A 72,089-nucleotide genomic window follows, 5' to 3' on the forward strand; every position below is an offset into this window, starting at 1 on the left:
CTATCTATCTATCTATCTATCTATCTATCTATCTATCTATCTATCTATCTATCTATCTATCTATCTATCTATCTATCGCATAATTTCTGGTGAATTTGTGTATATACGTATGGTTGATTGTACGCAACAAGATATTAGAACTAGCTAATAGCCATAGATTGTTTTGCTAAAAAACAGCTTGAAGTTTTGGCACGGATGAACAACTTGCCTGACCTCAATGTCATTGAATACCTTTGGGCCATCTTCAAGTAGAAAATTCGTCACAGTAAGCCGACTAGTACTCTGAACCAACTCAAGCAGGACATTGCCACTGCCTGGGAAGCTGTGAGCACAGAAACTTGCGACCTGCTGGTCATATCAATGTAGCGGAGACTTCAGGCATTCATACGAGCCAAGAAGGCAGCCTCAAAATACTGAGAAAATGTTTATTCTAGCTATAATGCATTTAATTCTAATTCATTGAAACAGTTTCTCCATTATTATGATTCAATGAAACAACAGTGTGACAGTTATATTGCTTAAATGTTTTTTTGTTTTTTTTTTTTAAAGGTAATGACCTCTCACAAGTAGGACAAAGGCAGTGAACACTACCTGACTTGCTTTTTGTACAATGAAATTTGAAAAATCTAACAACTGCTATTTTGCAAATGTTTCTAATTCAGTGACCAGCACTAAACAAACCCATAAAACAAGACATCATCCACCTGCGTACAATAGAGAATATCTTTAAGAATCAATACGTCTGCATTGACTGATGCTGTACATAAAGCATCATCAGCTATTATTGTTTTATTTATGATCGAGATTCAGCAACTTTTGATGTACCTTTGATTCATAAAAATAAACTTACCCAAAGACGCAAGTGAGATCACAATGTTTTAAAAATGTCTGCCGACCCTATTTGAGAGACCCATACATTTTGCTTGGCTCTCGCTTTATTCTGAGGCCCTCCCAGATAACCAAGATTCTCACCATCAGTGTGACAGTTGGTTGTGTGTATAATCCCAGCTCTTATTTTTTCCTTGTTTTAACATCAAATTATTGTGTTTAAATTTTCTTTTAGATAGGGCTTCAACTAGACGACACGTCCATTCAAACCTATCCCATGCTTTGGTATCATATGTTACAAAGGCACACTAAAAGAACAAAAATAAAGAGATGTGCTGTTACTACCTATTTCTTCGCACTGGTACAGCACAATATTTCTGGCCTGGAATATTTGTGTGGGGAACATTCAAGCATATTACGGTATATATGATGTGATGCTGAATTATTTTCACACTCCATTGTGTGTGTAAAGAACAATCAGAAAGAAAAAAAAATCATTGTACTGTATCCTCAAGCAATGAAAAAGTCAATAGCTTTCTTAGAATCTATCTATAGTCGCACAAAAAACAATGCTTGCAATTCTCTCAACTACGTATTATCTCAGCAATATCTTAGAATTAATTATTTGTTGAACTGATGCTTATAAATACACTGGACTGTATATGTAATTCTCCTTTTCACAGGCCTGTATGTGGAGCGACACATGCGTCTAGTATATTCAGAGGTGGGGGTGGGCAGTGGTGTTAATGTGAATGTATTTACTAGGTCGATTGAGCGCTTGTATCAATTACAATCTCACGAATGTCATCTGGCTTGTCCCCATTTTCATTATACAAGACATTACATCCTGGATTTACCCAATATGAATATCACCTAATCTTGATTATAAATCTCTCTCCATTTCCCTGTGTGAATGAAACAGATTATGCAGATGACAATGTAAATGTAAAATATGTATAAATATATATAGGTTTATATTGGTGGTAAATCTTTTTAAAGGAAAGAGCTTCTCATTAGAATTCTGTAAGAAGCACAACCTCAGTGCCGGAGTGGGGGAACATGTATGCTATGCAGAACCCCCACCCTGACCAAATAACCAGCATTAACCAATCACTGTCCTTTTGCTGTAGCTGCACAGCGACCTCATAGCAACAACTAGAAAACTGTTGGCTAAATAGTGCATTTATCCATGTTTGACACGCTACACCAACAGACCTGTGTTAAACGTGCAAAACATTGCTGATGATAAACTGTTTACGTCTTAGGTGGGAAGGAGTTTAGAGACTGTTGACTGCATCAAAATGAAACCTCTGATCTGTGGCCAGCTCATAAACTTCCCAATGAGAATTGAGTCAAATTAAATGTTTGGACTTCATTCAATTCCAGTAATTCAGTGCAGGTTTTGGCCCACATGTTCGACGGGATACATCCTAAATTATGGTTTTCATGGCGTGTATTAGTTTTGAATATTACAAATTCTTTTAGATATATACGACAAGAACAAGCCAGAAATGAACCAACTGTATGAAATGCCTTTGCAATAAAGTGTACAAGGCTAGATTTTAATATTCAATATTATCCCATGGTCATTTGAAACTGGCATCCGCTTTCAGATAAATACACAAGAGCTTCAAAGTTTGAAAAGGTAATAGAATGTGGAACCCGATTAAATGTATGAGAATAATATTCTTTTATCAATCATATTTTCATATCAATAATTTTATAACGTATACCAGGCAGGGATTGCACTACTCCTGGGCTAGAGGATGCTATAGCCTCATCAGAAATCTGTGGAGCCACGGTTAAGGCCCTCCAAAATTGCACTTGACATTCTAAACTATACTCGTAAATTATTTTCTTAGCCCCTTTCTTGATCGATCAAGCCCCCTTTTGGCCCAGGGGAGAAAAAAAATCCTGGTACCGTGCTTTCTACCAGGACAGCAAGTACTTCAGTGCCATGTCCATACTCCCATAACTGAATTATAAATAAAGGAGGGAATGAAAGCAATGCTAAATAAAAGTATTATCATGGCAACAGTTTGAGCCCATTGTTGGAAGGTTCTAATTTTCAATTTTGGCACGACTTGCGAATGGGGTTCACTTGTTGCATAGTTCTAGATAACGCAGTACAAAAAGCAATGCACAAATAAAATATGAGCTAAAACAAACATTGCTGATTTTTTATTTTTTTTATTTTGAGAAAGCATTTGTCTGAATGCCATCACATCCCCATATGAATCATCATAATGCATAGAGCTATTACTATAAACAAAAAACAAAATTCAAAAGAAATAAAATAAATCCCATCATTGGAATTAAACGTTGCTTCAAGAGAGGGTAAAGCCAGGATGGTTCTTTTTCACTAATTAGCCCAATTTATTTATTTGTTTTTATGTTTTTTATTAGGGAAATGAAAAAAGTTAGCATTTTGTATTTCCTCAATTCATTTTGGATAAATAATGAAATAACGAATGCCTTTAGAAACGCCCACTTTTAATGAGGAATAGGGCAACACACCCCTCCCCTCCATGTTTTGGTTGATGATGTCACATAAGGAAGCAATCACAATTACCCCATTGAAAATCATTGTACAAACTATCTTTTAAAATGTGCAAAAACAGCTATCAATTGGCAGCAATATTTACATGGACATCTCTACTTATTTCTAACAACCCTTTCTGTGGTTGATATAAGAGAAATGAGCAACCTCTCTGCACCTCAAGTGCCCTGTCACGTCTATTTCCTTTCACCAGTCACCAAAATACGCAAACACAACGCGTTCTTAGAGGCTTTATGTAAGCTGGATTGTTCATACGTCGTTATATATTCAATTGTAATTGGTAAGGGTTCATTTGACTTACATTTCCCCAGAAGTCCACGTATGGGGTACCACCAAAAGGAGGCGGTTTTAAACGGCCACTCTCAGATGAAGAGTTGCCCTCCTCACTGGAAGTTCGGTGCTGCCAATCTTTCCAACTAGCTGACTGTTGTAACGCGGCCCGGGTCGAGCCTCCTGGCTGAGCCACGAGCCGGCTGACACTTTTGTAAATTTCCACCTTTGGATTTCTTTTCTTCTATTTCTATTCTATTCTTCTTTTCTTTTTGCTTGCGTTTTGCAATAGACTTGGGGTGCTTTCGGTGACCACTCACAGTCGGAAAAGTCATTAATTGCACCAAAAAGCAATGACGAGTACATTGCAGTGAATGCGTGGAAGCAATAAAAGACAATGCAAATTATAAAATGCAGAAATTAAGGCAATGTAAAAAGTGTTTATTTAAGAAAAAGTCACACACTTTGACATTCGTTACATCAGCAAGGTTTTGTGATGAAATCATTATTAATAAAGGAACACTAGTCCTATCACATAAGTGCCAACGTTGGCTTGCTTTACCGTGCCTTTAACTTCCTTTTGTGCACACAAAATATATTAACGAGAGCCTGTTTTGTTGTTTTTTTTCAAATGAAGCTGTAAAAACATCCTAATCTATTTTACTGTTAGACTTTGACCTTTTGTGCTGTTTAGAGCAAAGACATAATCTCTTACAATGAATTCTTGCAAAAAGCCTGGCTGTGGACAAATGAAGTGAAACCACCTCCCGAAGCACAAATAATAAAAAAAACCCTGCTGGTATTTTGTTGGGAAGTATAAAACATTGCCAAATACTGTAAAAAAAAAATCGTACATCTGCACGTCGAGGGGAAGCATTTGGTTTTGGTTTATATTTTATTTATCAGGCCTCGTAATCAATGTTATGTTGAAGCAAACAACTCCTTTCAGTCTCCATTTTTCATCAACATACCAAAGCAACGCTCTTATTCATTGAATGAACAGACTAACCAAGTCTCTGCCTCATCTTCATGCCACAGTTTGTTGGTCCTTTATGGTTCCTTGCTCCTAATCGCACTCACTTAAATCAGATCTCTTTTCCTAATCTCATTTAAGCACAGTATGTCCCACACAAGTCTGCGTAAATACCGTATTTTCCGGACTATAAGTCGCTCCGGAGTATAAGTCGCACCAGCCATAAAATGCCCCAAAAAGTGAAAAAAAACATATATAAGTCGCTCCGGAGTATAAGTCGCATTTTGGGGGCAATTTATTCGACAAAATCCCACACCAAAAACAGTCATGAACGAGCAACAACAGGCTAAACGATAGCAACAACAGGCTAAACGATAGGTATGCTAACGTGACAAACACAAACAAAGAGCTGAGAACGGGCCTGACGTAACATATAGAGTGATTAAGGACAACTATTACATGAATAACATGTTTATAAAACCATCAGTGTCACTCCAATTCATTAAATAGCAACAACAGGCTAAACGATAGGTATGCTAACGTGACAAACTCAAAGAAAGAGCTGAGAACGGGCCTGACGTAACATATAGAGTGATTAAGGACAACTATTACATGAATAACATGTTTATAAAACCATCGGTGTCACTCCAATTCATTAAATAGCAACAACAGGCTAAACGATAGGTATGCTAACTTGACAAACACAAACAAAGAGCTGAGAACGGGCCTGACGTAACATATAGAGTGATTAAGGACAACTATTACATGAATAACATGTTTATAAAACCATCGGTGTCACTCCAATTCATTAAATCCATCGATCGATCTTTGTCAACAATGGGTGCGCACGGCTGAGGGCGCTTGCGCTTCAAAATATTCCACAGGCTCATATAACGATAGATAAACTATATTTTAAATAACTATAATACAAGCCAATAATATTATCAAACCATCCGTGCACTTTAATTCCATTAAATCCATCGATCAAATTCCTCGTCCTTTGTCAACATCGCCGCCCGTGCGCCCTGACGTCACCCTCGTCTTTATTCCACAGATCTACTATATAACTATATTGTAGCATTAACAAAGTACAAGGATAGACGTAGGTTTGGTAAACGGCTCTTTATTAAACAAAACAAACTTCCAAGCGTGTGGCGGCGTGGACTTCCAGACAGACCGGGCGTGCGTAATGGCCATGTCCGAGCCCCGCGCACCGTTCGCGGACAACCACTCGGCCGATCGTCGGCCCCCGACTCAGTAGAGACCGGGCGTGCGTAAAAGCCATAATAGTTTTTCAAACCTTCTATGTCACTCCAAATCCTTAATTCCTTCAAACTCTTTGTCCTCCGTGTCACTTAGAAATGATCACCGCTAATGATGCCGGTCGTCCTTGTGTGGGCACGTTTGTATGTAAACAACCGGCGCGCCGCGCTACTGACGTCACTTGAAATAGTAATCCATTGGTACATCACGGTTCTCCAAACTTTCTTTCTGCTGCTCGATTACTGTTTTCAGCTGCATATTTTACAACTTGAAGTTTGTAACCTGCAAAATATGAGTTTCTTTTTGGTGCCATTTTTCTTAAGCCCACCCAGTTGATGAGTCACGGCCAACGGTAAAATTTAGAGCGCCCTCATCCAGTTTCGTCTGAAAATATAATTTTTTTTGGTTGTTTTATCAAAGTCAAAGTCTGCTTTATCGTCGATATATTTTTTTTATATACTAAGACACACAAAGAGATTGAAATTACATTTCCTCTATCCCTCGGTGAGATAGTACACATATGCATACAAGCAACACAAAAAAAACCAAGAAGGCACTAACAATGAATAAATAAGAGTATTGAATAAATGATAAATAAACAAATAATAATAAATAATAATAATAAATATAAGAGGAGCAAAAATGGAGCAAGTGTACATACAGCAGACAGTGGACTTGGATATGGTGCTTTAAAGTGTTAATTGCTTTATTTGATGTTTTCTCTATTTTTTATGTTTTGAATATGTTCAAGATAAAGAAATAAAAGCATGTGAAGTGATCAACTATACTAAAAATAACATGGGAAGTGGTCAACTATACTTGTAAGTGATGTCTTAATGATCAAGTAAAAATTTGTGAAAAAAAAACATATATAAGTCGCTCTTGAGTATAAGTCGCCCCCCCATCCAAACTATGAAAAAAACCGCGACTTATAGTCCGGAAATTACGGTACTCTCCCCTTCTGTTTTTTTTTTTTTTTTTTTTGGCGGGGGGTTTAAATCTTTGTCAGAATGTAAATTAAGGGCTCTCTCGAGAGGGCATCACCTCACCACCATATGCAACAAGGTAGCACAGAGAAAGAGATTGAAACTGGTCGCATTTAGAGCAGTCTGCCAAGCTTGCCAGACTGCTACATGTAACATGAGGAAATGAGTTTGTGTCAGGACTATTTTGGAGATGCTTTGAAGTCTTATTTTACCCAGTTTGCCTTCTGGGGAATCACGCCCAAAGTAGGGAGTAGGGGTCGTTTGAGCGGTTGTGTGGTAAGATTTGGGGAAATCTGCCCTCATATCCCAAAAGGCACTGCTCTCTGCTCTCCTGATCTTGTTCCTGGGTGGTCAAAGTAGAAATGTAGTTCTAATCAGATTTGATATGTATTTGATTTTGCAGCACATTCTATAGGCCCATTGGTGTTGTACGATTTTCCATGTATGAAATAATTGCATTCTGCATGCATAAATATCCATTCAAATGTAACTCTTTTAAGACTTTCATTTCTTTTGTTTTGTCATTGTAAAATTGTTCACTTAAGAAGATAAGTATAAGATAAGCCTAAAGAAAAAAGACGAATCGAAACATCGCAATCCAAATAAAAAAGGCATTGTTATTCTCATATTGTACAATCAATAGTAAGCAGCGAGTCTGTCAATATGAGCCTTGAGCAAAGGACTCCTCACTGGAGGAATGGGGGAAGGGGAAATTTCTTAAGCAGATCAAACGATGCTTTCTATTCACTTACAGGCAAAGACAAACATTTGCACACGTGGGACTACTGCTCCTTAAAACTGCCTCTTTTGCTGTGATATACAGTTTAGCAATGGAGGAAAAAAAGAATAGACCTGGTCATCAACAAAATTTTAGGGCGGTGATGTTGGCCTCAGCTTCATTTTGTCCTGGCAACGCCCTTTCCATTTCTTTCTGTAGCATCAGCAGAATGGACGCTGAGGGACTGCAAAACTGACACAAGCGCATTTGTACACATACAAACTTCCTCGGTAAAGACGGTGGATGCGTCCCACCCCCTGTTGCTTCTAGAGGGATGTTCCTAGAGATGGGACAGTGAAAGGGGCATCCCGCAGTGCTGTTGGAGCGTCCTTGGCAGCGCCAGACAACTTCACTAGCCCTGCTCTAGCAGGGGGCAATAATCACATCAAGCTCCCCTGACAAGAGGCATTGAAATCAGGCTGCGGTCTCCTTAAGAGCTTGGCATCCAGCTGCCTCTTCTAAGCATGCTGCTGACGTTACCAAAGGTTTGTGTTCCTTTATTTTCGTTCAGATTGAATGACATCTTTCATCCTGTTTTTTTCCACACATTTTTGTACTACAACCATCACATAAATATATATGGAAATGTTTCATAATTCTGTCACAGAGGCAAAGATCTACACGGATAGAATAGCTTCTCATTCCCATTGTTGTACTGCGCCATCTGTTTTCCATGATCGCGTTTATACATAGCATATTTTGCCTTGTCATTGTCTAATGATGTAAATTTTTCAGATATATTTTTAATTTACATGTCCTCATAGGCTTTGCTGACATTGTGTGATACGTTTTCTTGTATTATGGCACTCCCATACATTTCTTTTTGCCAATTATGCTTGCAAATGACCTGACTTGGCATGACGTACTTCTAAAATCCACCTAAACTGATGATAACCACACTGGACTGTTGTAAACAGCTTTGAGGCCCCACAGAGCTCATCTGCTACCCAGGGAGTCTGGCTTCCAACAGCTACACTCCATTCATCACCTGCTTTCAATGGCCACCACCAAGCCGCCTCCCGGCTTGAAGGCCAGGTAGGGAGCCGAGTGGTGCACAATGTTTAAGGGATTAGTAATCAAAGGAGTGCGGAGGCTAGAGCCTTGTGTCTCAGCCGGCCATTCTCTTCGAGCCTGTGAGTCGAGCTCAAGCAGCGGCCAAGGTCACCGTCTACTGCTCGGTAGGAGGTAATTGGGAAAGAGTCTGGGAACTGGCTGAATGCGCTTCGCTACTCGTGCGCAAGAAGGCTAGCAACACAGCAGGTGTCTCAGGCAACAGACATGAATTTGTTTGTACCACAGTTAGCATGGCTGACAACATGACAATGCCTTTTGCCAGCCTTCCAATTTTTTTCTTCTGTTCCAGTGTGTCAAATTAATTTTTCAATATTGTAAACTGTATGTCTACTTAGACAATAGAAAAACAGACTGGTTTTATTGTTGTTCTACTTCCATTGTATCTATAAAAATATTTTTCTACATCAACCTGTGCAGGATACGGTTGTGAGATTATGGGGGAATCATGAAAAAGGCCTTTTGGGGAAAGGAAGTGAGATGTTTTTCATGGTCGAAACGTCCTAAATGTTTTTGTGTATCGGACAAAGCATTTTGTCTTTTTTTTTTTTTCAACGATTCCTGTTCGGGCTTCTGTCACCATCCTGAATAGTTTTAAGATGATCTGGCATCCTGCGGTGCGAAACACTGAGCTATTAAACTGCGATGGGACAGCTGGTCGTACACTTGGATCGTAGTACATATATTCCCTGCAAAAGCATCCTGAAAAGATTAGCGTACCCTGCTATGACCGAGAAGGGGGAAGCAAACTGTGAGGTAACAGTGATACAATACGATTCGTAATCAAGTTGGAGGCGCGTAAGCAACCGTGGCTCCCCCGTCCAGCCTCCCACAAACACACCCCTGTTGGGATATTGGCAAGTTGTCATGACGACACGGATGTTCTGCTGATGAAGTCTCGCTTAACGTTGTCCAATCAGATCGCGAAACTACCACCGCAGCATGAACAGCCTAGGACGCACCTATTCCGGTTGCACAATTCCAAGAAAGGACAGGCGAAATCCAAGACCACCAACGGGAAACTAGCAATCTATGGGATGTTGTCAATGGAATGTCATGCTTCGACAAAACGGAATCAGCAGGGGTCGCGGATCCAGGGGCTGCCAGGTAGGGGGTCTCCATTATTATCCCGATAAAGCTGTATTTGTTGAGTTATTTATTAGTACAAAATTTTAATTCAATATATAACATGGTTATTGTGGTAAAGTAATGAAAATACTTGCATTAATATGACTTCCATGGGGTTTGCATATTTAGTTCAAGCGAGCCACCATCTTTGCGGCACTTCGCTAAAATGGTAAAACACTCCTGCAGGTGGTTTTTGCAAATCTGCACCGGCAATGATAAGCCTGATAAAAAGCGAAATGCAATCTTATTAATGAGGTAGAAGTGTCACGAATATTATGTCAAATCCAAGTCTAACACGTCATTTGGTATTCATTCCATTGCGGGATGTAGACCAGAAGTATGAAAGGCGACTATTCCAAAAGTGCAAAGTGAGCTAAAAACTCTCCTGGTGTTATTTTGAGTCAGGCCTTTTATCACAAACTGCGGGGAGGATTTTCTATTCATTTTCCCAAGCTGACCAAAGGAGAAGCCTTAGCTATGTGAAAGATGGAGGGCTTGGTGGGGGCGCATTCCTTTTTTTCCCAGTGCACTGCAGGTAGCCGTTACGGTCATCGTCCTCTTAAGCCTGTTATTGCGTTCTATCAAACTGAACATATTTACGAATAACACCCCGTTAAAATGTTATTCATTTTTTAACAAAACCTACATTTATTATTTTCAAGAAGTTTTTAGCTGGTTCTGGCTCTCTGTGGGATACCATTTGACAGCAGAGATTGCGCTACAAACTTAAAAAAATCAAATGATGAAACAATCAAAATCAAATGACTTGAGTTGAGAAAATGATCCTAAACGACTGTTTAATTGGATTTGTCACTTCTGTTTCACAGAATACTAACATTCAGTGCTTATTTTGCTTTGGTTTCTTACAAAATGTGTCCTTGTCAATTTCCTAACTTCACTGATGCTGTATTGCTATTCATATTCAGCAGGATGCAAAGATAAACGCAGCAGATGGGATTTGAAACAACACACGTTAAGTCTAATTTTTGGAATAACAAGAAAGATTTGTCATTTTAAATCCCATATTATTGAAACGTAATAGGAAATGCAGTAAAACAGCTGACTGTGTAAACATGGCAGCTTACTGCGATTTCTTTCTTTGACGTGGCAATCTTGGACCAGATCGGCATCCTATACACAACTAAGCATGCAATGCTAGTCCTGCTTTGCGCTCTAAGATCCTATTTCATTGCTTTGTATTGGTGAGATGGATTTAGGACAGGTTCCCTAAAAGGTACTCATCCTTCTATGTTGACTGTTGTATTATTATGCTATATGAAATATGAGAATCACTTGCCTTAATCTTAAATTGTAACAGCATTAAGAGCAAAAAAACGTAATTATCACCACATGGTGACGGTGACCACTATTGGTTGACAACTTTCCCAAAAAAATTACAAAAAATTAGAACACGCATGGGGCACATCCTGGAGCTATAGTATAATCATTGCACAACCACCAGTTCTTATAATAACATAACCTTGCACAAGAAACAGTAGATAACCAGGTCAATTCAAAAACATCCCCCAAGTCAGAAAAGAGCATTGATGTATTTTGAAGTAACAAATATCTCAACTGATGAGATCATCCTGTATCTCACGAAGCAGTGAAGGTTAGCAAGGGTTTGTACATTGTTGATTTTATTAGTTGTCACATTTTTCTTGCGCAGCAAAAAACAGTTTGCACCCATTTGCAACTGTTTGAGGAGCCCTGATGAAATAGTAATATTCACTATATACACAAACACTCACAGCTCATTGCGATACGAGCTGATGTCAATTGGCCCAGTATGACTGCACTCTTATTCATTGACAGTTATAAATTTGTGGTCAGAAGTGATCATTTCATTTATTTTAGTGTTCGAAATGACGCACTTCAAGCAGGCTATCGGTATAATGACCACTCACCATGATGCTCATTAGAGTAGCACAATGGCATGTGTGATTAGCATATCTGCATGAATTTGCATGTTCGCCATTTAGGATAATAAACTCATTTTCTTAAATTGTCCAAATCTCCAGAGATAATAATGTATAGGTGTCCCCTTATCCAAATGAGTCGATTTAAAGAGATCCCAAACATGGACAATGAGAAACAAGGCTGTGAGAGTCTCTCCAGAGGATATGCTATTTTCAAAGTCATTCCTCTCAGAAGAAAGAACCACTGAGAAGAAACCATCTTAAGAACTGTCATCAAAACCACCAACTTGAGTATCCATTCAAACCCTGGCAGGAAAAATATAATGTGATGATAGGGGTTGGGGTTGGCACAATTAATTACCTGTCACTTGTCAGAGAAGTGTAAAGAACTAGCACTGTTGTCAGCCAAGGACAATGAACGTATTCTATTTTATCCCCAACTTGCGTCTGATTTAATAAAGAAAGACACAGAGCCCAGACAGAGCTGCGAGAAAGTACACAGCAGCAGTGTGGTCAGGTTGTAAACACAGACATGAAATAAAAGAGCTGGATTACAAACAGGTTTAATCTCCTCAGGGCTGTCCAGACTGACTGACGGGGGAGGGGGGAAGCAATGATTTGGGCGGCTTTTATTCACATTTCTCACATCAACTACCTCCCTTTTGCCAGAAGCATTGTCATTTGAGCTGCGTGGATACAAGTGAAGGTCCTGCATTGACAGAAGCATCATGATAAAAAGAGAGACAAACTGGCAGACAAATGCAGCCAGAGGCTGAAGACTTGAGAAACAGCTGAGACCCGCCGATTTGTTAACGGCACAATTTTCAATAGAGTCATAACATTTCCCCTCCGTCCCAGCCTTGTCTTTCTTTCTTTATGTCTTTGTTCGTAACTTAAAGGCACAAAAAGATAAGCAACACGCCTTTTCTTCCTTTTAGATGTTTGGTGCCAAACTAATCAAATTAAATTCCTTGATATGATTTAGTTTTGAAATTATTCAAAAGCTGTTGTCATGCCAGTATGATTGAGTTCTTTATGAAATTGTAATTATTCTCCTCTGTGTTCTTATCCTGCTGGTCTTGGAACAACTATGGGCAGATCATGCGATAATGAGTCTAGGTCTTTCTTCCCATGATGAGGCCTAGAGTGAGAATGACACGGTCCAAAGATGAAGAGGCATCCTCCCCAGCTCATTTAGACAGGAGAATTAAAGGTCTAACATAGCTCCAAAGTGAATTGTGTCCTTGAAGTTAATGTGAGACATCAAATATCATTTGTGGCTGAAAGGCAGTTTCCTCAATGAAAGGTAATTATACATCCGCAGTAGAGGAAATCTCTTGTGTCGTAAAGAATTTAAATATGTTAGAAAGTGATGGAGGAAGACTTTAACAAGAGCAATTTTATTTCCATCTAAAATTGATATTTAGTTTACCTCTGTGGCAACACAATAGGGCCTTGGTTAGTAGGGCCACCTCACAGTTCAGAGGTGCAGGGAGCAATTCCGGCTCCCGACTTCGTGAGTGGTTTGCATGTTCTCCCTGTCCGTGCATGGGTTTTCTCCAGGGGGACTGGTTTCCTGCCACATTCCAAAAACATACATGGTAGGCTGATTCACCACTCCAAATTGTCTGTAGGTATGAGTGGGACTGGAAATGCTTGTTTGTGTATGTGTGCCCTGCAATTGTCTGGCAACCTGTTCAGGGTGTACCGACCTACCCCTCTAAGGTACCAGACCAGAAAACTCCTTTAGTCCGCTTGTTTGGTCCGGACCATTTTTTCGTTTAATGCGGTTCCTATTCATTTTGCAAGTGAAGTATACACATCCACGCTTGTGATGATCTGTGCTCCCCTTGGACAGCAATGACCAGGGCGGCACACAGACCCAAAAATGGAGGAAAACATGCGAGTTCTACACGTTGCGTTCCTGCTCTGCATATTTGTGCTGTTGGTTTGGATCTACAGTGTTTTTATTCACACCTAAAAGGAACTGCAGCAGTGTGCATTTGGAAGCGAACCGAGACCACTTGAAAGAGTGCGTCTCGGTTAGTTTCTTTAATCCGCACCAAGATGCGTTTGCGTGTATTCACATCTGCACAAAACGTCCGGACCAGCGTTACAATCGAACCCTGGTCCGTTTAAAGCATGGATGGATGGATGGATGGATGGATGGATGGATGGATGGATGGATGGATGGATGGATGGATGGATGGATGGATGGATGGATGGATGGATGGATGGATGGATGGATGGATGGATGGATGGATGGATGGATGGATGGATGGATGGATGGATGGATGGATGGATGGATGGATGGATGGATGGATGGATGGATGGATGGACGGACGGACGCACGGACGGACGCACGGACGGACGCACGGACGCACGGACGCACGGACGGACGGACGCACGGATGGTTTACTTCTTATGCACTCAGTTATTTCTGTAAGGGGCATTTACCATCTGGCAAAGTTAGCGGTACATGTACCGTCTGAATTTTGACTAAATGTGTAATAATACTAGTGTAAATCTGCATGGGGCTCTGTATTCACAGACAGCGTAAAAGCTGCCATATCTAAATTTTTGTACTGGTACAAGCCTCGTTCTGTGTGTTTGGGAATTGGGAAAGCCAGCGGCTCTGTGCCATGCTGGGCGTTTTGACACATGGAGTGTCTTTTCTTTGACACGCCCACGGTGCACCTGACAATTTGGTAGCTGAAAGTAGACGAAAGCCACACAGCAGTTGCAACACTGCTGCGAAGTTTGGTAGAACTCATCACATTTTCCATCGTGTCACTTTGTGGTTCATGTGCAGCCCCTCTAAAGATCAGTTGTACTTTAGTCAATCATGAAATGTTCAAGATCAACTTAAAGCCCTCTCTCTCTCTCTCTCTCTCTCTCTCTCTCTCTCTCTCTCTCTCTCTCTCTCTCTCTCTCTCTCTCTCTCTCTCTCTCTCTCTCTCTCTCTCTCTCTCGCTCTCTCTCACTCTCTCTCGCTCTCTCTCTCTCACACACAGGCACACACTCACACACAGGCACACTCACTAATTGGTAAAGTTGAACATCTGTCAGACCAGTGATTTAGTTAAAAGATTAGGAAGACTGCTATTCATTTATCTCACATGACTGCCCATTGGTTTTAATTATGGGTAACTCTTTCATCTTGCAATCAAATATACTTCAAAACGCTTTGCGTTTGACCATTGTTTCTGTGAGTCTTTGTGCAGGGGGGGAGGGGCCACATATGTGTGTCAGGTCTATGTAAAACTATTCTATAGCCCAACTATATCTCACCCTCTATTTGCATGCACAAAAACACACACTTTTGTAATTAATGGGCATCAGTCGTTATATTTGTGTGCACACGCCAGAGCACGCTTATCCATGCAATTGCAAGATTGGTGTGCTTTATTTTCTCGACACAGCTGCACAGGGATTGGATTGATGTGTAACCCAATCCGGCACTTTAAAGGGCGAGAGGCCTGGACAGACGTGGTCTTGCAAGTATACCAGATGGGGCTTTATGATGAAAAGAGCATAATCCCCATCCAGGCATCACTTCCATCACTTGCGCCATTCACCGTTTTATTTATTGCAATAAATAATCCCTTTTTGTACGCTCCCAAGCAGAGCCCAATTTTAATGTTCTTCTCTTCATCCGTTTACTTTCTGTTTCTATCTTTATCTACCCCCTTCTGACATGCTTGTGTTTCTTCATGCCTTTCTATCGCCTTCATCTCTTTGCCCCTCACCCCTTCACCAAACCCCCCTTTGCACTTGAAGACTTGCAAATGTGGTATTAGCTAAAATTCAGAGAGCCAGGCAAGTGATCTCTTTTTATCCACAAGGGTCTTTCTGATTGAGCTACAGCATGTGCATTGGAAATGAGTGCTGCAATGGGGCTGGCAAACCCCATGCCTCTGCTTTGTATGCAATATACATGTCAGTGCAAGACATGCTTGTTTGGAGCTATGAGTATACTATGTCTCTATTTCTTGCCCTCTCGTGTGCTATCCCCAAATTCCAGCCTTAGAAATTGTCTTTCTTTGTAAGTATCACACACAGAGAAAATATACATAGTCAATTGGACTCTGTAAATTAGTATGTTTGGCAAGAGCTGTATTCAAGTGTGTCAACATTATTCTGGGGGTGTAGTTGAAAATACTCTCTCTGTGATGACGATTGATGTGGTGGAGCGTGACACAATTTTGTGTACCTCCCCGATTTCCTTTACATTGTACCTTTGAATCCAGTAAAAAAATCCATCCATTATCTGTAAGGCTTGTCCCTACGGGGGTCACAGGCATGCTGGCGCTTATCCCAGCCATCATCAGGCAGTAGGCAAGGGACATCCTGAACTGTTTGCCAGCCGATCACAGGGCACACAGAGATGATCAACCATCCGCACTCGCATCTATGGGCAATTTGGAGAGCCCACTCAGCCTACCAAGGATGTTTTTGGGATGTGGGAGGAAACCAGAGGACCCGGAGAAACCCCATGCAGGCACAGGGAGAACATACACACCGAATCGAACCCGCACCCTCTGCACTGTGAGGCGGACGTGCTAACCAGTGCTTCACCGTGCCGCCTCCCAGGAGAACTCTATTACATAAAATAATATCCACAGAAAACATTACTTATTATGTAAATATTTGCTCATTATCTTTTTAATCGTGTTCTGTGCATTTGTGGCCCACTCTCTACAATCCCTATAGTTGCTGTTTCAATTTTTTGCTACATACAGAAAATACACAAGTATGTTCTCTCACAACCTATCAGTTTCCTGTTCTCTTCATTCTCGGAGTTTGACTGGGATCCCAAGGGAAGCTGATGATTTCACTCTGTCTAACTAGTGTCACACTTGCAGAATATTTCACAGATTGAAGTTGAGTACCATAAGGCAGGTGCAGCATGCATTACGAAAATGAGATTGCATTTATATTCTGTGATGCTCTCTGTTGGACTCAGGCACTTGTGTATAAATGAGCATGTGTAGTTTCACTGTTAAGTTTGTTAAGAAGAGGAATACTATCCCAAAAGAGGTATGGTGGTGGGGGGTGGTTATTATGTACATCTTCAAATTAGCTTCTAATTGATAACGTATTGAGGAATCAATCATTTGACAAGCAATTTTGCATTTGTTTTTGAAAATAATTCATATTAAGAATGCATGATTTCAATGATAAAGTGGTTACTACAGCCAGCTTACAATTTTGAGTTTGGAGCTTATGTGTTTAGTTTGCATGTTCTCTCTGTTTTTGCGTGGGTTCACTAAGAGGACTCCCACTTTCTCCGACATCCAAAAACATGCATGTTAGGTTCATTGAAGACTCCAAATTGGCCTTAAGTGTTAATATGAGTATGACTCGTAGTTTGTCCCAAGGTGCTTCACCTGAAGTCAGCTGGGATAGGCTTCAGCTCAGCTGCAATGCTATGACAAAAAATCTTTGTTTTTATGGTCCAGGCAAATTGTCTGAAAATAGGGGATTGGTCTAAATCAAAGCTCTTTTAATCTTAGAGAATTAGTTGACGATGTGAGCAGTGGTCCTGGTGAGAAAATATTCCATATAAAGACATGAAACCTAGGTTGTTGTTTTTATCTGTAGGTTTCTTTCTCAAGGTTTGTCTCAGCACAATTCCAATTTAATGTGGACAGTAAACTGTCAACCCAAACCCCAAACTTTGGGACACGTGATACAAACATGTAACTTAACAGCAGAAAAAAACTGAGAGCAGTTTTAGTCAATTCAATCTCAGTCCAGGAAATTTTGAACAGTAAACAGTCACTTGAGCATCCTGAGTGGTCGTTATGTGATCGGTTTAACAAAGTGTTGCTGTATGGATGCATGCTGTCTGCCATGTAAGACTTTTAAATGATGATGAGCCAGATTTTATCATATACAAATAAAGGTGTCCATCCTACCTTCTGATATCAAATGCTATGGTGGGTGGAGTGGCTGTTGCACGTAATTAAGCAAAGTTTAGAGTGAAGAAAAGTCTTGTGGTTTTAATTTAGAGATGCATGTTTATAGATATAGTCACTATTGTCCAAAGTTTATAAAAAGACTGCTTTGACCAGCTGTTCCCTATATGGCAGGGGGAATTTGGTTTTATTCTGATATAAATATATATATTTTTTCCCTTGAGTTTACTTGTGACTATATTTACACAAGGTTTGACTATAGGTTTTTGGTCCTTTCAATATTTTCAAAATTCAAAGTGTCACACTCTGCATGCTAGAGCAGTTTCCTACAATGACTGACTCAGTCCTGTTTTGTAGTGAAACATTGACCACCACAAATAGGCGAGTATAACCAAGTACAATCATAGCAAGCCGGTAGTTGCAGTGCTGTGAAAACTGGCTTTTCAATGATCATATTACCTGTTTACATGAGCTGATTGTTTGCGGACACACACGTAAGCGCACATTATTTTGAATGCTGCTGATGCTGTAACAGTAAATGGGAAAAACAGCAAACGAGGTGGAGGAAACAAAGAGCTTTGAGAAAGTAGACACGTATCTCCAAGGACACATACCTCCCAGCAGATCAAAAGACCCAGAGGACGTTTTTGATGGGGAAACCACAGCGGTTTTCAAAGCATTGTTGTGCTGCATCTCACTATGCCACCAAGGCTCGTGATAGAAATTCTAATACATCCACCTGTCAGTTAATTGATGCCCGATTCTGTCCCTTGGGGGATACTGAGCTAGTCTTCTGAGAGCCACTTTGCTCTGCTGCACACTCATCATTATTTTTTATTGCCCAATCAGCCTCTCACTATTGAAATTTATAGTGTATCTTGTCACTAATATTTAATCTCTGTTTTCACATTCATTTAAATCTCATCAATCTAACAGTATGGAGGTGGTGACTGGGGAGATGGTTGTTTGTATTTACTAGGTTTAATTTGATCATGGTGGCACATGAGGAGAGTATGGGGTCAAAGTGACTGGCATTTGTTTTATATTTTGCTGCAACAACAAAGAAAACACTCACTTTCATGTGAAACTAGTGGTCCTGTTATTCCAAAGAAAGGCCCACTACACAAAATGCTAAGCAGGGAGCTGATTTAAGCTTGACTCTTTGTTTGGATTCATTGCTTATATGGAATTATAAAATGTAAGATGTGGCAACAAACAATATCAAACTCTTCATGACTGTTAACTCATTAGCCAGAATATAGGTACATTTCGATTATCTCTGGAAATCCTGTCCATTTTTTTGCATAGATTGACAGATTTGTATTGAATTTATGCACTGCAGTTTAATGCAACTGCAAATTACCGTACATCCACAACAAATAATTTATTGCGAGGTTGACAACCCATTTTGGAAATCGTGAATAACACACTATCACGTCTCTGAACCAAATAGGTAATATACTCACCTCATGTCATTGTCTCCTTGCCTTACTGTTCCACTGCATCGTTTGAAGGATTAAACGCAAATGTTAATGCACAATCGCTTCTTAAACGGGACTTTCAATAGATGCCTGTCTATTTGTAGCCTGCTATTGACTAGCAAACAATCCAGAGTGTCTCAACCCCAAAATCATCTTGGATGGGCTTCAGCTCACCCATGACCCGGAACGGAATAGACAATTTAGACAATTTATGCATATTACCACATATATGTCGTATTTTCGGATGCTATGCAAGTACCTCAAAATAAAGTAATGGCGTACCATTTCCCTGTTCTACAATTTTCTGCTTTATCAGAAGCAATACATACTTAAATACTTCTGGTGTTTTTGGAAAGTTATGAAGAAAACTGCTTTCATTTGGTCACTGTTAGCCTCTGTCCATGTTGCAAGACACTCTAGCAGACACCAAAGCAGCAGTGTTTGGTTGTAACCATAATAGATCTGATGTTTATGATGAAATAGAGAGTTGGTTCACAGCTTTTGACTCAATGATGTCTGTACCGTTTGTCTGAAAGCAATATGGCCGCAGTACATGCGCAGTTTGTTTTTCTAAAAATAGAAACTTTGGGATAAGTGTGATAAACCGTATTCTACTTACGCAAAGCCTAGGAAAATATCAAAAGAAAGAAAACTCCATCCACAGGCATTAGCTTTGTGCTAGACTTGCAACGGAAACAAAAATAGGGCCTACAGTCTTTTTACAAGGTAGCCTTTTTGATATGCTTTTTGTATTAGATCTCATTAAATCGTGCAGGTGTACCTATTGGTCACTCAGTGTACAATCTTATTCTTGCTTCCTAGCTTTGATCATGACATAGACCTGACACAACCTCATTTAGGGTCCGCACAGTGATAAGCACTCTTGCCTCACAGCAAAAATGTGTCAGAGACTCCAGAACCTTTCTGTGTTGAGTCAGCATGCTGTAACTGTGTTGTGTCAGAGGTTAATTGGAAACTCTCAATTGTAGTCACACATTTCACATCACCAACTCTACTGTACAGTATGTCAGCCATCTGCGTGACTGGGATAGGCTCCAATTCCATGCCCTAAACAAGATGCGGGACAGAAAGTGTTTTTTGGTCATGCCACGTGCTTTTAAATGTATTCTCAAGAGTCGCTTTGCCCAATGTCAGCTGGGCTAGGATGCAGCGCACCGCAACCCAAGTGAGAATAACCGGTACAGATAATGGATGGATGAATTAATTATTGTCATTTTTAAGAGGTTTTTGATGAGCTCTCGTATAGTTTACTGTTTCTATAAACTGCTCAATAGTTGTTTATTGACTGTTGTTATTGTTAAGCGACCTTGTAACAATGTTTTGAAAGGCGCTATGAAATTTATATCATCCATCCATCCATCCATCCATCCATCCATCCATCCATCCATCCATCCATCCATCCATCCATCCATCCATCCATCATCTGTACCGTTTGTTCCTACGGGAGTCACGGGCGTGCTGAAGCCGATCCCAGCCGTCATCGGGCAGCAGATGAGGGACACCCTGAACTGGTTGCTCGCCAATCGCAGGGTACACAGGGACGAATGACGATCCGCACTCGCACTCACATCTATGGGCAATTTGGAGCATCTTTGGGATGTGAGAGGAAACCGGAGGATCCGGAGAAAACTCACACAGACACGGGGAGAACATACACATTCCACACAGGGAGGGCCGGAGGTGGAATCAGACCCGGACCCTCTGAACTGTGAGGCGGAAGACTCTATTATTATCGTCATCATCATCATCATCATTATTATTATTATTCAAGTATAAAAAAAAGCTTTGAGGGCATTGAAACTTTTGCACAAATCTTCATCATCCTACCGCATTCTGCTCTATTTCGTTGACTGCCTATTTCCAGACCAACTCCGGTCATTGGTGAGAACAGTAAAAGTGATATTGTATACACTCCTCAATAATCTTAAGAGCTATTTACATTCAATATGTTCACTATAAACAGTTGCGTGGCACTGTCAGATAGAATTGTTTGAAGTTTTTACAAAAGGGCTTTTTGCTATTTCCATTCCTAAAATGTAATCTGGTTTACTTATGCAGCTGGATGGCACAAATCAAAGCATTTATTCCCGGGGATCAAGTGCAAGCGGAAAAAGAGAGCGAGAAAGAGGGATTCAAGGATGGGGGGGCGGAATGTTCAAAGCATTCAAGGTCACTCTTGAGGGTCAATTCCTGTGCCTACTCCACTGCCTGCATTAATTCGTAACTGTCAATTGACTTTACAATGGCTTTCATAGGGAGGTCATTAAATATGCAGTTTTATAATAACAGTAATTATGCCACTTTTTTTGTTCCCACCAGGCTTTTAGCATAGAAGCTGTGGTGTATAATAATTGGGCTGGTACTTGCTTCTCTTTAGCTCTATGTTTTCTCTGAAATACAAAATGACAGCCAACCATTTCCTGCAACCACTCACATAAAAGAACTCCCACCACTGGATTTTCCTCTGATTGGATCAAAGCTTTGACCTGTGTTGCCAGGTGACCTTTACTGATCCCATTGGAGGGTGCAGAGGGGTGGGGCATTGTCTGCACACCTGGGAATTGCTTCAATGGAGGCATATTCGGTGGCTCAAACCTTGGCTTTTTGATGCTGCCACATGGGATATCTGACACTTTCCTGGTCCTGTGAATTAAAGAATGCATTGGCTTGTTTCTACCCATCACTGCTACCACTTGCATTAATTATTATCCATTCTTGTCTTAAGGAGTTATGGGGTCTTGCTAACTGTTTCAGAGTACACAGCAAGGTGGTGGCAGCTGACCATGGAAGCCAGCTGGCGACAAGGTGGCTCAGCTGGCAGTGCTCAAAGATCCCAAGAGAAAAGGAAATGTTTGAAGAGGACACTCCAAGATGCTGCAGGATGACAAAGACCAGCTGGACAAGAGGCGGCCTGACCGAAAACTATGGACTGCAGTCAAAACAAACATCAAATGATGTCGACAGTTCCAAATTGTTCAGTAAGTTAATGAGAGACACATTACTGCAGTGTTCATTCCTTTAAGCATCAGAAAGAAGAGATGTCAGTTAGACCGATACGTAATTATTTAGGTAGTTTTTTAGTCAACTCTGTAGATAGGTAGGTTGGTTAGTAAGTTAGAAGTTACAAAACAAAACAGTCTGTGTAGAGGGATAGCGCAAAAGCAAACCCTAATGTTGAGGAACCTTGGTGGAATGTGGGCCAGGGGTTTGCAAGTATTAACTTTTGGCTGTTTTGCTCACTATGTAGCAAACAGTATCTGTTCATTCATAATACTGTACTGTACAGGCATCAAACTCAAGGCCCGGGAGCCAGATACAGCCCGCCACATCATTTTATGTGGCCCACGAAGACAAATTGTGCATCAAATTCGTGTGTCATTACTAGAATTGCAAATTGTCTTCACTTTTAACAATATCTTTTTTTTTAAATATTTGACCAATTTTTATTCGTCTGATTTGAAAACGAGTTATTTGTCAGTTTGTTTTGTAGCTTTTACTGTATATAATATGAGGTGCTCATACATTTATTTGGGTTGACACACATAATGGCCCTCCGAAAGAAGCTATGACTACAATGCGGCCTGCGAAAAAAATGAGTTTGACACCCCTGCTCTACTGCATTTCATCCTCTATGAATTGAAATCAGGACAAGATTGGCAGTTGACTAAACTTGCTTAAAATTTCTGATTCATTATCCATATGTTTGTATTATTAACGTTATGATCTTGTATGACCAAAAAAAAAAAAAAAATACAACGAATGTGTGTTTTCCCACATTTAATGTTTGACAATTAATGCTTCGCAGTGCAGAGGTTGCAGGTTTGATTCCAACTCTGGCCTTCCTGTGTGGCATTTGCATGAATGAAGTTTGGATGGATGTGAAAGCATCTGCCCATTAAATAGGCTCTACTTTGCGACAGACGTGGGCGCATCATTCGACAGCAACTAATATTTTCAATTGCCCCAAAAACAGTGGCAGTGAATACCGTATTGGCCCGATGAGGTTTTTTTCATTGAAAGAAAACTGAAAAACGGGGGGGGTCGTCTTACATTCGGGGTCTAGACAAAGGCTTTTTTCAAACTTGAGTCTTGAAAAAGCGGGGGGTCGTCTTATAATCGGGGTCATCCAATACGGTAATACAACGCAAGCTTGCACACAGCAGAGTTGATCCTGCCCCCATCCTGCCATGCGCATGTTGTAATGGAAAAGCAGCAGAGGCCATGTGCTGTGGTGCTGGGCATAGCAGAGTGGTGTGGCGTGGGGCTGATTGGTGCTAATGGAAAAGCGGCATAAGAGTTTCCATCATCATTATTGTACTCATGGACAACAACATCTGCGTCTCCGGACTATTATGGTTCGGAAGTGTCTGTGGGCAAATTTTCCATCTGTCGTTTTGAAGGCCTATGTCACCGACATCAGTCTATTTTAATGTGCAATAATCTGCGTCAGTTTTTTTTTTTTTTTTTTTTTTTTTTTTTTCTTTTTTTTTTTTGCATGATCCATAAATGAGAGTGGGTTTACAGAATTCTAGATTTGGGGAGTGGGGATACCTTCGACAAGTTGGTTAATGACGATGGAGAAGATGCAGTGCACAAAGTAACTTTGAATCGATAGTTTCTCTCAGCATGCTTGACTTATTTTCTATCCCTCTATCATCACCTAGCTTCTACGCCAAATCCAGATGACTTTCTTCTTATACCTCATTTCTCACGCTTTCGAACTGTCACTAAGCTGTTTGGCGATACTGTGCAAACCTCATTCCTAGAATGCACACAGAAATACTCTGTGCTTCAACGTCAGCATTTCTTTATATGGACTACTACAAGGTCTACACACAGACAAACACACACAAACACACACACAGAGGCACAGCAGACACCCATGCACACACTAATACAAACACACACACACACACACACACACACACACACACACACTGAGTGCAAAGGAGAAATGAGAATGTGAGGTGAAATCTGCTAAATCGGCCAAACTCAGGAATGTATTTTCATTAGACAAGTTTGTTTGAGGGGATTGGTTGCTGAAGGAGAAAGAGAGGTTACTCTAAGGTATCAGAAACTGTGACTGCAGTGCTGTGTGGGAATTTGATTTGGGGGCAGAAGAGAAGTTTATCAGCTAGCTGAGGATGGTTACAGCTTTATTTTAAAATTCCTGCTCCTGCTTGTGTGTCTCGTGTGTATCTGTGCGCACGCTAATGTGTATGTGTGGCTCACCTCCGCCCAAGCCATCATACGTCTTGATCTCACCCAATCCAACCCACACGTCTCTTTGTTTCTAGTCAGTCTCCAGAAGAGGTAATTACAAAACAAACAAACAAAGGAGTCTTACGGAAGAATCTAATAAGAGTACACATCTCACCCACTGTTTCTCTGTCAAGTTGCAGAAGCAATCATTTTTCTCTCAAGCACAATGTTTTTCTTCTCGATTCGACTCAGCTTGTTTTTACATGTCAACATACCACATGCAATATTTTAACATATCATAAAAAGCCTTACTAGAAAGTAGTCAAAGTACAAACCACTCATTACAACTAAACCATATTAGTAAATTGAAGAGTCAATTGCCTAAGGTTTCACAGTTCAGAATCCAATCAAAATGTTTGAAAAAAAAAAACACATCATCAGATTCATGCAGACCAGAGATCCAAAAGCATGAGTACCGTATTTTCCGCACTATAAAGCGCACTTAAAAATCTCCAATTTTCTCAAAAGCCAAAGTGCGCCTTATAATCTGGTCCGCCTTGTATATGGACCAATATTGAGCCACTACAGCAGGCGTGTCCGTAGTCAGGCCCGCGGGCCAAATGTATACTATATCTTATATATGGACAATGTTTTAAAATGGGCCATTCATTGAAGGTGCGCCTTATAGTACGGAAAATATGGTAGTCATTTGGCATTAATTCTTGAAGGAGGTTCAACAGTACCAAGAGGACCAGATTTGGTGAAAATGCGTAGGGGCCGACCACTTAGCGTCCAGTATCTTTAACTTTTCACGGCGTACGTCACCTTGTCGTAGTTTACACATTTCCACATTGCCACTTTCTATTTGTCTCAAAAGTGGTGGCCTTCACTGTCAACTTTACTTTTCTTCGCTACAGTCTCCATTTTAGAAATGGGCGGGAAAGGGTCACTCATGGGTCACTCAGGGTTCAGTCTGGCACCTAACACTGCTTTGAGTGTTCGGAGAGGCAAAACGCGTTAGGAGCGCATTTCCGAAAACATGAAAGAGCTGGTCTGCTGCCACCTTCTGGTGAAATATAAAGTATATTTTTATTTTACATTTTCTACTGTGGTCAACAGTTTGACAGACCAAACATTATTAATTTTCTGGCAGAGGCTGTGGACCGTTGGAAATTTAAACACGGGCCGCATTTATTGCTTTCCGTACATTACTTGTTAAATGTTGCCCATTCCCCATCCATTGCAGTCTGATCGTACTAAAAGGGGATCCCCCATCTACAGCCCCTTCTCAAGGTTTCTCTTTTTTCCCCAGATTATTATTATTTTATTTATTTTTTCCTTGCTTTCCTGTGGCTTAAGTTTGGGGAATGTTATTAATATTTGTTAACTGATGGTATGTGAAGACCTTTGAGATGTTTCTGTGATTAAGGACTGCATAGATAAATTTGACTAAAATTGAATTTAACCCTCAGGCCGGGCTTTGGATATGCCTTATCATGACACTGCTTTGCTGTTGTATATATTGTGTTGCCCACTACGCAAAAAAACAGACCTCACCACACTTGACACTTTTAAAAACGGTCTTAAGACATTTCTTTTTAAAAAGGCATTTTCTGTAGCACTTTGAGATTTTTTAAAAAAATGTAAGGTGCACTATAAATATAATTTATTATTATTATTACCACACATGTAGGTGAAATGTAAGAGTGAAAGGAGAGAACAATAATACTCCATCCCCATATTTGGTGATACGTTGCCTGGCTCAAAGGAACCTTAACTGGCTCAAGTGGTACTCAGAACATGATTCTTCTGTTTTAAAATCAAAAATTTTAAATGAACTACTGCTGCAATTATGTATACATAAAAAATGAAATACCTTCACGATTCATTGATGTCAAGTTTGTTTACTTAGCCCTTAATCACAGAGATGTATTTTATGTTCGGTCACAGAATTCTTAAACAAATTCCTCGATAAAACCAAATGAATAAAAAAGAACTTGAAAAAATAAACACGAGTATATATTGGTAGTCAAATACAAATATATTATCCTATAGAATCACATAAAATTAAACATGGAGGGGTCGTCACAAAACGAAATATGTTGGTGAATGCCACGTTTTTAAAAGTGCTTGGGACAAAATGGTTAGTGAATAGTTATTTTCTGTATGAGGGCACCTAAATGTCACAGTAATAATATTCAGTTCAAAACACAAGTTGTTTCTCTCCTGAGGTGTTCTTTTTCTTCCCTCCTATTTTGCTACCTTCCTTGTCACCTTGAGGTGTAGCAGCAAGTGATGGATGATATTTCGAGAATGGGTTAGTGGAGAAAGTTAAGGATGAAGGAGAGTCAGGAGGGAATTTGAGAAAGATGACAAGCATAAAAAGAGTAGACAAACTAAGAGTGACAGGATGGTGGGTGTTTTTCTTTTTAATTGTGGTTTCTTGCATAAGACTCATCGAGTGGCTGTGCATAGCTGATAGCATAATTGGCACATGAACACACATTATATACGCAAACACACGCTTCCTCTTGCTCTGCTTGCTCTATGTGGCAATCACCATGGTAACAAAATGTACAGAACACAATCGGGTGGGATATTTTTAAGTTTCAAAGACATGGAAAAAACAACGCGGACAACAAAGGGAGGAAGAGAACTAAGGACCAAGAGAGACAAGTGAGCGAGAGAACGTAAGACGAACATCAATGTAAGTGCAAGCAGATGGAAATCTGAGGTGTGTGTGTGCATGCGTGCGTCTCCAAGGTCACATACAGCCCAGACCTATCTGTATAGAAGACAAAAGGTGATAGTGAGGTGGAATACTGACAATGTATGAAGAATCTTCAATATATCCTTTTTAATCATTTCAACCAAATTTCCGTAATTTCCAGACGATAAGACGTTACTTTTTGCACAATATTTCAACCCTGCGGCATATAGTTAAGTGCGGTTTATGTGTGGATTTTTCATGATTTTTATGACATTGTAAAATGATTTGTGGTTATACAGGTTATAGATATGAAAAATGAGAAATAGTCCGGTGCGGCTTACATATGAACAAAATGGGATTTTCCCCTGATTTTAGCTGGTGCTGCTTATATTCAGGTGTGGTTTATAGTCTGGAAATTACAGTAATTAAATTATTTATCCTTAATTATCACAACTGCAACTGTAGGTGCAGGATGTCAGTCTGAATAATTTTGTCAATGTTTTTGCCCAAAGTGTAAAACAGTTCTGAGGATAAGCTTCTGTATTGCTTCCCCGTGTCTCTCTCTCTCTCTCTCTCTCTCTCTCTCTCTCTCTCTCTCTCTCTCTCTCTCTCTCTCTCTCTCTCTCTCTCTCTCTCTCTCTCTCTCTCTCTCTCTCTCTCTCTCTCTCTCTCTCGCTCTCTCTCTCTCTCTCTCTCTCATATGAAACGCGGAATAAAGGGAGTCACACAAGTGTAAAACACAAAATGCTTGAAGTTCACTTATATGACGCGGAGCATAAAGTGAAGAAAGGAATGAGGCTTGGAAACTTACAATCACATACAGTACAAAATTATTTTCATATGCTTTTTCCCCATTAACAGCCCATAGTTGGTTTCGTATATTTTTTTTATATAACTTGGCATTCAACTTCAGAGCTTGTATTGTGACACCCATGTCAGTATATTTGCAACAATAGCTACGATTGCATAGAATCAGATGGTTGTTTCTAGTGTGTCGCTTTGAGACTAGCAACGTGCATATCTTCATGTACACTTCACCTTGACACCAGCTGCAGTTTTAGTTTTTCGGCCAATGTGCTGCAATCAGTTTTTTAGCAAACTTGGGCCTGCTGAGTTCAATTCAAGAGGCCTCATGTGGACTGTTGTCAATTGGAACCCTTTCAACTCCACATCTGGGCTGAACTAAAATCAGACAAGAAGGTCGCAACAAGTTTACTGACATTGTTTTTTGTTTTTGACAAACAACTGCAGATGACAGCCTAGTGTGGTGAGCAGCTGAAAATTGAGCTCAGTGGGTTTTATCATGGCAGTATGCTTAAAAAGATAATTTGATGATCTGTATGGTTTGCTGGATTGGGCTCAGTGAGTTTTACCGTGACAATATGCCTAAAAAGATAATTTGATGATCTGTATGGTTTGCTGCCAGGTTAGACTACCACCTCCACTATCACCGTTCTCGTGCTCATTACCTTGCTACCTTATTAATTTCTGTCAGCTGTTTTTTTCTGCCGTTTAGCGATACTACCAAATCATATTATGTCAGTCATGGATTATGCGTACCAACAGCCTATCACGTTGACTAGGAAAAAAAAGATCAAAGATGTTCCTACAATCATATCGTTATGGCTTATGGGAGGTGGATGTGTGTGTGTGCGCGTGTGCGTGTGTGTGTGTGTTTATTTGAACATATGCACACACGTAAGTCTAGCATCTGTACGTGTGTGTGTGTGTGTGTTCATTCTGAGTTGTTGGTAAAAGGATTTATTTTACTTCTATGATGTCTGTTAATCTGTTTTTCTTTCTTTGCATTGTTAGACAGGGTCATAATGATTTGCATTATTTATAGCGTGATTTCTGAGGGCCGTTTACATAATGATCTTCAGCTTATAATTTTTTTTTATAAGTTTGCCGCCTTTTTTATACCAACCCATTTTTGGAGAACTAAAAAGCAGACAGAACAAGGTTAGAATCTACTGTATATGTACGTATGTGTGTGTGTGTATGTGTATTTAATTGTATTCCATTACAGTGAAACGCCATCGATCTGTATATCATTTGTTTTGCTGTCTGGTCAGAAACTATAGTGAAGCAAGAATAAGGGAAATAACTGACATAGGTCACTTACAATAAAGGACAAAGACAAATGACTTAGATTTAGTTAATATTTTAGTTCACCTTGTACATTTAATTTTTAGCAAGGAAGATGCAGGAAAAATGACCACGACAGGAAAATGATAACAGCGAAAAGAAGGAGAGGCTCAAACAAGCAAAACAATAGAGTCGCGTCCTTGGTGATCAATGCGTGCGTCTGTTGTTTTTCTTTGTCCACAAGGACGAAGGAAGACTGAAAGTATAAAAGTGGTGAATGCAGTGTTCATTCCACCAGATATATGGTTGACTGGTTGGATTCTATTGTAATGGCTGCTTGCACATTTTTTGTAACTTCTTATGAATTCCAAAGTTAAATTTGTCCTAACAATTGTAAGGTAAGAGCAAGCAATTTTGCCTTAGAACACAAAGGTTTTGGTTCAAACCTCGGCTCAAGCTCTTTGTATGTACCCCAAGTTATTGTGTAGGTTTTCTCCTGTGATTGACTTGCAGCCTGTAGTCTATCTTTCACCAGTCAGCTGGTATTACGAACAGAATGGTCTATATTAGCGATTGTCAACCGGATGTCCGCGGCCCTCTAGTGGTATTTGGCAGTAATGCAGGTGGTCCGCAAAATTGGAAACATTTTTAAAAATAAAATTGACTTATCATTTAGGCATGGTTAATTTTCCAGTTAATTTTGTCAATCATTACCCATCCAAATTATGTCAAATGTGGCTGAAATTCCCAAATGGATGGATGTTTTTCCATCCATTAATCTTCTACCGCTTATCCGGCGTCGGGTCGCAGAATCAGTGGATTTAGGAGGGACGCCCAGACTTCCCTCTCCCCAACTACTTCGTCTAGCTCATTCCGGGGATCCCAAGGCCTTCCCAGGCCAGCAAAGCGACATAGTCTCACCAGCGCATCCTGGGTCGTTCTTGGGGTCTCCTGCCGGTAGGACATGCCCGGAACACCTCCTAATGAGATGCCCGAGCCACCTCATCTGACTCCTCTCAACGTGGAGAACCAGTGGCTCGACTCTGAGTCCCTCACAGATAATGTCTCATGTCGAGCACAGAAGTCCAGTAATAGAACACCACTCGGTGAGGGACGGGGGGCGTTCCTCCCAATCACGCCCTTCCAGGTCTCGCTGTCATTGCCCACGTGAGCATTGAAGTCACCCAGCAGAACGATGGAGTCCCCAGATGGAGCACTCTCCAGCACTTCTTCCAAGGACTCCAAAAAGGGTGGGTACTCTGAGCTGCCGTTTGGTGCATAGACACAAACAACAGTCAGGACCCGTTCTCGCACCTGAGGGAGGCTAAACTCTCCTTCACCGGGGTGAACCCCAATGTGCAGGCGCCTTGCCGGGGGGCAATAAGTATGCCCACACCTGCTCAGCGCGTCTCGCCGTGGGCAACTCCAGAGTGGAAGAGAGTCCAGCCCCTCTCAAGGTCTTGTAACAGAACCCAAGCTGTGTGTGGAGGCAAGTCCGATTATATCTAGCCGGAACTTTTCTGCCTTGCACACCAGCTCGGGCTCCTTTCCTGCCAGAGAGGTGACATTCCATGTCCCTAGAGCCAGCTTCTGCAGCCGGGGATTGGACCGCCTTTGGCTGCCGCCCAGCTCACTTTGCACCCGACCCCTTTGGGAGAGGTGGTGAGCCTGGTGGAAGGGGAACCTACGTTGCCTTTTCGGACTGTGCCCGGCCGGGCCCCATAGGTGAAGGCCCGGCCACCAGACGCTTGCCTTCGAGCCCCACATCCAGGCCTGGCTCCAGAGGGGGCCTCGGTGACCTGCGTCTGGGCAAGGACGAACTGAATCAATTTTTGTCAGTCACCATAAGCAATCTATGAGCCATGATTTGTCTGGCCCCTCACCTAGGACCCTTTTGTCATGGGTGACCCCATACAGCTTGACTCTAGGTTCATTAGGACACGCAAACCCCTCCACCACGATAAGGTGACAACTCACGCAGGGGCCAAAAACAAAAATACAAAAATAAACATACGGATGCAAACAAATAGCCTGTATAGGTCTATCCTCCTTCGGTGCAAAACAAAATAATATTCTGCCAAAGCAGTGTTCCTCGAGTTGCTTCTTGGTTATAATCATGGTCCCTTGGACAAAACCAGTTGAAAACCCCTGGTCTATATGTATCTACACAGCCGTGTGACGAAGTTCCGGTAAAGTCTCGTATGGCATCGCTCTTTCTTATAATGCTGGGTGCCGTTAGTTTGAGGTGGTTTTACATCAGAGGACTTGTGCATCAACGTTTTTGGGTAATTTGGGGGTGGTGTATGCATATGGTTGTGTGTATTCACCATGACTCATGAATGATTGTCAGCCGGGCCGATTTTTGGACCGATATTGGGCATTTGGGCGATTATCGGCATCAGCCTTAGTTGTGATCAATTTAAAACTGTAAATTTAACCGCTGATACAGCTGTCACGTATGGAATGGAGCAGGGCAACCAAATACAGGGTTGGACCAGAGTTTATTGAAGAGAAAAGGGTGGTGGAGGAGTGGATGAGAGTGACAAACAGGTAGGAGGACAAACAGGGAGGCAAACAGGCACGAACAAACTGGCAAACAGGAAAACAGGGAGGAGCAAACAGGGAGGGCAACAGGAATGACTAACAGGACGATCCGACTGGGAGTGACACGCAGACAGGACTTAAATACAAAACTGGTAACGAGAAGCAGGTGACTACAATGATTACAGGTAGACACAGTCGGGGTGGGACGAGAGCGCAGACGCGGGTCAGATGCAAACTGACACCATGACAACATACAATGTGACACGAAGCTACAAGGAGGAGGAGGCATTTGGGTGATGAATGAGTTCCACTCTGCGTCGCGATCGGGGCCAATGAGGAGCGAAGACGCGATGACAGCTGAGTGCATCTCTGTCTGTTATGGAGCAATTACTTTTACAAGAGATGCTGCTCACTTCAAGAACTTCCTGCACTTTTAGTTAACTTTGGAAAAACATGCTGCACTTACTTTTAGAGTTTTAACAAGGTTGAGTAAAAAGATGAACACTTAAATGATATTTACTTCATAAAACATCAGGTGGTATTGATTTGTTAAAATGTTCATAGAACTTGATAAGAAATGCTGTTGACCAAGTACTTTTTGGTCCGATTTTAAAATCAAGATATCATTTGTGAATGAATGAATAAATGAATGAATGAATGAATGAATGAATGAATGAATGAATGAATGAATGAATGAATGAATGAATGAATGAATGAATGAATGAATGAAAAACATTACAAAATGAGAAGGTGTTTAATAAACGTATGCCCTTTTAGCATTTAAATTAATTTAAGTGTTGTGTTTGTAAAAATGATCCCAACATTTTCCTTTATTCATCATCTTAAAATATCGCTTATTGGCCTCCTTAACCACTAATAATCAGGATTGGTATGCTGCGCACAGGAAGGCTGCAGCCCAAATTCAAACCTCCAACCTCAGAACTGTGAGGTGCATGTGCTAACCGTTGCACCGCATTGCCCTATATAAGGGCATCGTGGCAAAAATAAAAACAGCCAAAAAGCGTCATAGCAGACATGCAAAACCTCTTCACAGCAATGATCACATCCAGTTCAGCAGCTTCAACCTCGGCGGGCCTCGCCACTATTCTCAATCAAACCATCAAACAGCACCCCCTCTTCTCTGCTCTCTCTTTTTACAGAGGCAGGAAAGACCTTGATGTTTCTCCAATAATTGGCAGTAGAGGTTGACTTTTATTCCTCATCCCCCTCCCTCTTTTTTCTGTTTATCTTTTTTTTTTTTTTGCTCTTCCTCTTCCTGTAGAGATGAATAGTTGGCCTAGGATCAAAGGCAGATCCAACCGGCCACTGTGGCCACCACAAAGGGGTGTTGGGTGCTGGCGTGGGGCCAGCTGCTGCACATGGTCACATAACCCAGGACAAGACATGCAGATGGGGCCAACAGAGCTCTTGTCGTCTCCGCCCCCCACACGCCTGTATACAAGAGGTCAGTGGCTAAATTATCAGAGCGTGTGCTTCCTGTAAAATGATCTAGTCACAAAATCCCTTTTGTTTCCATCTGGTAGGTCTTCTTATATGTTTCTCTACCCCACCGACCATCATATTTCCGTTTCTACAATTCTCACAAACTCGTCCTCTGTGTTTTTGCATTTTCTTTGCAGCTCAGAAATGGGCCGTCCAAAGACACCGCCACCATGCACAACAACAAAGGAAGCTGAGGTAAAAGTGACAACCAACTGCACTAAACGGCCCTTCTTTACAACAATATTTGTCGTGTGCCAGTAAAAATAGAGGTCAAACATTGAGTGAGGTGTTGATAAAACAAAAAATGATCTAGCCTATACAATCAACAGAATCAGACTGTTTTGTTGAATATTGGACATGAATTACCTGAAACTTATAAAGTACAAAGCTGAGTAGATAGTGTTTTTGCATTTTTTTTAGGGTTGTGATTGGCCAAGCACATGGACAGGATGATGCAGCAGTGAAAGGAGGATACATTTATGCAGCTGTTACAATTTGGCAAAAAAAAAAAATACTTATGCATCCAGTAAGTGGCCAATAGTTCTTTCTCGCTCTAGCTCTCGTTCTCACTCACTCACTCACTCGCACACAAAAAATATATAGATTACAAGCTTTTAAAATCAGACCAATAAGTTTGTTCAATTATTGTTTGAGGGTCATCAAACCTGACAGACATGATTTGCTTTCACGTGCCACATAAAATGATGTGACGAACGGGTCTGACTCAAGGACAGATCGGGCCTTCGGTTTGACCCCTGTGCATTATCTGAACCGCTCATCCTCACGAGGGCCGCAGCCACGCTGGTGCCTATCCCTGCTGACTTCGAGTAGTAGGCAGGGGACACCCTGAACTGTCCCGAGGCCTCCGTTCGCCCAGAACTCCTTACCGGGGAGGCGTCCAGGAGGCATCCTAATCAAATGCCGAAGCCACCTCATCTGGTTTCTCTCTACGCAGAGGAGCAGCGGCTCTACACTCAGTCCTTCCCGGATAACCGAGCTTCTCACCCTATCTCTAAGGGATAGCCCACCCACCCTGCGGAGGAAACTCATTTTAGCAGCTTGTATCCGGGATCTTGTTCTTTCAATCACGACCCAAATCTCGTGACCATCGATGAGGGCAGGAACATAGATCGACCGGTAAATCGAGAGTTTTCATTTTTCAACAATTCAATTATCTGGATTTTTTAGGATTTTTTTCAATTATCTGGATTTTTTAATAGTGGTTAAAATGAAGGTATGCATCTGTGCATTCTGGCAGGAGTTGACCCTCCTCCACAATATAAACACTTTGTGCCTTTTTTCCAGCTATCCAGTGGCTATTCGGCACAACTGCGAGTTTATCAGTCTTTACTACAAACCCCATTTCTAATACTACAACGTGCAATTCCTGTAGCTAGCAAATGCTGCCTTTAATAATAATAAAATAAAAGCATCTTGCCTGGACGCCGCAACTTAGAGTAGCTCTGTGTCTTTATTTGAATTCCCAATTGTTTTGTGTTATTCAGACATCGGCATTTCAACATATTACGGTAGTAAAATATTGAAATGCCAATGTCTGTCAGTGGTACTGTTATCTGGACTCACACACAACAACACAGAGTGAAGCGGTCACATTGGATGACCCCATGGTCCATAGTGTCCACAAGTCTGCGAGCCTGCTGGCTACAGAGACAAGCATAGACTCTTCATGGCATGGAAATAGCCAGTGATGACTGGGTGAGATATATCCCAGGCACCGGAAGCTTTTAAGTGGATACATTTTTACGGCTGAAAAGCATTCATTAGACACTCCCCCAGCATCTGTAAGCTGAGGGAACGTCTTAACAACTTTTATTCCTCGCAGTTTCTGTTTCTAATAATTGAAGAATATAAATAGCACCCCTGCTCTGTTTAAAAAGCGTAAATTGAATTTCCAACCTGATTGGCGCCAAACGAGGGTGTGTAGATTCATTAGCAAACTAATTTTAGACCTTTAGATATGTAGCGCTTGTGATTTTCACAAGGTCGCTTGGTATATAGTACTGTAGGTCATATACATAAACAATAATGCCACCTTGAGCAGTTGAGAGGTCAATAAAGCCAACTAAATAAAACTATACAATGCTTTAATGTGACCACCATGGAAAATAGATCTACCTCCAGCTCAGATAATGGTCCCTGTAATACTGAAAGTGGACTAATTAAAGCATGAGAAATAACTGTTTAGCTCCTCGAATAGGGTCAACTGCTTGACTCTGTAGCTTGAGAGGCAACTGTTGCCTGTTAAACGGCATGCTATTATGAGCACTGAAGGGTAATGTTGTTTTTCTGTAATAATGAACATTATTTTCACTTTAATGTGCGCCTCCTACGGAGAAAATAGGCCTGATCTCTCCCTTTGTGGTTGCTCCAACTGCTTACTTCCACCACCCACACAACACATTTTCCCAGGCAACAATGTTCTTCCAAAGTTTACAAACAATATGCCCAAAGCACTTAGCAGTGGCCCCGCTTTCCGTTTCCTGGCTGGAGTTGAAATGAAATGGTAATTTTGACTTGAGGAGGATTTCAAAGGGATGGCCTGTACTTTTCATCTTGTTGCATACCACGAGCTCGCCAACACAGTCATGTTGGGAATTGAGACAAAAAAAGAGAGAGAGAGGCGAAAAAGGTGTTGCATTTAAAGTTTTTTTTATGTTCTTCGCTCTTACCCCCCACCCCCCAGCATCTTACCACAGAAAAAGAAACAAAGCAGTGTGAAGATCTTTTTCCCAGATGGACAGGACTTATATAAACATCCACCCACAACTCGGGGAATATTTGATGTGTCATCATCTGAAGATTGTTTCCTGGTATTTTACTTTTTCAAGTCCCAAGTTTTTTCTTCAAAGAACTTTGGGGGTGTTGTGTGTGTAGAGTAGTGGTCTCTCTTCCAATCTGCTTGTCTTTATATCTTAGTACTTTAAGTGACTAAAACCCTTGTGAAAAATGCTAGGAAATCTGTTATGTAGTGATGAGAAAGTTCTTTTAACTGTACTGAAAAAAATTGAAATTATTTTTTTCACCAAATTATTCATTACTTCTTCTTTCATTTCAGAGATGAGACCTGATATTCACATTCACTCTGTAACACATTCATTTACCGATGTACACTAAAGTACACAGTCATTCTTGAGAGATGAGGCTTTACTTTTAGTGGTAAATGGACTGAAATTGCGGCACGGTCCTCCTTCTTTGATATTGACAAGTTTACCAAACATTGGTAATTTGTTGCATTCAGAGCAAACAGCTCAACTAAATTAGCAATAAACTAGATGCGGTCACTTGCATCATGAAGAAAAACTAAACGAAATTATTTTAAATGTTATATCCCTGGTGTAGAATTTAAAATGGAATCTGAATCCAATGATCAGTAATAAATCTTAGTTAAAATGGCAGACTTTCTGTTTTTCCTTCCTTGCTAAAAAAAGTGCGGCAGTGAGCAGTCAGCCTCACCTCAATCCCGAGAATCTGAGTTCCTGTTTTTTCTGATTTCATGTCTTCAGTATAATGTTTTCAGAGACTTTCAAGACAATTATGCTATTTTTTTGTGTCAGTCTAATAGTACTTAGTACTTAATATTTGCAAACTCAAGCAATTAATTGCATGAAAAACAACCCAATTTGAGCTGTCTAAAAAAAAAAGAAAAATGTTTTTTAATTTTTTTTTAATTTTTTTTGCTAAACCACCCAAAGTTAGGTCAACTGATGGACTGAGAGTTTAATCAGCACTTGATCCGGATAGGGACGGACAATTCCGTCACTGGGACAGATATTCCCACCTCTGGTCATTACTGCAATGCACACCTGCGACCCTTGTGAGGAGAAGCGGTTCAGAAAATGAATGGATATATGTTCGATCCTCACACCAAAAGCGCCAGCGACATCGGCACTTAAAAAATACCCCAGCACTCGAAGGGCAATGGCATCAGCACCAATGGCGCCAGTGGCCGGACTTAACAGTAACCGGGTAAACAAAATGCCAAGTCCGGTGATGATACACTATCTCATTCGAGTCAGCAAATTATAAATCAATGACTAATTTGCCATGCCCACTTGAATAAGTGAACAAAACCATTTGTGGACAGCTCAAGGAATTAGCATGCAAGACAACATACCTTCTAGTCCAGGTGGAGGTGGCATCATTTATCTGCTCCCACACATCCCCACCCCTGTTGTTCAAAGTATTCTATGGGGCATCCACATTACATAAATTGACATTCAGTCCAACACACAACTGCTAGATATAGACAGTAACTTCTACTAACACATGACTGCTAGATATAGACAGTAACTTCTAAAATAATCCATCTGGACCCGCCTCACCCCACTCTCAACTAAGAATTTGCAGATTATCACACCCATGCGCTTGTCTCGGTCATCTATTGTTTTTTTGCATGCCATTAAGAGAGGGGCAAAGCTGTTCACCTATTGGTGGTGCGTTGGTCTCAATTATAAGGGAGGAAGTTGGTCAGAGCTGGCAGAACCAAATATACGTATTGTGAATCTGTTGGGAAGAGTAGTCTGTCAGAAGTGACATTTGACAGTGCCCCACTGTGCTACCTCAATATGTTATAACATGATAGAGTATACTATCAATCCTGGAAATAAAAATAGTCCTTTATTGTATACACGGGTGGACTGGATCTTTACATTTGATTGCCAGGAAGCCCTGAAGAAAGTGACAGAAGCTTTGTGTAAAAAAACAACAACTTGTCATTATCACTTCCATTACCCAGCTAGTGGGTGGGCAAGGGTTAATTGGTGTTGATTAGCTGTCTTATCCAGTGGAAGGGTCCTCAAAGGAAGACGTGCAAAGGTCACGTGCAGACAGTGATGTGAAATTAGAGTCAAGTGCTCTGCATCTTTTAGGAGATTGGGCGACAGATAAGGAATACTGACACAGCAACATAAAAATCGACTGTATTTTCTGGACTATAAGCCGCTACTTTGCACAAGCTTTGCACCCTGCGACTTGTAGTCTGGTGCGGCGTATCTATTGATTTTTTTGTGATTTTTGTGATGTCTAATACACTTATACATTCATTAGCAAGAAGGTTGTGCGGCACCGCTTTTATCGGAGTAGGGCTATGTGACCAGACATGGTCACTGGGGAGAAGAGTGGAGTTTTGATCGCATGTCCGTCCGCCAAGCAAATAGCGCCGCACAATTGACACGAACAAGAGACAGAACGGGATCAAGATGGCCATTACTGGAGAAAGGAAGCTTTTATACATAAACCCTCGTTATGGGGGACAAAAGAAATGCTCATGATGCCGCTTCTAAGTTAAAGGCAGTTGATTTGGCTCTTAACGAAGGAAATAGAGCTGCTCATGTACTGTAGAGGTTTCCTCCGGCCACTAGAGGGCACTGGGCTATTTTTGATGACATCTTGGTGCGTCACCCTTTTCATTATTTTTTTCCAGGTCATGTCTCCTCCAGAGCTTTATGTGTAGCTTGTATCGCATTGCCAACTTTACCCCTGTAAGTGGTCCCATTGTATCTAATATTAGTTGTGTGTTCCCTGCACATTAAGTTTATTATGGTCATCGCTAAGATTTATACGTGTGTATGTTTGCAGAGCTCCTTCATCTCTGTCAATAAGCGTTATGTTAATAAAAAGTATGCGTCCCCAAAGAACCATTGTTTATTTTTATCATTCAGGTATCTTTGTGTTGCATTTGAGGTATGTATGTATGTAAAATGTTTGTGTGTGAGATATATGTATACGTATGTATTAATATTGTGCAGGTATATGTTTAGTGTTCTAGCAATCAGGAGGTGGAAGATAATTTAGTATTTTGTTGGGATAAGTGAGGCAAAATGATTCATGGCTGGGTATTTAGGGATTATTAAAAGGGGGTGGGATTAAATAAATTATACTTCTTCCCACTCCTTTTCAGGCATGTGAATATGATTTATGGTTTCCTTTGTGGTTCTATCTTGATTGCCACTCTTTTAGTTTGTGTGATGTGTATGTGTGTGTGTGTGTATATATATATATATATATATATATATATATATATATATATATATATATATATATATATATATATATATATATATATATATGTGTGTATATATGTATGTATGTATGTCTGTGTATATATGTATATGCATGTATTTTGTCTTGTCTTTTCATTGTGTACAGTAATCTTATTTTTTTCCACGTTTGAAATAACCAAAATGAAACGAAACGAAACCATCTCTTTCCTGACATTCTTCTTTATGTATATTCTCTTACAACAAGGATGTCAAAGTCAAACACACCGAGGGCCAAAAAAACAAATTTGCTACAAGCCGAGGGCCGGACTGGTTCAATGTTTATTAAAATATATCGGAATGATTGCACATAGCCTATTGAACTAAGACCTAACACAGTGTACATTATTTAATGATTAAATGAATATGGCAATATTTTGTTATGGCTCTGTCAGTAACTTCAAGGGAAAACATTTTCAACAGCCAAACAGCAAAAAATTAAATTGTTTTAAAAACAAAATGTGTTTCTTAATATCAAGATAAATGCATAAATAAAAGTGCGTGCATTATAAAGTGAAAATTTATTATTGTGTTGTTCTATGATCTACCGATCATTGCTTTCAAATCGTAAAATAAAAAAATTAATCAAATCGGTTGTATTCTTTCTCATGGCTCTTATCTGCAATTTTCCCTTAGTCCATTCAACTGAAAAATAAATATAAATAAATAAAATGCAAAAATGTATGGCACACAGACAAAACAATACTTTCTTCAACGAAAAATCATGTCTTGTAGAAACAAATGTAAAAATGTAACCAAATAAAAAAACGGAAAATACGTTACTGCTCTGTGATGCTCACTTGTCTGAGGCTGAGCCTGATACTTAGAGGTGTCTCATCTTTTGTACAAGTTCATCAATGTTCGGGGTTAGGCTCTGAGGCTCAAAACCCGTTTTTGATAAACTCTCCTTCTGCAAAGGGCCAGGCTGATTTTGCGATCTCTTTTGCCACAATAAAGCTAGCCTTGACAGCAGCCTCGCTTTGTGATTTAGCATACGTGAACATAGCCTGTCTGGACTTAAGGCCTCGTTTTAATTCTTCCGCCTTCTGTAGCTTTTGTTCATATTCCATATTCTTGTCTTTGTCTGTGTGTTTCTTAGACGTTTGATAGTGCCTTCTTAAATTTAATTCTGATGAATAATGAAGCCGCTTGTGCGAGCTGCAGCGACATCGCGGGCTACCGATGCATTGTGGGAAATGTAGTGTTGGTGCGTGCAAAACACCAGCGGGCGGCTGTGGCCTGCGGGCCGGCTCTATTAGTAATTAAATATCATCCAGGGGGCCATAGATTCAAGATTCAAGAGTTTTTTATTCGCCATGTTTGAGCGTGCCAAACAAGGAATTTGACTTCGGTAAATCACAACCTCTGTTCAACATTTACCGTATTTTCCGGACTATAAGTCGCTCCGGAGTATAAGTCGCACCAGCCATAAAATGCCCCAAATAGTGAAAAAAAACATATATAAGTCGCTCCGGAGTATAAGTCGCATTTTGGGGGGCAATTTATTCGACAAAATCCCACACCAAAAACAGTCATGAACGAGCAACAACAGGCTAAACGATAGCAACAACAGGCTAAACGATAGGTATGCTAACGTGACAAACACAAACAAAGAGCTGAGAACGGGCCTGATGTAACATATAGAGTGATTAAGGACAATTATTACATGAATAACATGTTTATAAAACCATCGGTGTCACTCCAATTCATTAAATCCATCGATCATTCGATACGATAGCAACAGGTAAACGATAGGTATGCTAACGTGACAAACACAAATGAGGAGCTGAGAACGGGCCTGACGTAACATATAGAGTGATTTAGGACAACCATTACATAAATAACATATTTATAAAACCATCGGTGTCACTCCAATTCATTAAATCCATCGATCGTTCTTTGTCAACAATGGCTGCACGCGGCTGAGGGCGCTTGCACTTCAAAATATTCCACAGGCTCATATAATGATAGATAAACTATATTTCAAATAACTATAATATAAGCAATAATATTATCAAACCATCCGTGCACTTTAAATCCATTAAATCCATCGATCAAATTCCTCGTCCTTTGTCAACATCGCCGCGCGTGCGCCCTGACGTCAGCCTCGTCTTTATTCCACAGATCTAGTATATAACTATATTGTAGCGTTAACAAAGTACAAGGATAGACGTGGGTTTGGTAAACGGCTCTTTATTCCACAAAACAAACTTCCAAGCGTGTGGCGGCGTGTACTTCCAGACACGAGAGCTCCATGGCAGAGGACCGGGCATGCGTAATGGCCATGTCCGAGCCCCATGCACCGTTCGCGGACAGCCACTCGGCCGAGCGCCGGCCCCCGACTCAGTAGAGTAGGACCGGGCGTGCATAAAAGCCATAATAGTTTTTCAAAGCTTCTGTCACTCCAAATCCTTAATTCCTTCAAACTCTTTGTCCTCCGTGTCACTTAGAAATGATCACCGCTAATGATGCCGGTAGTCCTTACGTGGGTACGTTTGTCCTTTATGTAAACAACCGCCGCACCGCGCCACTGACGTCACTTGAAATAGTAATCCATTGGTACATCACGGTTCTCCAAACTTTCTTTCTGCTGCTCGATTACTGTTTTCAGCTGCATATTTTACACCTTGAAGTTTGTAACTTGCAAAATATGACTTTCTTTTTGGTGCCATTTTTCTTAACCCCACCCAGTTGATGAGTCACGGCCAACGGTGAAATTTAAAGCGCCCTCATTCAGTTTCGTCTGAAAATATAATTTTTTTCAGATGTAGTTTTTTGTTTTGTTTATTTGGTTGTTTTATCAAAGACAAAGTCTGCTTTATTGTCGATTTTTTTTTTTTTTCATATACCAAGACACACAAAGAGATTGAAATTACGTTCCCACTATCCCTCGGTGAGATAGTACACATATGCATACAAGCAACACAAAAAAAACACAAGAAAGCATAGACAATGAATAAATAAGAGTGTTGAATAAATGATAAATAAACAAATAATAATAAATAATAATAATAAATATAAGAGGAGCAAACAGACAGTGGACTTGGATATGGTGCTTTAAAGTGTTAATTGCTTTATTTGATGTTTTCTCTATTTTTTATGTTTTAAATATGTTCAAGATAAAGATATAAAAGCATGTTAAGTGATCAACTATACTAAAAATAACATGGGAAGTGGTCAACTATACTTTTAAGTGATGTCTTAATGATCAAGTAAAAATTTGTGGAAAAAAAACATATATAAGTCGCTCCTGAGTATAAGTCGCCCCCCCCACCCAAACTATGAAAAAAAACGCGACTTATAGTCCGGAATTTACGGTAGGTGACTAACAACAACACTCAGGACATGTGAAGAACGAAAGATATTCTCAAACACCCCCTGATCTTAAACTGATCTTAAACTCCAAGAGGGCAAGGAAAAACTCAAAACCCCAGCTAGGGGAAATGACAAACCTTGAGAAGAGACCACAGATGGGAGGGTCCCTCTTCTAGGATGACCAGGCTGCAATGGATGCAGAGAGGACACATAGTACAAACAGTGTAGACAAAAAAGGTGTGGAAAGCGGGATGTTAGACTCTAAGAGTGGTGTGAGTTCATCAGAGCGACAGCCTGGGGGAAGAAGCTGTCTCTGTGTCTGCTGGTTTTAGTGTACAGAGCTCTATAACGGCGTGTAGAAGGTCTTCAGCAGCTCCCACGGCAGGTTGAACTTCTTGAGCTGTCTCAGGAAGTACAGCCTCTGCTGGGCCTTCTTCCGGACAGAGTCTATGTGGCCGGTCCATTTCAGGTCCCGAGAGATTGTGGTTCCCAGGAACTTGAAGGTGTCTGATGAGAGAATAGTATTACTGCGGATAGTGAGGGGTGAAAGTGGTGAAGATAATCAATTTGCGGGCCGGATCTGGCCCGTGGGCCGTAACTCTGACATATGTGTCTTACAAGTTGTAGTTAAACATTAAAACAACTGAAGCTTATATTCCGGTGCGGTTTATACGTATAGGAACAAAAGATTTTTCCCGAATTTTAGCTGGTGCGGTTTATAACCAGGTGCGGTTTATAGTCCAGAAAATACTGTAATTTATTCCAATGCTTGGCACTTTTTGTTGACTGTGCTGTTTTCAATGAATATCCTCGAAAAATAAGCAACGAGCTGTAGTTAATGAGGTGTTGGATTGTATTGTGATAAATTTAGTATTGCAAATTGTAGTTCATTTAATTGTGATAAATATAGAATATGTTTCTGTAACCAATGATATTTTCAGGATTTAAAGAACCGTAATTGTTTTTAGGAACATTATTTGTATTTACATTTTATGGCTATGTAAACAAATGGGGACAATTTTTAAAAAATTATTGACTTAAATTTCTCACAACAGAGAGCAACCAAAATCTGTTCCACTACTTTTCCTCACCATTATTTTGTGTTTTGGGGAATACATTGCGGAATGTCTGCCACTAGACCAGGCCAAACAAAGGTGCTGATTGCAACTCTCAGTTAATGGTGGGACATCTCAGCACCTAACATCTGAGTCATCCCAACCTAAGAGAGGCTGCTTGGGCGGATAATGTCATTAGAAATATACCAAGAGACAAGGCTTATCGACCTTGTCACTGCACTGTGACAGTAGTGCCACTGTGTTCAGAATGGCTAAATAGCTCCTAGTGTCATTCACTTTTGAAGACTTTATTTCTGGTGTTTAAATTTTTTTTTTTAAATTGTAATATGATTTAAGGTTGATGTTATTTTTTGTTGTATTTTTCATGTAATGTATTTCACAATTTCTGGAGATCGTACTAATTTGTCTAGTCTGAATATTGAAACATAAATCTCTGAAGATGTTGAGGCTAGTGTCGTTTTTGTTGCATGTGACTCAAAGCCAAAGTGACTTGCAAGAATAACTTTGCCTGTGGGTAGGACATTTCTGATAACACTGCATTCTGCAGGCACCGGAGACAACTCTGATGCCTGTGTTTGATTGTGTCTCTAAAGTTATTCTCCCCCCCTTCACAATAATCGGGAAAGCAGAGGTGAAGCAATAGCCAGCAGACTACTACAGTTCAGAAAGTGGCGTGCGATCTATTTCAACTGTGTTGATGGACAGAAGCATCCAGTTTTCTCTGGTTTGTAATGATGCACAACAGGCTCTGTTAATTCAACCTTGCAAAGTGTAGGATGTTGCCTGTTGATAATTATGTATCGTAATTTTCGGACTAAAAGTCGCTCCGGAATATAGGTCGCATTAGCCATAAAATGCTAACGTAAAAAAATAACGTGAAAAAAAAAACATATATAAGTCGCTCCGGAGTATAAGTCGCATTTTGGGGGGAAATTTATTCGACAAAATCCAACACCAAGAACAGACATGAACGAACAACAACAGGCTAAACGATAGCTATGCTAACGTGACATAAACACAAACGAAGAGCTGAGAACGGGCCTGACGTAACATTCAGAGTTATTAATAAAACTATTACATAAATCACACGTATATAAAACCATGTGTGTCACTCCAATTCATTAAATTCATCGATCATCCTTTGTCAACAATAGGTGCGCACCGCTGACGGCGCTTGCACTTCAAAATATTCCACAGGCCCATATAACGATATATAAATTAGATATCAAATAACTATTATATAAGCAATAATATTATCAAACCATCTCATCATCATCATCATCGGTTTAAAGTCCGTTTTCCAGGCGCCGCTGGGTTGGACTGGGTTCTTGATATGGCTTTCTTCCACCGGGAACGGTCCATGGCCATCTCGTGGTTGATGCCGAGTGCCTTCATGTCGGCTGACACAGTTGTCTGCCAGGTCTTTTTAGGTCGGCCACTGGGTCTTGTTCCCTCTACGTTATACGACATAACTTTCTTCACCCAGTCGTTCTCGTCCTAACTCATTTCATGTCCGTACCATCGCAGTCTGCCTCTCCTCAACACATCCACGATGGCCTCCACTCCCATCTTCTTTCTCAGCTCTGCACTGTTTTTTTTTCTCCCTCATTGACACACCACACATCCATCTGATCATCCTCATTTCTGCTCTGTTTAGTTTTTCTTCGTGTTCTGTTTTCAGGGCCCATGCCTCACTTCCGTACGTCATACTACTTCTGACGCAGGCTGAGTACACTTGGCCTCTCATCTTCAGGGATGGGGACTTAGATGTTAAGAAGGGCATGAGTTCCCTGAATTTCTTCCACCCGCTTCTCACCCTTGTGGTCACTGCTAGGTCCACCCCCCATCAGCGTTAAGCATGTCTCCATATTATCAAACCATCTGTGCACTCTAAATCATTAAATCCATCGATCAAATTCATCGTCCTTTGTCAACAACGCCGCACGTGCGCCCTGATGTCAGCCTCGTCGTTATTCCACAGCTCTAGTATATAACTATATTGTAGCATTAACAAAGTACAAGGAAAGACATGGGTTTGGTAAACTGCTCTTTATTTAACCAAACAAACTTCCAGGCGTGTGGCGGCGTGGACTTCCAGCCACAGAGGTGGAAGAGAGATCCATAGAATAGGACCGGGTGTGCGTAAAAGCCATGACCGAGCCCCATCCACCGTCCCCGGACAGCCACCCGGCCGAGCGCCAGCCCCCGACATCTATCCACGGAGGTGAAAGAGAGCCCCGTAGAGTAGGACCGGGTGTGCGTAAAAGCCATAATAGTTTTTCAAACCTTCTGTGTCACTCCAAATCCTTAAATCCTTCAAACTCTTCGTCCTCCGTGTCACTTAGAAACAAAGCCGCTAATGATGCCGTTAGTACGTGGGGCCCTCCGTCATCTTCGTTATCCCGAGATCAATCTTTGTCCTTTTTGTAAACAACCGCCGCGCCACACTGCGCCGCGCTGCTGACGTCACTTGAAATTCAAATTACAGTAATCTCTTGCTACACCGCGGTTCGTTTATCGCGGTTTCACTTTTTTTTCTGTTTTTTCTTTTTTTTAAATTTTTGAAAAAATTCACATATGAGTCGCTCCTCATTATAAGTCGCCCCCCCACCCAAACTATGAAAAAAAACGCGACTTATAGTATAGTATAGTTACTTTTTTTCGTCAGTAACACTACAAAACTGTTCTACAGTGTGACCAATTCATAAAACTACAAATTACACTGGTCAACATCTAATTGTAATTAGAGATGTCTTTATGGGTCCCAAACCCCCTAATTATAAAAAACACTATCCATTCATCCATTTTCTGTACCGCTCTGTCCCCACGGGGGTCGCGGGCGTGCTGGAGCCTATCCCAGCCGTCATCGGGCAGTAGGCGGGGGACACCCTGAACTGGTCGCCAGCCAATCGCAGGGCGCAGAGACGAACAACCATCCGCACTCGCACGCACACCTAGGGGCAATTTGGAGTGCTCAATTGGCCTACCAAGCATGTTTATGGGATGTGGGAGGAAACTGGAGTGCCCGGAGAAAACCCACGCGGACACGGGGAGAACATGCAAACTCCACACAGGGAGGGCCGGAGGTGGAATCGAACTCGCACCCTCCTAACTGTGAGGCGGACGTGCTACCCAGTGCCCACCGAGCTGCCTAAAATACACTAGTACTGAATATTTTACTGTAAATAATCATGATAATAATAATTGTTATTATTTTTATTATTATTGTTATTACGGAAAGATGATGTTCTAGTTTCAGAATCAGCCCAAAAATCATCTAAAAAGTCCAATTTTAGATGAAATAAAAAACACTAATTTGTTAACCACTGTTAGTAGAAATTGTTAGTACTCGCAATGTGAATCTTTTTACATCCGTCAGTGTAAGTTTTATATTTATACTTTAAACAAAAAACAGTTAAGTCAAAAATAACCCAAATTTATTTATTTCTAACCCAGTTACTGGGCTACTGGAGCATTAAACCCAAGAGTAGTGCATCTGACCCAGCAGGATGGGTTGGTCAAATTAAATGTTTTACCCACATTGTTTGTTCAAGTTAAGCTCGTTTAGGGTTGTTGCATGTTGCATGTTGCATGTTTTTGTTGTCGTTCTCAAAAGCTGGGTCAAATCTAATATAATTCTTTGTTGTTTCAACTACCATACATCAACTACCACTTGTTTTGTTCAGTAATCAATCCAAATGCTTGCTCACATTTGCCATGTGCTAAATTAACTTTAATACAGTACATAACAGTACAATCTCCATGAATAGTATTGCATTATATTGAGTCGTTGTGAGTCGGTGGGGAGAATACTTCCTCAATTCCACCAACACGCACGCCTTCCATTGAGGAAGCAGAGCTTGGATGTGAATTCAAGAAATAAAACCAGTTCAAGATTCAAAGCGTTTATTGTCATGTGTACAAAAGGAAAGCACTTTTCTTTGTACAATGAAATTCTTTCGCTGTCCGTTAGAATGCCAGACAAGGTAATGAAGATTAAAAAAGTAAAATTGGATCAATGGATCATACCGAATCTTTAATTCAGTTGAGTATACGTGTATATATTAAAAAAAAATCATTCTTTATAGTGTCATCTTTTTATTGTCTAAGGAAACTCTTGCTTCCGGTTTTTGGGATTAACCAGCAAAATATTGCTCCTCAAAATTAGAATGTTGCTCCTGAAATTAAGTCAGTAATTCACAAAACTACTCCACAAATGAAAAAATGGGCTTTGAAATGACAGACTTAAGTTGACGGAAGTATCTGCGCTGCCAGAAAAGTGAGCACGTGTATGCTGTTTTTTTTTTCCCAAAGAAGAATATGAATGTATTGGTGTGGTTTAAAACGGTAGCACAAGCACAAGTTTAAGGGACTACAATCAAGATATTGTAAAAACCTCTTTTCATTAGTTATTTAGCTGCACATTTACAGCAGTATTTGCATGATACCACACATAATTCCATTATGCTTAACAGCCTTGGATTTAGAGGGTTATTAAACCTTCAGTAGACAAGATCAGGGCCATTGGCACCAGGTCGTCTTCTAAAAATAGCTAACCAGTAATTGGACATTTGGCTTTTCTTAGAATGTTGTAGTGATCATTTGAAAATGGAAATGTTTACAGGGATCATGGAAATAGTGTTGAATATTGACATTTAACTGTCTCTTTAACTGTCTGATCTTAACGACTATATCATCACAAGATGTTTCCTCACTTAATTGTCACGCATATATGAATTTTATTGATTTCAAGTGGCAATATTACTGGAGCTAGCTAGCCTTTTTCCTGTTTTCGCAGGCTATTGTGTCGACCTTGATATAAAAATTCACTGCTGCCAGAAACAGGCCCAGAATTGCTTCCATTCAGTATAAGACAAACATATAACAGTATTAGATCAAGTTTAATTATACAGAGGCTTGCAACTGGGCCCTCTATTCTCTCAGCAGTGAGGATGCTTTGTGTTTGTTGTCGGTTCAAGGGTTCCTAAAGGATGTGCTGGCATGTGCAAAAGATTCTGGCAAAGAGGAAACTTGTGTGTTGGTTGTGGGGGTGGGTGGGGTGAACAGTTATTGTTTGCAAAGCGTGTAAGCGACCATCACAATGCCGCATCCATGGAAATGAAGCAAAGATAACAGAGAGAAAGAGAGAGAGAGAGAGAGCACGAAAAATTGCAGCTTTGACTGGCGACTTAACAAGCGAAACCAAATGTCTTTTGCTGAAAAACGTCAGATGCCTTTCCAGTGAGCGAGAGTGAAATAGAACGAGCAAAAGCAGACCACAGAATCTTTCCTGCATCTTTTTCCCTTTTCTCCTCTGGTTTAAGACGACTCAGTGAATGTAGCAACATCAAAGGCCTCGCTCACTGAATGTACATTCTTGTTCCAGTATCCACATGAAACAGAGAGAGCTGGAGAAAAGCTGTGAGAGATGAAGCAAGTTGTTTTCCACTTCTGTCCTTATACATCAGTATCTATGGAGGAAAGCTGATTAGAAATTAACTCATGCCAGCTTCACGGCGTACCAAGAAAGCAAGTGGTGTCTCTAAAATTAGGACACGTTTGTCACAATAATATGGCTAAAATCAGCATTGCAACAAGAGGGATCAAAAGACACTGGATTTTGCGCACCAATAATTCAGCAATCTTCCCCCTGATTGGTAATTCTTCATCTTAACAGTATTTTATTTATGCATCCAACTGTGGGGTAACAGTATGGAGAATACCTTTTTGTGTTTCAGCAGGTCCATAAAGGGAAGTCAACCCAAACATTTTCTTTACAATAATATGTTGTATGTTCCCCTTTAATGAGTTTGGTGTGGGAGAACTTGACGGCCCAACTCAAAGCCCACTTCACCTAGAATAGAACTGGAAGGCTTAACCTGTGACCTTAGAAATGTTTTTCCTGGGTAAATGAACACATAAATAGTGCAGACAATTGCACCCCATTTGTTTACAGCATTTAAAATTGACAAGGACTTTCCCAGAATCCTTCCAGCATTAGTAAATAGCTGATTGCATGTTTTAGCATGAATATTGTTTCTTGTCGTGTGTTTAACTTACTTCTTGTGCATATTTTTTGACACTAAGGTAATTTGGTGTTCAGCTAAATAGTAACTCCCTTGATCATTAACCTATTTCATGTAAATTGTGTGGATCACACTATTAGCTGATGTAAAGGCTTCTATCTTAAAGAGGGGATTTTATCATTCTGATCTTCTATATGACTAATTTTGCTGCTGAACAAAAGAATAAAAAGACAATCAGTTCTCAGATTGGAAAATCAGTCATTAAATTAGGAGGAAGAAGTTGAACATGGAAGACTAGGATACTAGCATTGAACAATACTGGGTATGAGGAGAAAATCAGGAATGATATCATGAATGTATCAAGATGTTCTGACGAGGAGCCTCACCTGTGCTTAAATGCTGAGGGTTAAGAGTGATAGGAGCCAGCTGCCTGAGGACCTCAGCAGACCTGACCATGACAAGCCCTGTAACAGAAGAAAGATGTAACACAGGAAAAACACGAGCAATGGCTTCAAAGTATAACAGAATACAAAAATGTCTCCGGAAAAAATTTGTTTTGAGAAAGAAAAACTTTCTAGCAGACTGCAATTTTAGTTTTAATTTTAATTTTACCCCCCCCCCCTTGCCTTCTTTCTCTTCTCTCTCTCTCTCTCTCTCTCTCTCTCTCTCTCTCTCTCTCTCTCTCTCTCTCTGTCCTGAAACATTTTGTTTGTTTAAACTCCCCCCTTGGTCTCTCTCTCTCTCTCTCTCTCTCTCTCTCTCTCTCTCTCTCTCTCTCTCTCTCTCTCTCTCATGTCGGCGGTATGTGATGTGATAGCAATAAAATTGGGCTCAGACCAGTGGGATAGATAAGTCAAGACAGCCACGATTGTTCATACTATGCATAAGAGTAACACGCCTTTAAACGCAGCAAGAACCAGCTCAAAATAAAAGCCATTGATGTGTGCGTGTATTATTTGGTAGCCTTTCATTTCAAGTTGGCCTTTGCAGTGTGTTGGGGGCATGTTACCCTAATGCACACTAAGAAGTGTCGGTGCAGCCGGCTTGATTTGTCTTCCCAACGGTGCACACCAAATAAACGGGTACCCGAGACAGCAAAAATTGCTAAGCATTTTTTTTAATCAAGGTACTCTAACTAACTAGCAGTCATTTTACTGAAGAAAAGGCTAAATTACAAATGTTGAGTCCCTAAGTAGTAACATTTAACTTCACCCTTGTCTCATATACTCCTTTGTACAGTCTACAATCATGGAATGCTTAACCTTTTGTCCCCAGCCTTGCCATATTTAGGATGCTCAAAGACATAGGTGTCAAACTCAAGGCCCGGGGGCCGGATACGGCCCACCACATCATTTTATGTGGCCCGCGAAGACAAATTGTGCATCGAGTACAAATTGTCTTCACTTTAAAAAATAGAGCTATTGCCGGTGATTTTTATTATCATTCACCTTTTTAAAATATTTGAACAATTTTTACTAGTCTTTGATTTCAAAACTAGTTCTGCATCAGTTTGTTGTGTAACTCATACTGTGTATAATGTAAGGCATTGCCAGTAATAATGGCCCTCCAATGGAAACTATGGCTACGATCCGGCACTAGACAAAAAAGAGTTTGACACCCCTGCTCAAAGAGCTATGTCATTTGCCATATTCATATCTATGCTTTTACCACTTAGCATGTACCAGGTAACTAAGTACTGTGCAGCAACATGAAAGTCTTCCTTGTTGAACCCCCACCACTAAATGAACTGAAAGCGGCATCATCTTTCTAATCTACTCACTAACTAAATTAATTTTTGTCATAGTGAACCCAATGCATATTGGATGTTTGCAGACTCTACAGGCAGATTTCAGATCCATGTAACATTTAAAGGAGCTGCATGATGCTATTTTAAGCTTTCTACAGTTAATTATAAAGATGTGTGTTCATAGCACAATGCCAGTCTTACTGAGTTATTGGGGTGGCTATTTTTTTCTATTTTTCACCAAAGCCCCACCTCTGCTGGACTCACATATGTACATCGGTACACTTGAGGTGCATTTAGTCATCACTCTCAAAGTAAGACGTCTCAAAAATGTGTAGAGAAAACTCATTTAATGCAACAAACAGTAATGACTAGTAGTTGAGCACATTGTAAAAGGTACTGAAAACATTTTGTGCTTCATTTGATGCACAAAAACTCAGAACAGCCAAAGGTCAACTCAAGTTGCAACTGCCCTGAGAAACTGTGTTTAGACTGTAGGGGCAATACGGGGTGGGCCCTCACTTTGTGACATCACAAAATGAGGTCACCACTCTGGGGGTGTCTTTTTTGACAGCAAGTCACCTGTAATGTGAAACAGTAGTTGGAATGCTGACATTTTGTGCAACATACTCTATTTTGTGGAGTTTTTCTCAAGTCATGGAATTCAAAGCTTTTCAACTTGAAAAATTTAACAGCTTCAGTCAAAACCTCCTTACCTTTACATTGACCACCCAAGGTGATACTAGCCCTCACCTTTCTGTCTGAGGGAGCCTCTTACTTTATAAAGGGTGTGCACCTGTGTCTATACGTGTGTGCATGTGTGTGAATGTGTTTGCTGTGTTTGTGCTTCTACCGCCCACCATCTGGGCCGTGTTTGGAGAGCTTCACTGTAAAAATCACAGTCACGCTGTGGAAGGATTACCACTGTGAAAAGCAACACCTGGAAGAACCTCAGTCACATGCTCAAAGACGTCTCAGACTTCTTAGCTAGAGGTGCGAGGTTTGTTTTTGACCTACATGGTCATTCAAGTCCTCACTTGACCTTAAAAGAGACAGAAAGAACACATTCCACGCTAAACACTACCATGGTCGCAGTATCACCATAAAACAGTGAGATTTAAAAAAAAAAAAAAAAAAGGTACCGTATGTCTGTGCGCAAAGACGGTTGCATGGCAAATGTTTTTTTCTGTTTTTATACCATGCCAAAACCTTAAAGGCTGATTATCCACAGTCAGTGTAAGCCTGTGAATGAGAGAGTGCCATAATCCCAGATGGAAATTAAGTCAGAGCGTCTCCATTGAAGATTTCCCATCAGAAATAATCTCAGTCTTGGATTAGTTACAATTAAAAACTGTTTTGATGTTCTAAGTGGTTGTTCCACAGTATTATAATATTGTACAGCAGTTTTTATTTATATTTCTGTTTATGACACATTCTCACCATTGTCAAAGTGGAGCTAAAGCAATAGGTAGTCTACATTGAGACAAGGGGCAGTGCCCAACTAGAGCCAACATAGGGTCTTATTTTTCAGTCATTGTAGTATGTATTTTATACCTAATTTTGTCATATTTTAAATGGACAATATTGTAGGAATTGCAGTGCGAAAACACAAGAGGCGGTTTCTATTTTTGACTACGCAATGGCGTGCCGTCCTCTTTCTCCATCCATGTTCCTCACTCATGTCAACCCCTTGTAGATGAGTACAATGGAACAAACCCACTTGCACTAAGCAGAGGCGGGGTAACGACACAACAAAAGCTACATGGTGAATTAATATCGTATTCATTTTCACCCAGAACAATTATTACATTATTCCCCAAAAGCATCTTGGTACGTATTTCCCTACCGCAATTTTGCGATACACTCGTATGCACAGCTCTGAATTCAGATTCTAGAATTGTTGAATTTGTTGTGTTTTTTGTTAGCATGCCAATCATGAGTTTACCAGTAAGCGCTGAATTAATCTTGTCTCAAAATATTTCCAGATTTTATGTTAGATGACAACATTATCAGAGAGAGTTATTTTGTTTGTTGCTAGAAAGACTGAGAAAGTATTTGTGTTTCTTTGTTCAGGGCGATCGGGAATTGGAACCCAGCTGACTTTGGATGAAAGGTGGACTTCACTCTGTACTGCCATTCAATCACAGACGACATTTACAGATGCAAAACTATTCTGATGCAAATCCACACGGTCACTGAGTGGGACGGAACTCGTGCTGCTTGCACGAACGTCAGGCAAGTGTACCACCACACCATTGCCAGTACCAGTCTTCACCATCCCCTATCATTTGACTCATGACAATATTTTTTGTTTGTAGGTTTTCTTTCATCAGCACCATGAATACACACGCTTTCCTTTCTACACAGCACACTCCATTCAAGTCCACCAGCTCCCTCGCACCCCCAACTCTTCTCCCTGCCCCAGCTGTCCACCCTCAATGTTGACCAAATGACACTGCTGGTGGTGTCTGGGTCTGATATTGATGACATCACGCATCACAATGAGTCCACTGCCACCGCGGGCGCTAGTGTCCATTGTCACCCTCATAGTGAGTGTCCTTGTTTGCAGGGAGGGCAGGGTTGGTGTGCCACGCTCCCTTAGTAAATGATGCAAGAGGGCAAGACTTCTGCTGCATAGCAGGCCTTTTTGGGGGGAGTGGGTGAGAGAGTTGGGAGGGGAGTCTGAGTGTACTGGACATTTAGCTAATGGGAAGACTTTTTTTGTCCTCTGACAATCAATTCTCTTATCATCCACGATGAAAAACAAAGAAATATGTGTTTGATGTCAAGATGTGATAGATACATACTACTGTGTCTGTGAACAAATGTGTTATGTACGGTTAACTATAAATCAGGAGTTGGATATGTTAGCCTATAATGATTTATTGCTCCCACCTCCTATCCGTTTGAGAGTTAGTCCCTCAAAAGCGCTCCACATTTTTGTTGTCACTGAATGTAATAATAATGATAATAATATAATAATAATGATGAATAAGGTGGCTCGGTGGCGCACTGCTTAGCACATCCGCTTCTCAGTTCGGAGGGTGCAAATTCGATTCCAAACCCTGTGTGGAGTTTGGATGTTCTCCCCGTGCCTGCATGGGTTTTCTCTCGGCACTCCGGTTTCCTACCACATCCCAAAAACATGCATTGTTGGCCGATTGAGCACTCCAAATTGCCCGTCAGTGTGAGTGCGAGTACAGGTAGTTGTACGTGTCTGTGTCCCCTGCGATTGGCTGGCAACCACTTCAGGGTTTCCCCCGCCTACTGCTCGATGACAGCTGCTCCAGCACGCCCGCGACCCCTGTGGGGACAAGCGGTACAGAAAATTGATGGAAGATTCTCATTACAAGTTAGCTATTTGGTTACAAGTTTTGCATTTTCATTTTAAAGTCAACTAGTAAATCAAGGCCGATTTTAAAAAAAAAGAAAAGTTACTTAAGAGTAACTTGAACTTGAATAACTTGAGTAGCACACACTATTGTACCGTAATTTCCGTACTATAAGCCACACCGGACTATAAGCCGCACCAGCTAAAATTCGGGGATATTTTAGTTTTTTTCTTACACAAGCCGCACCGGACTATAAGCCGCACGTGCACACGAGTTTTTTACAAAGAAAGACAGTAGACAGAAAGCCTTTTTAAAGTTTGAATAACATACTTTAACATGTCTTTCTAAACATTGCCTGTGACGCAGCAGTAGTACCGCAGCAACACGGAAGTGTGCACGCGAGTTATTAACAAAGAAAGACTGGACACGGAAAGCTTTTTTAAAGTTTTAATAACATACCTTAACATTTCTTTCCAAACACTGCCTGTGACGCGGCAGTAATACCGCAGCAACACGGAAGTAACACAGCACTAATAGGGTTTGATTAAATAAAACATACCGGTAAAAGTCACTGAGACACGGCGGTAACACAGCAGCAACACGGTAGCACAGCACTAACAGGGCTGCTTAAAAAAACATATCAGTAAAAGTTAAAAAAAAAAGAGCCGTCTTCATCTTCCTCCTGTGCACTGAAACCATCCAAGTCTTCCTCCTCAATTTCCGATTGGAATAGCGTTAGATATCCTTCGCCACACACTTTCTCAGTATCTCTTTCGTCGTCGTTTTTATCCATTTCTTCTAGCATTTTCCATGATGAGGGTCTGTTCATGCTAATCTTATTCCTGCACGAAGCGCTAAATTACATTAAACTAGCGAGCGACACATATAGCTCCAGAGTAGACGGGATCACGAAATAAAGAAAAGGGTGCCGCAACACAATGTCATCAACATCGACTGCCTTTAGCTTAAAAGCGGCATCATATGCATTTCTTTTGTCCCCCATAATGACCGTTTGTGTATAAAAGCTTCCTTTCAGTAATGTCCGTCTTGATCGCGCTCTGCGTGATGCGCGAAATGTTCAAAACACAAACTAGCACGTCTTCTTCGGCGCATTATCTCTTCTTCGTCTGTCTCGCTCCTGCTTCCTGGTAGAGCGCCCCCTGGAGGCCGTAAAAATCCATAAATACACCGCGCCGCCATTTAAGCCTCAGGGTTCAAAGTAACCTTCTGAATAAAATGCATTAAAAGTTCACATTCATTACAACTTGTTTTTGCAAAATGTCAGAAGAATTGAAATTAAATGCTGATTGATTGGGTTTTAATACAATGCAGATGGTCTAAACAGCGCCACTGCTTTGTGTAATCTCTGAGTCACATGGCAGACTAAGAGAAAGGGTTTAGAGCACAGGTGTCAAACTCAAGGCCCGGCGACCAAATACGGCCCGCCACATCATTCTATGTGGCCCGCGAAGACAAATTGTGCATCAAATTCGTGTGTCATTACTAGAATTGCAAATGGTCTTCACTTTCAATAATCTTTTTTTTTTTTTTATATTTGACCAGTTTTTACTCGTCTGATTTGAAAACTAGTTATATGTCAGTTTGTTTTGTAGCTTTTACTGTATATAATATGAGGTGCTCATACATTTATTTGAGTTGATAATGGCCCTCCGAAAGAAACTATAACTACAATGCGGCCCGCGAAAGAAACGAGTTTGACACCCCTGGTATAGAGCCCTTTGACGCAGGTCACCTAGCATGCATTCCTACTAAAGCTCATAATAGTCACAAGCAAGACAACCAGAATAAGCAGCAGTCATAGTAGTGTTTCAAAATAGTATTTTGGATGTTTTTTTCTTCAAGATACCGCACAACAGTGGTCCACAGCCTTTTTACAAGTGTATAAAAGTGATCAAGTCATCACAAAAATCACGAAAAAAATCTTATATAAGCTGCACCTGACTATAAGCCGCAGGGTTCAAAATTTTGGAAAAAAGTCGCGGCTTATAGTCCGGAAATTACGGTAATTCCAATGCAAGTGGCAATATGCAATATTCTACATTCTGGAAGTAATTGGTCGAACACTGTGTGTGTTAACAGTTGCGTTTGATAGCTAGTTTTCCAGGTGCACGTACTTGAAGGAAATCACCTTTTGTTGCTCCACATAATTAAGGAAATCACAGGTTACACAGAATGGGGAAATAAAAGGAAGAAAAGTGTGTATTCGCCCAGTGACAAACTACACATCTATTAAATTTGCATGTGAGCACAGAAACATTCTGGATCCACCCTAACCCAAAATGCTTGAGCTTCTCCACAATTAAACTGAATAAAGCGTCACGATGCTACACCACAAGTCCATCGAATTCAAATCCTCTGATTTTGCTGGCCTTTTGCTTTTCAAAGGCTGTTGCATGCCAATGACAAACTTGTGCAAATTGACAAATTTGTAGATGTCATACTCAAAAACATGTCACATATGAATTTTGCTTTTCTGGTACGCACAAAACAATGGGAAAATGGATTGTCACCTTTAACTTTCATGCTTTACTGCTTTGAATGTAAGTCTGTGTCACGGATCGGAGTGGAAATGGAGCAGGGCGACCAAGTGCAGCTTGGACCAGGGTTTATTGGCCGAACTCAAAATACAGACTCGGTAAACTGACATAACTCACTAACAAAACCTAACAACAAGACTGACCGAAAAAGAGATGAAACAAAAAGACAGGGTGACATTACCAATGACAACAACAGGAAACAAAAAGACATCATGACATTAACAATGATCCGACAGGGAGTGACACACAGACAGGACTTAAATACAAGACAGGTAACAAGAGGCAGGTGACTGAGATTACAATGATTGTGAGGTAACACAGGAGGGGAGGGGCGAGTACACCGACGCGGACAGAAACCATGACAACCTACATATGAAACAACCAGGGACGAGTCGTGACAGTCTGCTTCTTTTAAATGACTTCATGTTTACAGTGATTCCTTGTTTATCGTGGGAAACGCGTTCTAGAACCTCCTGCAAAAAAACGAAAATCCGCGACGTAAAAACGGTATATGCATTATTTAGAAATTTAAACTCCATTGTTATATTGAAATTCCAGCACGTAGTGCTCCTGCGCCTCCTGCGCTTCAATTCAGTCATGTGCGCACTTATAAACCCGTAAAGTAGCAAATTCGCAATAGGTGAAGCGCAAAGTGGTGAGGGATCACTGCATACTCTTTTCTCATGTTCTTTTTTAATAGCGCTTGCAAAGTCGAGTGCTTCTTTTGAAAGAAGTGCTGCAAAAAAAGCCACACAAAAGCCACAAGAAGCCATAACACACATCCTGTGTTCTGTCTTTGTTGTTAACTGAACTGAGGTCTGTAAGTTCTCACACAATACGCTGAATGACATCATGCACAGTTGCAGTTTTGTGCGCTTTGTGCGGTATCTTTTTTTTATTTTGTGATGTTATGCTGTTGTAAATTGGATGACTTAAGGGGGTATTAGACTTCAGTTTTGTCACCATTAGAATGACTGAACTTCATAATTGCAATTGCAGTTTGCACTTGCAGTGGCGTACAGCTGTGTGGCATCATACTGAAACATTGCTAAATAAATTTATAATGCATGCATGCATGATTATACTATGAAGGTCTTGTTTGGGAGATTTTGCAGCATTGTATTGCTACGTGTGCCATTTCAATTTTCTTTCTTTCTTTCTTTCTTTCTTTCTTTCTTTCTTTCTTTCTTTCTTTCTTTCTTTCTTTCTTTCTTTCTTTCTTTCTTTCTTTCTTTCTTTCTTTCTCAATATGTAAGGCATACATATGGATGAGCAGATCAGTGATTGTTTCCTGGAATTTCACAGACAACCACATCTGGAAAGGATTTTGATTGTGTTATGAAAGCTCCAGCTGCTGAGCTAAAAGCTGAAAAGAACAGCAGCAGCTTAGAAGTCAAACCTTTTAAGTCAGTAAGACTGGGGGGGGTGGGGGGCTCAAAATGCTAAACCTGTAAGCATCTGGCTTCAATATGACTTCTATATAACTCTTGATAACCTCTTTTGAAGCTCCTTTTGTAGTTGTTGTTTTTTTAACAACTGTGAATGAAATATTGATTTGATTAAATCAGGGCAGCAAGGTGAACGCTTGGTTAACACGTTTGTCTCACAGTTGTGAGGTTTGGAGTGTGAACCTCAGGTCAGGCTTTCCTGTGTGGAATGTGCACCCTGTGCTTGTGGTGGCTTTCTCTCAGGTACTCCAGTGTCCTCCCTCATTCCACAAACAATAACTTAATTGCATGTAAATGTAAATGTCACGGTTGACTGTCAGTGGTTGTTTGTCTTAAGTGTGCTGTGATTAGACGTGACTAGTAACTCGTGTGTCGCCTGTCAGCTCACCCGCAGCTCTAATGAGGACAAGCGGTATAGAAAATGGATGGACAGATGGATCAACGTATAAACTCAACAGTGACAGATGTTTCATCATACATTTTATTTTTAGTTGTCGAGTTGAGAACATGAAGAAAAACTCCTCATAGGTGTCAGAGAAGCAAAGCCTTCACCCTCCTTTGTAAAAAAACAAGAACAAACTTTGCTGGCTCACGCACCATATGGAGAACTGTTCCAATTTCTTTTCCTTTAAAACAAATATAAAGTGTTTCAAGTCAAACCTTTCATAGCATACACCACTTGCGATTTGGGCTCTTGTGCGACGACACAAACTTTGACTTTTTGATATCGCTGTCAGTGGCGTCTGACAACTTTCTGTCACTTGCTTTTTCTTCTTCTTTTTTCACCACCAAGTACATTTTCTAACCCCATCGATTGATTAGCATACATGCAGCCCCTGTCGTCATGGCAAAAACTTCATTTGAATCTTCAGTAGGTTCCCCATGTCTTTCAACCAGCAGCTGTCATCCACATCAACACAAGATACATTCCTAGCGAGACATCGACGCAGGCATGCTCTTAACGCGAAATATAAATTTAGAAAGAAAAGTCTCTTCATTCAAGAGACAAAGCGCCTTGGAAGTTGTCAATACAGATGGCCTTATCACTGGCAAAATAACTTTGAAACTAGCACACAGAGAAGATGAAACAATAGTTTCATTCCACTTTGAGCTCGAGTGGGGACACAATTATTCTAAAGAGGGCACAAACGTTTAAGGGGCTTGGTTTTTGATCTTTTGGTCCGTCAACAGAAATGCGGCATACCTCCTGATATTTCTGAACGCTAAGTGTCCTCAAAGTGTCTCAACATCTCTTTGTTGTAGTTGAGCATGTCGATTAAAGGGGAGAATATCATTTATTCATTTTTCCAGGGGGGAAAGGGGAGGGATTCGAGAGCTTAGTGTTCACTTTCGTAAAACTCTTGTATTGCAGTGATGAAGTCAGCTTTCTTTTGAAAGATGCTGCAACAAGGTAAAAGGATGTGGCATGAAAAAAGACCCCATTTGAGTATCTTTGTGATTATGAATTATTTCAACTTCTATCAAAACATTTTCAAATGACATTGATTTTGATGCATATTGATTGAGAGGATGGATGGATGGATGGATGGATGGATGGATGGATGGATGGATGGATGGATGGATGGATGGATGGATGGACGGACGGACGGACGGACGGACGGACGGACGGACGGATGGACGGATGGACGGAAGGTAACACTGTTGTTTGACGCTGGCACATAAAAATTTGACTTTGCACCGGCCATATTGGATTGGTCAATATTTTGCATATATTGTGGTCGTCTGTAATGTTATAATTTCTTAACAATTACATGAATCGTTTTGACCACAGTGTTCAACCAAAGTGTTCAACCAAATTGTGTCTTCTTCGTTAACTGAAAGATGCCAACAATTTTGTCCACAGGTGTACAATACTTTTTTCAAATATGGTTGGTACCTCACCGTGTAAGCCCATCCTCTCCTACGGTTTCACTTTTCTTTTTAAACTTTCTTTTTGTCTACTCTGTTGTGAGATGTTTCTTTGTAGTTGAAAAGTTATTTTCAAACCCTAACTTTTTGCTGTTTTCACTTTTCTACTGGCAAGATGAATATCTGTGGGACAAAGTATTGAAGGAATAGCTTTTGACAAGACTTCTGAAGGCCCAGGAGCTCGTCCTGTCGCTCCCTTTTGCAGTTTTCCCATAACTGCCTTTCTCGTGTGGCTGCTAAAAAAAAAAAAAAGAAGCTAAAAGAAAAAAACATATCAAATGCAAACTAAGAAGTCACTAGCTTTCAAGATACATCAGTGAGGCCCTGGCGGAGCTTCTGCTCGGCATGGTTTTTTTTACAACTTTTGAAAAATAAAAAAATTGGTGCATTCTCACTTGCGTTATCAGAGCAGCTGACAGCAAATTAATGTTCAGTCTTTCCAGATGGTTCATTCCATGAATGCATGACCCAAAGAACTTACATTTAGGATGGAATTATACCTCAGGTCCAACTGTCCAATTCCAATTTAGTTCCAAGAAATTATGTTTTGGATAGTCTATTAACATGAACATTTCAAAGCAACCACTGAAACAACTTGCACGTGCAACGACACGTTACATATTGGACAAGAACAACAACATTGATGAACATGACAATGAAGGAATAATAAATTATTGATACATATGGTGACGTTTTCAGTTGACCTGGACTCTGAATAGGGCTGGGTGATGTGGGAAAAATTACGATCACGATTAATCTTTTCATATAATTCGATCTCACGATCACAATTTATTTTAGCATTTGTTTCCAAATTGCGTTTCAAAGTATTTGCACTGAAAACCCGGAATTAGGTCAACATTTTATTAACATACAAAGTAAATAAAGAAAATCATATTAAATAATATGAAAATATACATATAAAAATATTCACCAGAAGAAAAAAAATTAAAAAATGTAAAATATTAATTGGAAGAATCAGTAATTAATTTCGTGTCCCCAGTGTTCCAACTAATGGACACGTGACAGTTGACCATAGTATAAAATGCTCCTTGCTCATCCTGCACTAGACCTCAAAGTGGTCCTCATGTTGCTATAGCTCATGAATGACCCTAAACTCCAGATCCTGCCATGGCATTAGAATCAGTATAACCCTGCCATTTTAGCTCCTGCTCATCTCCTCCGTTCTCACCCTCAGCAAAATCAGGGCTTTCCCTTGAAACAATTAAGAATACGTATTGCCAAACTGCTGCCAACTTTAGTCCAAACCATGAGGAAAAAGCCACTAGCTAACCTTTCTGTTGGGTCACCAACCATTGCCAAATATGGACATGGCACAGTCAAGTCGCCTCATCCTCGTCATGCGTCCTACACCACGGCAAGGCTACGCAAACCAAGTGCATTGTGTAAGCACCAAAAGGCTGGAGGGCCTTTCAAGAATCACTCCACAGGGCGGCATTGAGCAGGAGCTTCAAGGAAGCCTGAAATAGTTGAAACAAGACCACTGCACAAATAATCACCCAGGGCCTCTGTAAGCCATCATGTTTATCCATTGTAAATTGTGAAAAGGAATTCTTTAACAATGTGTTACATACATATTTCAAGGCTTTGAACATTGGATGGCATCCGTATTCCACCCACGCAACCACAGCATTTAGACTGAAATATCATTCAAATTCCAAAATGACTTAAATAAAGAAACCTTTTTTAGGCTTCCCGAAGAATGTCTCTGAAATCCTTCCCAAGCTATGCATGGAGCAGCCACTGTTGCTGCTACAAACATTTCACTGATTTAGGTAGTATTTAGGGACAATACATTTTTGCAATTACACAAAAAGACGCAAAGCCACAAACTTCACAGAAAACATACTTTCATTGTTACATCCTTGTTTCCAGGATTCAAGGAATTTTTATTTTTGTACCAACTCACGTTTATACATGATATGGCTCAGAATATGATACTGGAGGTCCCAGGTTAGCCCTGTGAGTCCCAAGACTTGTGAAAATCAAAGTAGAGCAACAAAATAATATGTGAGATTGACAAAGATAAGGGAAATATTTTGGAAGCAGTAATAAAAATGCAAGAGACTTGAATTGGGCATGATATTTACAAGGTCTTTGTTCTTCATGGTATAGTGTTCAGCATAGCTAATAGGCATGGTGGAGGGGGGATTTTTGGCCACAGAGGACTGTTGGAGTTTTATAGTCTAACAGTTCTGAAAAAAGCTGTTCCTCTGTCTGTTGGTTCTGCTCAGGATACATTGTAGCCTCCTGCCTGAGGGAAGTTGATGGGAGAGGGAATGTGCGGAGTGGGTTGGGTCCCTGATGATGTAGAGAGCTTTCTTTATGCATCTGTCTGCAAAGATGTTTGTGGTTGTGGCAAGGCTATAGACTACAATCCTTACAGCAGCTTTTACCATCCTTTCGAAGACTTCCTTTCTCCAGCTTGACACATTGGTGAGTCTTCTTCAGCACACAATGTGGACCCTAAGGTGCTTGAAGCTGGAAGCCACTTCCACTGCTGCTCTTTTAATGTGCAGATATAACAGACACCTGACCCTCCTGAAGTCCACCACCATCTCCTTGGTCATGATTAATTGATGCAAAGGTTGTTGTCTTTCCAGAAGATGTTCTATGGCATCTCTGTATTCTGATTCAGGCGATGTTGTTAACGTTTGTCAACAGTGGGCATGTGAATCCCTTTAATAGTTTTCTGTGATTAAGGGCGACAAAAATACATTTGGCTTGACTTGACTAGTGAACTCCAAGGTGAAGATACATCAGTGTTGGGTCGCACCATCCATTGTCATTTGAGCCAAGGTGGACACCACTGTTCACACTATTCAAAAGAAAACATTTTTTTTTTTCCCAAGATTGTCCTCCTCTTGCTAACAAGCTAAAAGGCTGGGGGAATGTCCTATGCACAGATGGGAAAAGTGGAACTTGTTTTTGCGGAGCACATTAGATTCATGTTTACGGATAAAAAAAAAAAATAAAACACACCAAGAAAAGAACACTGTCCTTACTATGTGACATGGAGGAGGCTCTGTTATGTTCTCAGGGTCGACCCAAAACAACAAAGAATGGCTTAGACCAAAACAGTCTGAAGTTGCCTAGATGATGTTGGACATCTGTGGAAGGAGCTTAAACAGTCTGAATCACCAAATGAACGCCGCTTTCAGTATCCAAAAACTGCTCATCGTCACTAAATTTATGAAGACATCTCTACTTATACCCACAATCAGTGAATATATCACAACAATAAATCTCTCTGTGCCCTCACTTACACTGTAAGGGAATGAGGACATGAGCAACTAGTTTCTCTAGTGCCGGATCTGCTTTTTCAAGAAAACATAATCAATGAGATTAATATAGAGTCACAGAAGGATCCGTAAGCGTTAAAAAAACAAACAAAAAAATGCCGCATTATAGGTGTTAGGACACCCCCTCTACACTGTTACTTGGCCGTCCACATGAGTATGTCATGGGGAAGAAAGTATCAACCCGGAATTTGCATCGTCAACCGTTCAGCATTGGGCTGCAGGAGCCATGCAGGAGTCTGCTCTGCTAGTTTGCCATCCCTGTGTTTACCTCAGCGCCAGGCCTGGTTGGTCATTCGCCGGGCTGTTCTGGCTGATCGTCAGGCTTGCTGCCAATTCTGGATGACTTAGGAGTTTAGAAAAGCCTAAACGTCACTAAATGTCCGAAAATTACGATCAACCGTCACCAAAATTCATATCCACTTCTCTACAAATGTCCACTTCAAACTGTGAATTAATAAACTCAATTGCCCCAAGATTTTGTATTTTGTGGAGGTGATATGTCTCTTCCTTTTTCTCAAAGGGGCTCAAATTTAATGTTCATAAAATCCCAAATATTGGGATTATGTTTTCATTGGTTTAAGTGGACATGAATAAAGATTAATTTTGGTGATAATTGGTCCTGATTTTTGGACAGTAGGACATTTTTTACACCTGCACAGTCTGTGGTTACAATCCCCCTTGTTGGTCACAGTGAGACGGAGAAGTTTGAAGCCTGTGATGTCCGCAGAAGCAGGGAGAAGGCACCTGGTCACCAAGACCGAGAAGCCACAAGGATGTTAAAGGGATTCTTAGATTTATTTAGCCATTTTCAGCACTAAAAAGTTAATATTTTGTCTATAATGATTTTCATAACTTGCCACTTACTGTTGTAAATTAAAACACAAATTACTTATTGGTAGCAGAACAGTAAGTCGAAAGTCAGTTGGAAAAAAAAGGGTCTTCGAATGAGATTTTAAAATGAGAGCCTTTGCCTAACATTCACAGTCATTGAAGAGGGAAGGATTGGCAATAGAACGTGGCTCAATCCCCTCTGAACTGAGGCACCGGGCTGGTGCGAAGATGGAGAGGAGCTCAGAGAGGTAAACATGGGTGAGGTCATTTAACAATTTCAAAACAAATAGAAGTCTCTTGAAATCTGCATCAAAATGCATTGGGAGACAGTTATGGGAGGCCAGAGTTGGGGTTATTTGCTGCCGCTGGAGGCGAGCGGCAGCATTCTGGACTAACTAGAGACGCTTGAGTGAGGACTGGCTGACTACAGTCCTGTGAAGTGCATTACAGTGGTACAGTTAATTCTCCATTGGATAGTGTTTGAAAAGTAATTTTTAAAAAACACGTAAGTAGTAGGGGCTTGTGTGATGACACTTTCAACCTTGAAAAGGATCCTGCATATGTTGACAGTGAGGGACTATAACAATCTGGAATCCCTCAAATCTGCATTCCTTTTCTTTTGTCAACACGCAGCTGCAGTAAACTGACAGAATGCAGTTTTTCATCGTTGAGAATGTTTTTTGTTCAACTGCATACCATGCGGTGTACATATACACGCAAGAATCCGAAGGATGTTTTTTCTTTATCTATTTTTTTTATCTATTTTTTATATATATATATATATATATTTAAAAAAATATATATATATTTAAAATATATATATATATATATATATATATATATATATATATATATATATATATATATATATATATATATATATATATATATATTTTTTTTTTTTTTTAAATTTATTTATTTATTTATTTATTTAGATTTTTTTTTTTATTTGGGGAAAAAAGAATATATATATATATATATATATATATATATATATATATATATATATATATATATATATATATATGATGGTGGACCAGAATATATATATATATATATATATATATATATATATATATATATATATATATATATATATATATATATATATATATATATATATATATATATATATTGTTAGAATAATAAGAGTTCTAAAAACATATTTACAGTATGTACACTTTTATTCTCAGACATTCTATTCTATTATACTATATATATATATATATATATATATATATATATATATATATATATATATATATATATATATATATATATATATATATATATATTATGTATATGGAATTGTCCTGTAATAAAAGCATATCAAATTAAATCAAACCCTAAGAACAAGCATTGTTGCTGTTCTACTCGTCCATTTGACTGTAATCTGTTAACAACAACACCCTGTTGGCTAATCAATGAACAGTAGTGTCTGTAGCCACTCTGTGTGTTCTACTTTCTGAGGATGAAGACGTTCTATGGGCCAGTTTTGACCAAGATCAAATATATTCCATGCTGAGAGATGCCTAAGGATGTCAGTGATGAATAATTTGTCAAACTTAATAACAAAAGTACACTTTCATTACATCCAATCGTGAGATGAAAACAAATAACACACCAGGACCCTCTCAGCAGTACTTTTCATTTGAATATAATTAGGTTAATTTAAAAAATTGAAAGGGCTGCATTGACTTGTACTGGTGTTAGGGGCAGGATTGGCAAGGAGTCACTGTAAGGCGTGTTTTACAAGTTTCCCTCATTCACGCACCAGATTCAAATGATCAGGGTCAAAGAGAACTTACTGATGAGCTGATCATTTAAATCAAGCCTGACACTTCTGAAACAGGCAGGACAGCGCCTCCCGAGGTCTAGACTTGCCTACCTCTGGTTTAAGGTTTGAAAGAATGAGGAAGTCCAAAGTCACAGAGAAGAATGTTAAAATAGTACAGCACATGTTTAAGAGTAGTGGCGAGATATGCTGCAAGTGTGACAGAATAGTTTAAGTTGGAGATGGGACTGCATCAGTTCTGAGCCTTTTCCTCTTTGCAACTGTGATACGTAGATGCAGTCGATGTATTTACAATATATGTGTAATTGTTTCTCAGAATAACAAACATAATTAACCAACAAATGCATACAGAGATGGAAAAATTACATTGATGGGAAATAAAACGAGCAAGGGGGCGGAAGTGTGACAATGAAGTAGAAGTAGAAAGAACACATTTGTTAAAGATAGGGGTACAATGGTAACTGGGCTTCCAACACCACCTATGCTTTACTCTTAACCTTCTTTCTCATTCATATTAGTCCCTTCAGTAGCTGGTCTTTTATAAATCAGTGTTTATACGAAATACCAGTGGGAGCCAAAGGTCAAAGGAGAAAATTAGCAGCTGTTTTTCCTCTCCTTTGATGTAAGCCACAGGGCTAATCGCCAAGTGCGCCATCATCATCATTTCCACTTTAAAACAAACTCTCCAAACAAGCAAGGGAGGAGCTGTTTGCCTGCTGATATATTCTACAGCATAGGTGTCAAACTCAAGGCCCGGGGGCCCGATATGACCCGCCACTTTATGTGGCCCGCAAAAACAAAATTTGTCAATACAATCATTACACCCTCCGTGAGTCGTCACCTTATCGTGGTGGAGGGGTTTGCGTGCCCCTATGATCCTAGGAGCTATGTTGTCGGGGGCGTCATGCCCCTGATAGGGTTACCCATGGCAAACGGGTCCTAGGTGAGGGGCCAGACAAAGCACGGCTCACAGAAGCCCCTTATGATGAGTAAAATAAATGGACTTCGTTTTCCCTCGCCCGTACGCGGGTCACCGGGGCCCCCCTCTGGAGCCAGGCCTGGAGGCGGGGCTCGAAGGCGAGCGTCTGGTGGCCAGGCCTTCGCCCATGGGGCCCGGCCGGGCACAGCCCGAAAAGAAAACGTGGGTCCTCCTTCCCATGGGCTCACCACCTGTGGGAGGGGCCAAAGGGGTCGGGTGCAGTGTGAGCTGGGCGGCGGCCAAAGGCAGGGACCTTGGCGGTCTGATCCCCGGCTGCAGAAGCTGGCTCTTGGGACGTGGAATGTCACCTCTCTGGCTGGAAAGGAGCCCGAGCTGGTGTGCGAGGCAGAAAAATTCCGACTAGATATAGTTGGACTAGCCTCCACGCACAGTTTGGGTTCCGGTACAAGCCCTCTCGAGAGGGGCTGGACTCTCTTCCACTCTGGAGTTGCCCATGGTGAGAGGCGTCGAGCAGGTGTGGGTATTACAGGGGAATCACACTCCTCAGCCTCCCCGGTAAGGTCTATTCAGGGGTGCTGGAGAGGAGGGCCCGTCGGGAGGTCGAACCTCGGATTCAGGAGGAGCAGTGTGGCTTTCGTCCTGGCCGTGGAACAGTGGACCAGCTCTACACCCTTGGCAGGATCCTTGAGGGTGCATGGGAGTTCGCCCAACCAGTCCACATGTGTTTTGTGGACTTGGAGAAGCCGTTCGACTGTGTCCCTCGGAAGGTTCTGTGGAGGGTGCTTCGGGAGTACGGGGTGCCGAGCCAAATGATAAGGGCGGTTCGGTCCCTGTATCACCGATGCCAGAGTCTGGTCCGCATTTCCGGCAGTAAGTCGGATTCGTTCCCAGTGAGGGTTGGACTCCGCCAAGGCTGCCCTTTGTCACAGATTTTGTTCATAATTTTTATGGACAGAATTTCTAGGTGCAGCCGAGGCGTTGAGGGGGTCCGGTTTGGGGACCTCAGCATCGCGTCTCTGCTTTTTGCAGATGACGTGGTGCTGTTGGCTTCTTCAGGCCGTGATCTCCAGCTCTCGCTGGAACGGTTCGGAGCCGAGTGTTAAGCGGTCGGGATGAGGGTCAGCACCTCCAAATCCGAGTCCATGGTCCTCGATCGGAAAAGGGTGGAATGCCCTCTCCGGATCGGGGATGAGATCCTGCCCCAAGTGGAAGAGTTCAAGTATCTTGGAGTCTTGTTCACGAGTGAGGGGAGGATGGAGCGCGAGAACGACAGGCGGATCGGTGCAGCGTCGGCAGTAATGCGGACCCTGTAACGGTCCGTTGTGGTGAAGAGAGAGCTGAGCCAAAAGGCAAAGCTCTCAATTTACCGGTCGATTTACGCTCCTACCCTCACCTATGGTCACGAGCTATGGGTCGTGACCGAAAGAACGAGATCCCAGATACAAGCGGCCGAAATGAGTTTTCTCCGCAGAATGTCCGGGCTCTCCCTTAGAGATAGGGTGAGAAGTTCGGTCATCCGGGAGAGACTCGGAGTAGAGTCGCTACTCCTCCACGTTGAGAGGAGCCAGATGAGGTGGCTCGGGCATCTTATCAGGATGCCTCCTGGACGCCTCCCTGGGGAGGTGTTCCGGGCATGTCCCACCGGTAGGAGACCCCGGGGACGACCCAGGACACGCTGGAGAGACTATGTCTCTCAGCTGGCCTGGGAACGCCTTGGGATCCCCCAGGATGAGCTGGATGAAGTGGCTGGAAAGAGGGACGTCTGGGAGTCCCTCCTAAAGCTGCTGCCCCCGCGACCCGACCCCGGATAAGCGGAAGAAGATGGATGGATGGATGGATGGACAATCATTACAAATTGTCTTCACTTTTGAAAAAAGGAAATATTGCTAGCAATTTTTATGACCATTCATCTTTGTAACATTTTTATTACCATTTATCTTTTTAAAATATTTGAACAGTGTTTTCGAGTCCATGATTTCAAAAGTAGTTATCACTTTGTTGTGTACCCCATACTGTACATAATATAAGGCGTTGACAGTCATAATGGCCCTCAAAAGGAAATGATGGCTACGATGCGGCCCACAACATAAATTAATTTGACACTCCTGACTTGTTCTGAATACAGAGGAAAGGGTTAATGCAATGGTATGGGTAATCATTCACTTTTCCATGTCACAGTCAGATATACTTTTTCATGTATGGAAGGGTAAAGAGTGAATCATGCTTCTTTCACACTTATGTTGACATATCTCCACTGTACAGTAGAACCTCTGACTTCGACCATAATCTGTTATAGAAAATTTTTAATTTTATCACAAGTTCTGAGTTCTGTAATGCGTTATAATTACACAGACTAGATTTAATCAGATTATAATCAGATTTTTACAGGAAAGTAGTCTATAACACCAATAACAACGTCAACTGTTTACTCTAATGTATCATCATGAACGGAATTTTTTACAGCCCTGTGAAAGATAAAGAGCAAAATGTGACTCTTCCTCGAGATGACTAAACAGCCACTTTTCTCAGTCCAGACATTTAACAAAAGACAAAAGTTGACATAACAGAAGGAAAATCAATGGTTGCGCAATGATTGACAGAATTTTGTAAATACACAATGCTGCTCACAGGGCTCTCTTACTGGGTTGCCTTTTGACAAGCATTTACCAACAACTAATCTCACTGATTTTTGTTGCGGGCCACATTTTACAGACGGCCATAATGACTGTGAAACCATTTAATCTTCTCATTGTTCAACTATTATAACAGTCATGTTACTAGTTTATGTTACTATTCTAACAAGGTTGCATTTAGTAATTTTTAGTGTAAAATATCTTAACTGTAAATTTGTGCTGTGAACTGTGTGTGCCACATGCTTACTTGTGGAACAAGCAGAGAGAACAAAAAATAATTACCCAACTGTAGAAATGTAGATTTGATAATGAATGTATGTAGACAAGTTGGTGGGTGTTTTTTTTTTTCAATCAATGGAACAGCCACATTAAATTGTCTTCAACATTTGCCAACAATGTGTCCAACCACACCTTATATTATGATTAACACATCCACTAGTGCACATTTGCAATTTAAATGCCTTGTCACTAGCGTAGACAGTGACAACTGCGCAAGACGTAAACTAACAATACCAACAGATATGTGTGGGACACGGGCATAATTTTTCCTGGTCTTATTCCAAGCTTGCCATATTTTGGCTGTTGGTCCATGGCTCATGAATGAACCCTCAAGTGATTTGATGTTTAGCGATGCCACAATGAACTAATGCTGTCCAATTCTTTTATTACTTTTATTTTTGTTTTAACTGCTTTACTTTTGATTTGCTTCTAAACATTTTATTGTGACTTACTCCTTACCCAAATAAGACATCAAACCTCAGACCTTTCACAGGTTTTGAATAGTAGCTGATCTTTACATTACTTGGAAATATTATTTATTTCCACTTATTTGGATGAAACCATTGGTAATTGGATTAGCTGGAAGCAAAATGTAAAACCCCACACCTGTCCTGAGATGGACAATAAAGACAAAATACAGGAAATACAGATTGCTGCTATACCCAATGAATATTTAACAAATTAAACTGTTGATTATTTTAAAAATGAAAACAATTGTTTATTCTTTCCATTTCCATATTTGTATTGTTTAATGAAAACCATTATTGAGATCCACGTGATTAACCTGCGAAAAATGCTCAACAATATGAGGAAGTTGCTTCTTAAATTAAGTCCATTAGGTTGCAAAAGCTGTTGGGCAAAAAAAAGACAAAAAGGGTGGGCCAAAATTTCGTCTACGGTAGCAAGAATACATTTTACAGAAGTAAAACTTTTTATTATACATATAGCTAGATGTAATTTTTTGATCTCTAAAAACTTAAAATGTCCTTCCATGAGCATTGTAACATTCCTCAAACCTCCCCAAAACACTATGGCAGACAACACAAACTGTCAGCCAAACGTGCCCTGTATAATTTAGGAGCAATAATGAACACTGTTTATTGTCAATAATGAACTTCATCCATCTCATTTTTGACATTAACTGTCAAATAAGTTCAAATGAAATCATCTATTTTTGTTAATATACACGTGTACTACACGTGTAAAACAATCCACCCCTTTGATCAGAACTGACAATCACACTGTACATATAGTTCGCCAAACTTTGTCATTCTCACCTTTTTCTCCTACTTGCTCTTCTTCACAAGCAGAAATCAGGTCTACTGAAGTGCACTGATGGCTCAAACTTCACTTTCTACATTCAGGACATGAACTCATGCAGAAGGTTGTTTCCATGGAAGAATTATGAGTACAGGCTGGCTTGGTGAACATCAGATAGATTTTGCTAACCATGCAGGTTTGCCAAGCCTAAACGGATTAGGCCAAACATCACAGACATTGTCTGTATACATTATTAAACTTTGAAGCTACCAAAAAAAAAAAAAAAACAGGATTGCAA

General features: G+C 40.6%; 1 protein-coding gene across 2 annotated transcripts; it reads left to right on the top strand.

The window, feature by feature from the left end:
- Positions 1–9,609: 9,609 nt before the first annotated feature.
- LOC125968765 (uncharacterized) lies at positions 9,610–34,697 on the top strand. 2 transcript variants are annotated; one of them, XR_011086843.1, is made up of 6 exons: positions 9,610–9,836; positions 21,954–22,177; positions 33,026–33,208; positions 33,384–33,441; positions 33,667–34,383; positions 34,552–34,697. XR_011086843.1 is itself a non-coding variant. In XM_049720157.1 (5 exons), the coding sequence occupies exons 1-5, from the start codon at positions 9,781–9,783 to the stop codon at positions 33,785–33,787; spliced, it is 642 nt and encodes a 213-aa protein (XP_049576114.1). In that variant the 5' UTR covers positions 9,610–9,780; the 3' UTR covers positions 33,788–34,697. The 2 variants fall into 2 exon arrangements, 1 of the variants encoding a protein (XP_049576114.1); XM_049720157.1 differs by having other exon boundaries at positions 33,667–34,697.
- Positions 34,698–72,089: the final 37,392 nt, after the last annotated feature.

Source organism: Syngnathus scovelli, chromosome 5, assembly GCF_024217435.2.
Source record: "Syngnathus scovelli strain Florida chromosome 5, RoL_Ssco_1.2, whole genome shotgun sequence".
NCBI lineage: Eukaryota > Metazoa > Chordata > Actinopteri > Syngnathiformes > Syngnathidae > Syngnathus > Syngnathus scovelli.

Coding starts and splice junctions, on each gene's coding strand:
- LOC125968765 (XM_049720157.1), top strand. CDS start 9,781: ATGTCATGCTTCGACAAAACGGAATCAGCAGGGGTCGCGGATCCAGGG. Junction 22,178..33,025: donor CGACAGTTCCAAATTGTTCA/GTAAGTTAATGA, acceptor CTCTTCCTGTAG/AGATGAATAGTTGGCCTAGG. Junction 33,209..33,383: donor CACACGCCTGTATACAAGAG/GTCAGTGGCTAA, acceptor TTTTCTTTGCAG/CTCAGAAATGGGCCGTCCAA.